The sequence below is a fragment of the Gordionus sp. m RMFG-2023 genome, chromosome 2, assembly GCF_954871325.1.
Source record: "Gordionus sp. m RMFG-2023 chromosome 2, tfGorSpeb1-WG-v2, whole genome shotgun sequence".
Lineage (NCBI taxonomy): Eukaryota > Metazoa > Nematomorpha > Gordioida > Chordodea > Parachordodidae > Gordionus > Gordionus sp. m RMFG-2023.
The window spans coordinates 2318501-2390589 of NC_088776.1; the positions used below are offsets into that span (position 1 = coordinate 2318501).

A 72089-nucleotide genomic window follows, 5' to 3' on the forward strand; every position below is an offset into this window, starting at 1 on the left:
TAAAAGTTAACAGTTTTATATAATATAATTTGAGGGGTAAATTTAAAGTATTTAGATAAAGATTAGGGCTATGCCGATATTAAATATCGGATCGGATCGGTATCGATATTTAGCGTTTTCCGAAAATATCGGATATGATCGGATCGGTGAAAAATATGTGGATCGGCACTGCCCTAATAAAGGTATAAATCAAATATAGGTATTTAAGATATAGATATAAGTTACTTTTTTCAAAAAAGTTCAATAAGATATACAAAACACAGATAAAGATACTTAAAACAAAATTGACATACTGTGAAATCTTAATGAGGATATAATGCTAAGCATTTTTTTTAATTTAATATATTTTCATGTAGAAATGTATTAAATATATTACAATTATGATTATTAGGGATGTACGGTCCGATATTTGACCCATTTTAAAACATCGGTTATCGGCCAATATTATAAAATTTCCCTATCCGATATGGCGTCTTTAATAAAAATACAATGTTATAAAAATTTTTTTTAAAAAGTTATTATTTATAATCATTTATTTTTATGAATTAATTCGACTTTCAATTTTTATGAATATTTTTTTTAATAATTAATTAATAAACATTCTGCCATATTGTTATTTTTTTACGCATTCTATTTATAAAAGTGTGCGATAATCTCTTCAGAATCTCTTTTTAGTGAAGCTGGTAATATTGACAGTTACCATCGCCGCAAGCTGACCTCCCGATAAATTTGAAATTTTAGTATTTCTGAAAAGAAATTTTCGATATATTAACGTTAAATATTATTTTAATCATTTATTTTCATAATATATTTGTTTATTTACTTATTATGTGTATAGATAAATGTTATATAAAAGTGATTTAACAATAAAAATATTTTATATACTTGTAGAATTGCAAATAAATTGAATATAAAATATAACTAATCGTTATAATATATTCACAAATGACATAAGTTATGGTAGAGTTTAAATTATAAGATGTTATACTAATAAAAAGTATATTAAAAATTTTAATACAGAATACAAAATTAGATATGATATTGGATCGGTAATAGGTCTATATCAATTTAATATCGAGAATATCGGATTGGATCGGCCTCCAAAAAGTGGTATCAGTACATCCCTAATGATTATATATTGAAAATAAAATTTGACGAAAAGTAATTTATCAGGACAATGCGATAATTCATATATATATATATATAAAACCTAAACTACAATTGAAATTTTTTATAAATAATCGATATTTTAAATGTAATTATTTTCTTAAATAATTTATCTTAAATAGCAGCTCAACTGGGACTGAAACTTTAGAAAAATTCTTTCACGAGCTTATATTTATGTAAGTTGCACAAAACAATTGTCTTTAATATTTTTGGTTCAATTTCAAAAACCTCATTTGAAGATATATTATTAAAACAAAAATAAATCCTTCTCAATAAAAGAGGATAGACTGATCAAATCTATTAACTTTGTCCTTAAAAATAGGTAGTGCTTTATCAAGCTACGTATTCCGCAAATATATTCTTTTATCTTCATTTATCAATATCAACCAATCCTATTTTAAAAATTAGGATATTTGAAATGGCAGTTAAAAAGGCCATTTTATATTTATATTTAGAGTTAAAGTTATGTATTCAAATAAATATATTTATTACACTATTTACCATGCTGGATAAAAATATGACAGAAAGCATTCTATATGAAAAAAAACATATGTTTTTAAAAAAATGGATGACTATAAAAAATACATAGCAAAAAGGTTTGGGTCATCCAAGTGTGGATTGGGTACTTAGTGTAGTTGAATAATTACTATATTCTTAAATGCTAAAAAATTGGCTAATAGCCGAAAACCATCCTTTAATCCTCAGGGGTTTTCTTAAATCTGAAATTAAAATTATATTTTATCTTTCTAAATTAAATAAAGATCTAAAAATATCAAATAAACTCTTTTGCATATTTATTTAAGTTGATTATACGAATACTCATTTTTTGAAAAGTATTTAAGATATAAATACTTTCTTAAGATACAAGAATCTGCAATACTATAAAACCCCATTTGGTAAAATGTAAATCAAATAGTTTTCAAGGAACATATTTGCATAAAATTATATAAGAGCATTCGAATAAAAATTAAACATTAATACCTTTAAGTCCCAATAAAGCTGGGACAAGGATAAATAATTCTGTCACCTCAATAAATACAGGCCAATGCTGAACTATATCTAAAACCATTCCAGCTCCAACTGTGCCAAAGCCAGCTATCAGATAAGGAATACATATTTGCAATGCAATACTCCAAGAAGTTTCGTTATCTTCAAATGGTTCAAAATTTGTTTGGCAATCATGGTTTGAGGCAATTTCTTTTGGATATTTATTAGAATTCCCATTATCAACATTCTTTGGATCAACATTTTTTTCTATGATTAAAGGAATCTTTTCTTGGTAAATGTCTACATTCTTTTTGGACTTTTGATTAGTTAAATCATCATTCATTAGAAATAAATCCAAGGATTCTACATTGTTAGAATTTGGTTGATTCTGATATGAAATAATATTTGCAATTTTAAGACGATTATATTTAGATAGCTCGTCCATATCCATGGTGTCAAAAGTAGAAGGCAATTTTGTAAAGGGTACCATGTTTTCTTGAATGTTATTTACAAATTCTAAATCATTGTTTGATTTCTTTTTCCTTAACCGAAGATAATTTTCATCATTTAATTTAAAGTTAAATAAATTGTCTTCCTTTTTATCGGAATTCATAAGTAAGAGAGATAATAAATTATTGCCATGTCAAAGCATTAATAAAAAATAAATAAATAACCTAAAATCAAACCATGTTAAAAAAGATGATTGATTCCTTTTAAGCTAATATGGCATCTGATAACAATGCGGTCACTATAAAATGTCAATTATTTTTTATTTAAAACAAAATAGAAATTGAAAATAAACCAGTTAATTATTTAAGGACCTTATCCCAATATATGCAAATTATTATTTGTTAATACTGTTGTTATTTTAGAAGGTGATTAATATATTTATTGCGGGTTTATACGTTTAATGGTTCTACAATAAAATATTGAATTAATTTATGCAATATTCATTCTTTGAGATTCAGCGCTAGACTATACCTAACTCGCAGTGGTTCTCCGAATCAATTTTTAAATTTTTATAACACTTTAGGAATTGGTTATTCAGAAGAGATCGAGCCAGAGTAACGTATCGCTCAAAAGATGCTAAATTTTTCTCTTGTTATTTATATAATTAAGCCAATAATAAGTATAATTTATTAAATACTGTAAAATGCTAAAATCGCGACAGCTGTTTAAAGTATATTTTCAAAAACTGATATCGGCTGTGACAAATCAGCTGTGATTTCGCTATAATTATTTCCGCATCGTTTGACCGAATTGCGTTTATAATTTTTCTAATTTACTGAAACATATGTGCAAATAGTTTGATTAAATAAAGAATATATAGATTGGATAGTACGCGAACCTTTTCTAAAATAAAATTTTGAACAGGAGTAGGAACTTTAAAGAAAATTCTCAGATTATATATTATCGGATCCGAAAAAGTAAAGGCTACTAGGCAGTGACATAGATTTGCATTCAACGACGCTTTCAAACGCCATTATTATGAATGCATCATCAGTATAGGTTTTATAATATATCATTGATACTAGGTTAATAATCCTATTGAAAACATTAGAAATTTAATTTTTTTTAAAAAAAATTGCTCTTCTGTAAAATTATAAACTCTAAATTATTAAAAGTGGAGATGGAATATTCTAGTTCACAGGCGTTTATATATATATTAAAAATTGTAATAACAACCATTACTCAATACTCAATTTCTTGAGTAATCTGACTTTCGTTTTTTATAGATTTGGCACTGACATATTCACACATATAAATGTAAGGTATTTTATAGAGTGCAAAATGCTTTCCAAAAATGAAAATAAAATATTTTTGCTCTATATTGTCATCTTGTGTGCAAAGTTTAAAATAAAATTTTTTAAAAAATAATAGGAGCTCCAATGCTACCAGTTTTTTAAGGGATTGATAATTTCTTCTATTCGCTGCTACATAATTTTCTCAAAAAATATTTGGAATAAATTAAATTTAAAAAAAAACGCATAGATAGATGTTTTTATATTAAACTATTTTAAGGCAATATAATTTATTTAAAAGGTAATATGTATAGATGACTTTATTTTTTTGAATCGTTTAGAACTATTTTTTAAGGCAATAAAATTGATTTAACAGTAATAGATGAAGCTAAAATAAATTCCATTAAAAAAAATTATTTATTTATTTTTATTCAAAATTCATATTATTAACTCATAAATCACTTGTAATACCTATAAATTTAAACGATCAAAAAAGAGTGTTTAATTGTATTAAAAATTTCGCGTATATCACCTTCTATGTATTTTATATATGAGTCGCTGTCAAGGAAATTATGCAGATGAGCTTGAGGTATGATTATTAGTAAAAAATACTAAACGAGAAAAAAAAATTTGAGCTCCTAGTCATTTTAATATTTTAATTTTTTTTTAAACTCTAGACAATAGTTAAAAATGTTTTAAGACCCAAAATACCCTATTATCTCAAATTAATATGATTGCTTAAGAAGCTAAAATTTTGTTTTAAAATCTAACTAAAACATGAGGTCCCTACAAAATTTTTATCAAAATTTAAGGGGTGGGGTGTCATGTCGCAAATTTACCTTACTTCTTTTGGACATGGAATGACCTAAACATAATTTTGTCCATTATGAATGAACATATAAATTTAGTGCAGATAAGAAAATTTTATTTATTATTTTTTGCATCGACCTTTGATGACTTGCCTGGAACTTGCGTATAATTTATTATTATTTTTTTTAATTCTCAGAATATTTAGGCCATCACGATAAGCTAAGGTTGGTTTGGTAATTTCTTTCTTTCTTTCTTTCTTTCTTTCTTTCTTTCTTTCTTTCTTTCTTTCTTTCTTCTATCGTTTGAAAGGAGGAAACCGGAAGGAACATTTATTCACCAGGTAAAGAGATGTGATTGTGGTACTTAAATATTCTTTACTAGGTAACAACTAACTAAAATATAGGAAAATTGAAAAATAGGCGCCATGTTTTTTTTTATTGGTCAACTCAAGAATGACGATACTCAAACTATCTAGCAAATCAATTACTCCCAACATAAATTGATTATAAGAAAATAATCAATCCTATTTTTACTTTTGCAAATATTAATAAATGGTTTAGGTTGGCATTGTCTAACACTATTTAATGGATAAATTCCTTGTGGATGACTGTTTTTAATAAAATTTAAAACCCGCATCTTTATTTTGAGTGACATCATCATTTCGCGGCAAAAACAATTTGAAAGTTATTCCACAGATCATTTTTCCAAATAAGATAATTTCATATTTAATTACTTTAAAAAAAAATCTAAAGAAAGACAACAAAAAAATTCTTTTCATATTTTAGATATTGCCATTAGCCATATGATATATTTATTTTTGACATGTTTCTTCAAGAAACTAAAATTTATGAATATATTTTTTAAATTTTAATTGCATTGTCCATTTGAATTCCTTTATAAATTTATTTAGGAATATATAAAAGTAACATTAAAAGTAACATTAAAAGAAATAGGAAAGAAAAATTAAAGATTAACAGCTGTTTTTTCATTTTTTTATCTGACATAATTTGGTATATTTAGGGGCTAAAGCTGATACCACTGAATATCTATGAAAAAAATTTAGTAGAAATTTATAACTTTCCTGAATAGAATAATATTTTTTCATTTTTCGGCCATTTTATATTTTTTTTAAAAAATATTATAATTTATACATCGTTTTCTAAAAAAATTTTTTTTTATTTAATTCTTCGAAATTGTATGACATCATATCATAGATACTAAAAAAAAATTATATTTATTATCACTATTCTTGTTTTTTAAAAAAAAATTGAGCTGATGTCAATCAAAGTCAATATTTCTAAGACGTTTAACCTAAAATGTCATTTATTTTATAAGCGAAGAAGTACAATGTTTTTTGAATAATAATGTAATGAAGCTGGAAAAATTAAGAAATTTGAAATTATATTCATAAATTTTTTTTAAAAAAACATAAGCAGACATAAAAAAAAATGGAATCTAACAGTTCATAAGATTTTTCAGGAAGGAATGGATCTAACAGTTATAAAAAGCACTGATACAGGCGCGTAACCAATGGGGGAGGGAGAAATCCCCACCCCAAATACCCAATCTAAATTTTTGAAAATATTTGAAATCTATTATATATCAATTTGCCAATATAAAAACTTATTTTTTTTAAAAAAAAATTAAATTTTTATTAATATTTCCTTTCCTTTGTAAGTCAGATTTTCCTGATTCCCTATTGTGAATTGGTAAATTTCTCCACGAAAATTAAAAAATCGCATTATAATTTATAAGGATTTTCCTGATTCCCTATTGTGAATTGGTAAATTTCTCCACGAAAATTAAAAAATCGTATTATAATTTATAAGGATTTTCCTGATTCCCTATTGTGAATTGGTTCTCCACGAAAATTAAAAAATCGCATTATAATTTATAAGTATTTTTGTAGTTTTGTTAAGCGGCGCGTTTTGAGGCGATTTTTATAAAAACGACTAACTCAATATTTCATTCAGAATAAACATTAGGCCAGCCCTGAAGATTTTGCTCATAGAAGGAACAAAGGTGAGACATATATCTCCAGGCTTCAGGCAATATTTTTCTGGCTAAAATGGCTAAAATATTGAGTTAGCCGTTAGAAAATCGACTCACCACAAACGAGCCGTTTAACAACACAAATTTTTTGCATAATATTGTATTTGATTAAAAAAAATAAATATTCTAGTCAATATTTTATATATACATTACAATTAGTATTTTCAATATAAAATTTTTTTTTTATTTTATCTAAACTTATATTGTAATTTACACCATAGGAAAATCCTAGATATGCCACTGCACTGATATAAGAAAAGATACTATTTTTTTTTATATAAAATTATTTCTTCAGGCTCAGTGTCCCAAGGTTGACTTTAATGTTGTTAAACGGACCGATTTGGGCCGAATTTTAAAAACCGGCAAATATTTTTCATCTTACATTTTTTTTTTAAATAACTCAATAAATAAAAAAAACCCGGTAATAAGTATGATTTGAGCAATAATAGTATTTATTTTTTATTAGAATCTCTAATTAATTAAACGGCTAAACTCAATAATTTAGCCTGAAAAAAAAAATTATTCTTTAGATCTGGCTAATACAAAAATATCCCAAAATCTTTGTGTCAATCTATAAGCAAAATCTATAATAAAGATAAGAAATTTTTTTTTTTTACTATTCATAAAAAAAATCACAATCAGAAACATTGCAAGAGATGCCATTTGCACGGCAAAACCCGGCCTAGATTTTTTTTTCCAAAAATTTTTTTTAATCCCGCTCGACCCGAATTTTTTAAGCCCGGCCCGGATATAACAATGCCGATTTCCGGCCCGGCCCAGATAATTTAAAAAATATATTTTATCTAAGCAGAGCGTCCTGGAATATTTTTAACGGGCCTGGTTTAGGCGAGCGGCCCTGCAGGTCTGATCACAATAATATAAAATAAACCAAATCCAACCCTAATATTAACAGGTAATTTATATAAATATATATATTATTAAATTTTTTTTATAAAATTATGACCATGTCCTCGTATACATAAAAGAATATTTAAAAAAAAGGAACGTTTCAAAAGAATATACATTAAAATTGAAGATTATATATTTTTTTTTAAATAATTTTTTTTATGAATAATATTTTATTTTTTTTTTAAAAAAAAATCATCTAATTCGTGAAATTTCGCGTAGCAAATTACGTCAATGAGTGTTTTTGAAATAACTAGAGGGGTTAAATTCATGGGAAAAATAAAATAATTGTCAATTCATATCCATATCACATTAACGGTGTTACTTGTGATTGATAATATTAAAAATTGTTATCATATAATTTTTTTTCTTCCCCAAATCAAAATAAAACTATTGAAATTTATATATATTATTTTTTTAATTAACGAGTCGAAATTATATTTAAAATATTTTTATTTTAAAAGATAAAATAAAGAATAAAATTAAAGAATTAAAATAAAAAATAATGTCAGCATTAATAGCAGTTTGTTTATTTTCAGGAATTCTTAAAGGAGAAATCAGATTCGTTCAAGAAGTAATACTATATTTAGTAGTAGCTGGTATATGCACTAGGGGCCATTCCATGTTAAATCGCACCTTAAAATACCTTCTTTTGATTTCATAAAAATTTGTATATGATGGGTTGTTCTTACTGGTGTTGCTAAACTGCTCAACTCAATATTTTAGCCAGAAAAATATTGTCCCAAGCCCAGAGATTTGGATAATATTATGTCTCTAAACCTTTTGTTCCTTCTATGAGCAAAATCTTCAGGCTTTAGAATACTGAGTTAGTCATGTTTAGAAATCGGCTCAAAACGAGCCAGCTGTTTAACAACACTAGTTGGTAACATATGTTTATATGTTAAGCACAAAAAAAGAAGCGCTCCTCATTTTCAGGAATAATAGGGATTCAACATTCCTCGTTTATCACATGAATTTTCGTGAATATGTAAACTAAATATCAGAGTTGTTAAAAGGATACTTTTTTAAAAATGGATTCAGGTACAGCTCCGATACATCGTTTAAACAGTTATATGTATGATTGATAAGATTAATTAAGATGAGGAGGAGGGGGGGGGGGGGTTAGAGAAATAAAATTTTAATTTAATGTCCTTTCAAATAACTTTTTAAAAAATAAATTTTAAGATTTATATGATTAACAAAATTACAATTTTTGTCACTGATTAACTAGAAAAGTAATTCAAAAAAAATCGTTAATTTTAAACACTGTTGACCCTCAAAATTTCAGGAAATGTAAAAATGCTAAAAAGAGCTAAAATTTTGTTTTAGCTTAACTGTAGGCAAATTTTTTTAATAAAATTGCTTAAACGCTTTTGAACTTAGGACACACAATTTCGGTGTTCTTTTTGTTTTAAATATTTGGGTTGGCATTGTTTATTTTTCGTTTTTTATTCTCGTTTTTTTTCATGTTTTTTTGTTTTTTTGGCTGTTTTAAGCCGGCTACTTACTTCTATTTTTTTTGTAAATTTATAAAAGATATTTCGTAACTTAATAAATAATAATCTTTTTTAATATCTAAAAAAACGTGCGTCTAGTTTAGACTATGTCCTAAATCTGGTTTAAGAATTCTCAAAAATAATAAAAAACTTTCAGAAGTTTTTAAATTTTAAAACCAAATCGTATATGTTTAGAACATGTTTTTTATTTTTATATTAAAAAAAACTTTTCTTTTTTTTTTCCGTTAAAGTTTCGAAAGTTTACTAATTATATTATTTTTGATATTTAGGACACAGCCTTATTTATACAGTTAAAATTCTTTGAAAAAAATTTTAAGGTACAGTTAAAACAAAATAGTATATAATAGTGCGGCGTATAGTGTTGTTAAACAAGCTCGTTTTGAGCCGATTTTTTAAAAAATGGCTAATTCAATATTTAATCCAGAAAAATATTACGCCAGCCCTGAAGATTATGCTCATAGAAAGGAAACAAAGGTTTAGACTTCAGACATGTTTCATCGAAATCTCAAGGTTAGGCGGCGCGCGAATTGAACGTTTCGAGGCAGCTTTTCCAAAACGCAAATAATGCGTTGGTTTGAATTGGACAGAATTTGTTTTTTTTAGTTTGTTTTTTTAAAAAATTTAGAGGTTTTTTACGTATTTAAAAAAAAAAAAAAAAAAATTAACGCTTCAAATTTAAGTATAATTTGCGTTTGCGTTTTTATTTGCGTTTTTTAAACGCCGCATTGAAAGACGTTCAATTTGTGCGCTATACACTATAAGGTTTTTTTGATGAAGCGGAGATTGTATCTTTCTTTCTTTCTTTCTTTCTTTCTTTCTTTCTTTCTTTCTTTCTTTCTTTCTTTCTTTCTTTGAAGAGAAGAGAGAGAGAGAGAAGAGAGAAGAGAGAAGAAGAAGAGAAGAGAAGAAGAAGAAGAAGAGAAGAGAAGAGAAGAGAGAGAAGAAGAGAGAGAGAAGAGAAGAGAAGAGAGAGAGAAGAGAAGAGAAAGAGAAGAAAGAAAGAAAGAAAGAAAGAAAGAAAGAAAGAAAGAAAGAGAAGAAAGAAAGAAAGAAAGAAAGAAAGAAAGAGAAGAAAGAAAGAAAGAAAGAAAGAAAGAAAATAAAAATAGTATACAAATGTATAAAGAGAAGAAAAAGCGTCAATATATTAATACGGCAAGGTTTAATTATTTAAAAAACTTTCCTTTTAATTATTTAAAACAAATACAGTCCTATTTATATATTTTTTGTGAACAGGATTGTGGTGTTGCGATTAATGGGACAATCCAGGGATTAGAACCAGGAAATCACGGGATCCATGTCCATCAAACCGGAAATCTAAGCTCTAGTTTAAATTTTTTTATTATTAATTTGTAGTCTATAATCAGCTGTTTTTTATTCCTTATTTTCTAGATTGTTTAGCAGCAGGGACACACTTCAATCCTCTCAATCGTTCTCACGGCAGTTCCAATTCCTTAATTAGGTATAAAAAAAAATTTTTTTAAAACAAAACATGTTTTTTTGATATTTGAATTATTTTTTTCTAACGGTTCGATTTTAACTAATCTTTAAAAGCGTCTTATTCAACAATCCAGAAAAATATTTAAGCAAGTCTGAAAACGTTGCTCATAGATAGCAACAAAGGTTTGGACAACCTATTAGCGAAGTCTCAAGGCTTGCTCTATATTTTACTGGCTTACATATATAAAATTAAAATTGGCTCAAATCTACCCCGTTTAACGACCACTAAATTTGAATTCAAGAATCAAATGTTAAGGCCCAAACAAAAATACTACCTTTATATAAATTACTTGAAAGTTGTCTGTTTAAAAAGGGGATATTAATTTTTTTTTATAGCTTAAAATAATTTAAAAATGTATACCTCTAAATGTTATTTTGGAGTGTTGAATTTTACAAGATAATATGTTTTTCTAAAAAATATTATTAGGGTTAGGGTTAGGGTTAGAGTTAGGGTTAGGGTATTCGTGTTAGTGTTCGATTTTTTTAAAAACTGGACAAACCCGATATTTTAGCTATAGATATTACTAAAAAGCCTGGAGATTTTGCTGGTAGATGGGAAGAAGAAAGGTTCGGACACCTGATAACGAAATCACGTGACTTGCTTAGCATTTTTTTTGGCCAATTGGGTTAGCCGTTTAACAACACTATACTATTGGATAAAATAATAGCCACGCACACCCATTTTTTTTTATAGAATGATGGATGGTCTTTCAATTTGAAATAATGATAATAATTTTGAATGTAGGTTCAGTCTTCTAAGCTCATTAGAGGCAATTCAAATTATACGGGTTTGCATTTTGAATAATATTTACTCCTCTAGGAAAATTTAAAAAAAGCGTCGTCACGATATCTCAAAAAAAAAATTGTGAAAATAAAAACCTGTAAATATTTGCATTTTTTGAAAAAGTATTTCGTTTGTTCACAAACAGCTGTGTATTAAATACTTCCTTTTATTTTTCAAGCGTAAAATAATGCATGTAGAGGTTAACTGCTTACCCATTCATTTGCTTTACCTGCCGTAAAATATCGGATCGGAAGAGTTTCGATATTTAGCATTTTCCAATAAATATCGGATTCCGATACAATATTTGTATCGTTTTGGGTTATATATATATATATATAGCTTAGTCTATAAAAAAAATACATCTCATTATTTACTCCAATTAATTAATTTTTTAAATTTAAGCTACGATATTTTTTCTAATTTATTTTGATTTTTGTCTTCTATTCCACAATTTATGTCGCATGGAAGAATTGGGTTATTCCTAATTATTATTTTTTTTTGTCAAAACAATCAATTTTTTTATAATTATAAAGTTCTATCTACATAAAAAAAAATACCGATAATATTTGCGAAATTGAAAACAATATAAACTTTATTTTTTGTTTTTAAATTGCTATCCTGTATAATTACCAAAAAAAAGTGGAGATGGAATAATCTAATTCTCAAACGACGATACAAAAAAAAATATGGGTTATTTTATTTAAAATTTATTTTTTATAACCGATTATATATACTTAAAAAGACATCTGGGCGATTTCGGGAATATCGAAGCAGACACGAAGGGAAAAGCAAAGTTCCAATTATGGAACAAAAATATAAATATATACCCATTGAACTCATTCTCTATTCTCAATCGCTCTATAGTGGTAATGTATTTCTTTCTTTCTTTCTTTCTTTCTTTCTTTCTTTCTTTCTTTCTTTCTTTCTTTCTTTCTTTCTTTCTTTCTTTCTTTCTTTCTTTCTTTCTTTCTTTCTTTCTTTCTTTCTTTCTTTCTTTCTTTCTTTCTTTCTTTCTTTCTTTCTTTCTTTCTTTCTTTCTTTCTTTCTTTCTTTCTTTCTTTCTTTCTTTCTTTCTTTCTTTCTTTCTTTCTTTCTTTCTTTCTTTCTTTCTTTCTTTCTTTCTTTTCTTTCTTTTCTTTCTTTCTTTTCTTTCTTTCATTTCTTTCTTTCTTTCATTTCTTTCATTTCTTTTCTTTCTTTCTTTTTCTCAACTTTATATTTTATTATCGTTTTTATTTTTTCTTACAAAAAAAGATACACGAAAAGAAGGATGACCTGGGGAAAGGTTTGGATGAAGAAAGCCTGAAAACGGGGAATTCTGGGAAAAGAATAGATTGTTGCATCATTACCCCCTCATGGAACTGACTTTAATAATATAACAAAAATTGTTTTCCCAAAAATATATAATATTTTTATTTATAAAATATTTTATTTTAAAAATAAAATAAAATAAAGAACCTTTAATATATAAACAAAAATATTCTTTTAATAAAGTTTGCATCAGACATAGGAAATAATTAGGTTCTATCTCGTTTAAAATTTTTAAATAATGATACGGCTCCCAGCTGTGATTTACACTTTTTAATGGCTGTATCGTCAGTCTGGATATTATTATGTGTCATTTGGTGTAGCGCGATTTTGTTTTATTGATCGCGAAAATTTTTTTGTTTTAAATATTTTTGAATTTTAGCCGAGTCGTAATTTTTCTGTGGATTAATGAGACATCATTTTTATCAGAGACCTGCAGCGGTACCATTTTCACGGTCCCGCCCGGCCCGGTTTTTTAAAAAAAAAATTTTACGGCCCGGCCCGGGTTTAAAAACTATCCGGCCCGGATTTTTTAAAAAAATTTTTTGCAGGCTCGGCTCGGAATTTTTTTAAATTATATTCGATCTGATATTTACAAAAAATTAACCTATTCGGTATTTTTTTATATTTTTCGGCGAGTAGCATCATTTAATAAGCAAGCATATTATATATATTACATATTTTATTTTTTTTATTCTAAATAGATATTTAGTATATTACAAAAAAATTTGTGTAATAATATTTTGAGAATATACTATATTAATTGTATTTATAAAAAAAAAATAAAACTGATATTTTAATAAATAAAAAATATAACATATATTATATAAATAATGTATTTATTACCTATTATCCTTTGCGTATTTATTCCATGGCAGGAAATTTATAATTATATTATGTAATAGATACTGTGAGTGTTAGCTAGTATTAACTTTCACCCAACATTATATTAATCTTAACTATATATAATCATTATAACCATATCTAATTGACTAATATAAAAATTCATGTTGAATATATTTTAAAAAAAAAATTTTACGGCCCGGCCCAGCTAAGATAAATTTTAACAATTTAAAACCCCGGTCGGGCTTAGGGCCGGGCCGGCAGGTCTCTGATTTATATGATACTTTAGATTAATTAATCAATTTATATTTATTTTTAAGAATTGATTATAAAAATAGATAAAAAAAAACGAAAAATCTTAATTACTTTTATATAAAATTGTATCTGTATCAAGATAAGTTTTTAGACAATGTATCTCTATCTGGATCTAGATAACTTTTTAGTCGAGTTGTTAAACGCTACTTTTAAAAGTAGCGCGCTATCGCTACCACTATCGTTTATAAACGAGTAGCGCGCTATTAGCTACTTTTTACGCTATTTTGATTTTTTTTAAAATATTTTTTACGTGACTTTATTTCCACATAAAATATTGGTATAAAAACAAGACTATGATTTGTTACATATAATATAATTTATTCAATATTGCACTTTTATAATAATAACATTTCAGTACTGTCATTTCCATGTCTAGAGCAACGAACAGAAAGTATAAGCTTTGCTATAATAAATAGTATGTTCAGCACTAGCACTTGAGGGCAACGCAATATTAAATTTAATAAACACACTTTTTATATGAAAAAGTTATCAAAGATATTTAAATGAGTATTTTTAGATTTAAAAATAATCTAGAGGTTCAATAATATTATTATTATTATTTCATAAAAATCGTCTATGGAAGGCTGCGGTTTCGATCTAGCTATAGTATTAGTATCGTGGTTAGGCATGACATTTTTTAACGTTACCATCAGCCTTCAAGTTGCCCTTTAGATTCAGTCAAATTAATGTATGGCCAATTTAACTTGAAACTAGGATGAACGATACCAGCTATTACATTATCATCATCATACAGATCTGGAAATCTAATTTATATAAAGCGATTGTATTAATTATAAAATAAAAAGAATACCTTTTTAATTTTCAAAATTTAAATTTATCTGAGATTTAAATTCATAAAAAAAATATTAAAATAGCATTAAATTTTGATAAATAAAGATTTTAAAAATATAATTATTATACACAAGGTAATTATTAATATATTAATTTTGAATTTTATATTAATACTATATATTAATATTATAGATTGTGTTGTAAATTAAGCCAATTTAAATTATGGCTAATCAAGCAATAAATCATTCATTTTATATAATTGTATAATAGAAAATAAAAATAGTTTTGTCCTTTTCTCAATGCCTTTTAGCCTAGACTCTACCAGTGGTTGGCAAATTTTCTTGCATTGAAACCGATATCAAATAGTAATTCTTTCTTCAAGATTAAAGTATTTTTTGAATTTTGGGAAAGGAAAATCTATATTTTTCTCATTTTCCAAAGAAATTTCGCTATCTTCAACAATCTCACACATTTTTAATAACTAGTTATAATGTATATTAAATATAAATGTAAATTATAAAATTAAATTAAATAAAAAAATTATAATTTTTGATTTAATAAAAAATATATTTTAATAATTTTTAGATGTATTTATTATGTAAATTGAAAGTAGCGAGCTACCGCTACTAAAAAAAGTAGCGAGCTACAACAACACTGGTATCTAGATCAATTTAAAAAGTATGTTTTAAAACAACTCCGTTATTTAAATAAAAAAAATTAAATTAAGAATTTTAATCCCTTTATGGTCTCAAAACCTATTAGTTCAGCCTAAGTTTCTAAGGATTAAACGACGGAAATACCCAGATTCCAGGATCCTAAGGAAATATTAAATAACTTAACATTCATAAAACTAGTAAAAACAAGTTTCGTTTGCCGGGATTAAATGAGCTTCATCCCTATAAAGTATTATTATCTAGTAAAAAAAATTAATTTTTTAAATAAAAAATATATACTTATCCGCAAGATGGCGTAAATTAACTTTAAACTTTGAAATATATTATTTTTATACCTAATTTTTTTTTATAAATATTTATATTCATTCTAAATCTTTCTTTTTCACCTTTGTAAACTCAGGGAAAGATGCCAAAAACGAGTTAATATTCTTAGTTTCGATGTAATAGTAATAAGACTGTAGGGTGGCCTAAATCTTTGGATGGAGTAATATTTTAACAATAAATATAATTGTTCTACAAACTACCTATATCCACCCCCCCCTCAACCTTCTCCTCGCCCTTCCATCTCCTTTTTTGCTAAGAACTTTATCCGCTTATTTAGTCTAATTATTATTTTTAAAAAAAATTTGCTAGTATTTTTTTACCCATCCATCCATTTTATTTTGTATTAAATTAATTAATTAGAGAATTGTTCTTAATTTTTATTAATTATTTATAAATTTTATTTTACTTAACATTAATATATATATATACACTATTTAGTAGAGATGTTGTAAATATTTTAAATTTTTATATAATTATTTAATTGTTACATTTGATAAGGAATTGGTTCATGAATTCCGACAAATAACATCTGTTTGTGTGACCTGATTCATTGTTATTTAATTTCTTGTTCCTTCTTTCTGAGATTATCATTAATATCCTATTTAAAGTTAATCGAGAAATTTGAATTTCACAATTTTCTACCAAATCCAATTCTATCTATTATACTTGCTGCAAAATTTGGGCCATGATTAGCTAGAAGCGGTTTTAAGTGTCAATCTCGGCATGCTATCAGTAAATGAGTTGAGGGTGACGATAATGTATAAATTAGCCACGTCGACATTATGTGTGCTGATTTAAAATATAATTTGGCATTGATTAAATAAGAAAAAAGGAAATGTAGTGTTAATTTGACAAAGGCAATTATTGTATGGGTTATATAAGTTATTTCTTATCACAGTTATAACTATTTTACCCTCTAAACAACATGGAACATCACTTGGTCCCTTTTTACCGCTGATTAGAATCTGCCACGTCTAAGTAATAATTTCTCCTGTAATCGATTTGTAGAGTTACCCGATTGCTATAATATATTTTGTAAACGATATGGTGTTAAACTGATTTTTTTTAAATTTGTTATAACTCTAATAATCGCACGATCGGCAATGATCTGAAAACGCGGAGTGGTTAACTTATTTTTGGGGCGTTTTTGATGTGGCTAAAATCATACGCTACAAATGTAGCGTTTTAAATGAAGTATTTTGAAGTATTTTTAACAATCGTTATAGTATGTGATCATTATTCATCAATATGAAGAATGTTTACCATCAGTCAATTTATTATTGAAAAGATTTATTTCCCCGAGGAAAAGTAAAGTATAGGACGTTTATGAAATGGCAGATATTATCGGACGTCAACCCTGGGTTATGGTCAAAATAAATACACTAGACTCTCAACCTAACAAAAAGGAGGAGCCTATGATTTAAAAAAAAAAATTCAACAAAGCAAAAATATAAATCCAATTTAAAAGAAAATAAGGATGGCTAAGCTGTTTTAGAGCTGGCCAAGATGGTTTAAAATCACTTAAATTTCAATCAATAAGAAACAAAAACTTATGTGACGATAATTACTGCAATAGCCGAAACGACATCTTAATTATTTATATACAGATATTGCATTACAAACTATACTCTTTTTTATTTGATTCAAAAAAATATCTATAAGAATAAAACGATGTAGAAGAACAATAGTGTTAAATTTTCTAGGTCCTAGAGAAGAGAAGAGAAGAGAAGATAAGATAAGAGAAGAGAAGAGAAGAGAAGAGAAGAGAAGAGAAGAGAAGAGAAGAGAAGAGAGAGAAGAAGAGAAGAGAAGAGAAGAGAAGAGAAGAGAAGAGAAGAGAATAGAAGAGAAGAGAAGAGAAGAGAAGAGAAGAGAAGAGAAGAGAAGAGAAGAGAAGAGAAGAGAAGAGAAGAGAAGAGAAGAGAAGAGAAGAGAAGAGAAGAGAAGAGAAGAGAAGAGAAGAGAAGAGAAGAGAAGAGAAGAGAAGAGAAGAGAAGAGAAGAGAGCAGTTCTTTCTTTCTTTCTTTCTTTCTTTCTTTCTTTCTTTCTTTCTTTCTTTCTTTCTTTCTTTCTTTCTTTCTTTCTTTCTTTCTTTCTTTCTTTCTTTCTTTCTTTCTTTCTTTCTTTCTTTCTTTCTTTCTTTCTTTCTTTCTTTCTTTCTTTCTTTCTTTCTATATTATATAAGGAGTAAACATATTCTTTAAGATTTATATTTAATTATCTAAATAATTAATATCGGTATCTTACAAATTCATTCACTAATAAACTAAGAACTTCCAAATAGCCAAGATTTATAAATATACTTAATTAATAATCTTTCTTGTATAAAAATAGGAGTCTAATATATTTGGCTTAATATTTTTTTTAAAAAACCTTAAATTAAGGCTTCTACTCCAAGCAAAGGAGATGGGAAACATATACAATATATTTAGCGTGATATAATTTATTTGATACATCCACAAATTTAATATTATTAATTTTATATTTTTTTAAAAAAATAATATACAATCCTCCTTTAGTTTAATGTTTTATTTATCACCGAGGAAAAAAAATTAATATTATTTGTTATAATTTTTTTTTTTTTTGAAAATTGGTTAAATTCTCCCGCTTTTTTGTTTTGAATGGATCTAGTGCAACCCTGGTTATCAATCTACTAAGGTACGTATATACTTTTTTCTTACCGTTCTAAAAGTATCGGTACTTTTCCGATACAATTTTTACTAGAAAAAAAAAACGTTATGAAGGAAGGAATGACTTCTATGACAAAAATTGACCCTCAGTTATAAGCTAGAGGCTTTTTATATATAAATAATATAACTTGAACTTATATTTATTATATGGTCTACTTTCGGATACGGGTATTTTATATATATATTTTAATATATAGAAGAGAAGAGAAGAGAAGAGAAGAGAAGAGAAGAGAAGAGAAGAGAAGAGAAGAGTTGAGAAGAAAAGATTTTTGATATTTTTTAAAAAAAAAAATCAATTAAAATCGAGCTTTATTTTTTTTACAAAATTAAGAATATAAAATTTTAAGATATAATATTATAAAGTTTGTTAACATAAATATGACCGAAGCCGGGCAAAAGCGGCTTGAAGGCAGGCGAATGGATGGCATGAGGTTTGTTTAATTTTTATATATATTAATTTAATATTAGATATGTATTCGTCTTTGTTTAAGGCGTTTCGCCCTTTTTTGTATTTTTGAAAGCAGCAGAGGTATGCTTGATTCGTTTCACGTCCATCAAATTGGGTAAAAGGTGATATATGAGGGCTTATTTCAAATGACAACTGCACTTACCTGTGTGCACATAAAAACTAGTTTCTGCTTCAACGCTTATAGGAATTAAAAAAGATAGTGAAAAGAGCGCAAATCTCTTTAAATTTTTATTTTAATATTTGGCATGGGTCTGGAAAAGTTCAATTTAACTTTTATTGAATTAATGAGTTTATGTGAAATTATGCTTAGATGCGTTTTGTTTTATATAAAACATCAGATATATTATTTATTTTATTTATAACTTTTTACATATTTTATATGTACTTTTATTTTGACAAAACAATTTCTTTTACAGATGTATTAATTTGAAAGAGCTGATTGTTTTTTAAAATTTATTTAATAAGAATTGTATTAATAAAAGAACATATATCAAACTATTCTCTTTTCTGATAATTAATTTATTTAAAAAATGATTATTCCTATTAGAATAGTAAAATTTAAAAAATTTATATTTATTTTTGATCTGTGGTTTGTTATCTTAAACATTTAGAGATACGTGCTTGCCACAATATCTCAGTAATGGTAAATAAAACTCATTGCATTATTTTAGTATAATGTTTAGCATCATGAATATGTGTTTACTGATAGAATCTCTTACCCTAAATAATTATATTTAAAGGGATAGCAGAAAGTAATCTATAAATTGTTCTATTTAGAAAATAATGTCTATGATTGTGTTCAATATATAGATTTAATCGATGATTAATAAAATTGTATTATAATTGTCTATAATAAAAGTTTAATTTTTACAGCAATACATATTTCATCTAAAATTTTATTAAATAATCCCCCAATAAATTTATCCTACTCTAGTCTACCCCCCTTCAAAAGACTACTCCCTCAAAAAAATTAGATGCTGTTCCCACCCCACCGCTCACTTAAGGGAAAATTTATATATAAACTTTCTTTTTGTTAAATAATAATATATACTAAATTGATTTATATAATTTATTTTTTTGTTAAAATAATATTCAAATGTTTTATTATATACAATTAATTTTACCAAATTTTATTTATATATATACTTATAAATTGTGATAAACTTTATTATTATTTTATTACTTATATTGATATCTTCAATTTTTGTACAATAAATTATTTTTCTCTATAATATAATATAGTTAAATTAAAATTATTTAATTATATAAAAATTGATATTGAAAATAACATTTTTTAAATTAGATATAGTTAAATAAATATTTAATTCTATATTTTAAATTAACAGACACTACATACCATATAATCACATGCGGTAATACAATTTTTCTATCGACTACAATTAGAGGCGGCTAATTCTTAAATTCGCATATATGATGACATCTGAACGTAAAAAGCCTGAAATTGAACTATTCATTAAGGTTAATTATATTTAATATATTTAAACATAAACTACCAATATTTTTATAGATATATTTGAATAAAATTTAAAAAATTTATATATATAATATGTAATTTACCCTTTTCTTATATTAGTAAATGCTTATATTATTGAACCTAATAAACTATTATTACAAAACCCTGTAGTTATAATATAAATATTCTAATTAGATTTTTTTTTAAATATACTAAAAATTTTTTTCCCAATTATAATTAAAATACTATTGTAATTTTTTTTTATTTGGCATTTTTATTCTGGCATTTCAATTGTTTTATTTATCATTTTTTACTCTATTAATTGCAATAATTTTTTTTTTATCTCATTAATACAGACAATGCTTCAATAAAAATATTCAAGAATTTTTTTAAAAATATTATTTTTTTGAAATTATGAATGTATAATAACCTGGAGGGATCAATTTATATATCTTATCATTTTTATTATCCCATTTAATTGACTTATTCATTATAAACTCATAGTATATTTTTTTTTAGCTTTTAATTCATTTGAATTTAAACAAAACTCACGATAGATTACTCATTTATCTTAGAATTAATCTTGCCCAAGATAACCCATTTTATATTGATATATATATATATCATTTATTTAGCAATTACATTACTTTAAATATAACTAATTGTTTATATATAATTTTTTTTTTTTAAATTTCAAATTTGTATATATTGCAAGCTACTTTATAAATTATTTATGTATCATTTTAATATAATTTATTTATTATTCTCTTTTAAAAATTTCCTTTGATTAAAATTTTGTAAATCACAAAATAATTTTGTATAAGGGCATGACTAAAATACGTGCCCCTATCAAAGAAGCTTAATTTAAATTATGTTATTACAGAATCGTATTTAGCTTTAATTTTTATTTAAAACAAATATGACATAGGAAAATTTTTAAAAAATTATTTTATTACAGACTCTCAAAGAAGCTTAATATATAAAAAATTAATGTAGAATCATAACTTATTAAAAGGAATTAAAAAATGTTAATACTAAGTTTATAAATTATTTATAACTTATTGAGATTTTGAAACACTTAATTTCATCTTGACTAAATTTTTTTTAAAATTTTATGTTGAAAACATTTTCTAACTCATCTTATGAAACTAAATACGATTCTGTCTAATATAATTTAAATTAAGCTTTTTTGATAGGGGGCGCTTATTTTAGTCATGCCCTTAAAAAAATTGCCTTATTAATAAAAAAAATTTGTATTTAACTTTAAACAAATCAAATATTTTCAAAAATTGGTATCTGAAAAATATAATCTTTAAAATATTACTATCAATTAATTTTATTTAGTTGTGATTGTTTAAATTTTTGTTATAGTTACTCTAGTAAATGTATTTTGTATCCAAAGTATTTCCATAGATTGCCACTTAGGTGACATTGATAATAAAGACAAGGCATAAGAGACATTAAACATTAATATTGGCTTTATTTCAAAGCTTAGCCAACATATTTTTAAATATATTGCTTGAATGTTTTGATGGTATTTGTGTAAGTTGAATATAATTTATATTTCTTCATACTGAATCATTTAAATGTCATTCTCAACTATGGTTCTTAAAAAGGCCAATTTGGGTTGATTTTAAAAAATGACCCAAGTAAGATTGTAGCCAAAATAATATTATGGAAGCCAGGAGATTTTGATCATAGATAGCAGAAGGGTTTTATGTTTTATTTATTGCGATATATAAAGTAATCAGATACATTGTTGTTAGATTCCAAAAAAATGCATCTAGCTATATCACAAAAATGTAACTGGATATATTAGTTACATATTTATTTCCCATACAAAATTATTATATATATTATATTTTAAAATATTTATGATGTAGAAAAAAATATTATAAATTATCATATCGTATCGCAATATTTTGTTTTTTCGCAACAATTTCTGTTCTAGTAAATTTATACGTCACATTTTGGCCAAAAAGTTAAATTAGGCTAATTGACTAAAAAAAATGAAAAAATTTTATAATAATTCTCAAAATATAGGGGGGGGGAGTATATAAAAAATATTTTAGTCACATAAATTAAAAATAAAAATTTGCTACAAAAAAAATGATTCATTATTTTAAAAAAAATTAAGAAAATGTAATAAGGTAACCTGAGGTATAAAATAAACTTAATAAGGAATTTTAAAATGTATCTTTATTAACATGCCTGTCATTTCATAGGCATAGACAGGGATTTTCGTAGGGGGTGGGGTTAAAGAAATAAAATTTTGGAGGGTCGTTTTTTTGCCCCTAATTTTTTTTGGATAATTTGGGGTATTATAATCAACTTAATGACGTATTCTAAAAATTCAGCATTATCTATTAATAGCTTATTTCGTAGACGCCTATTCTGGAGATTTGGGGGGAAGGGAAGAAAACTTTTGGGGGGTCGGTTTTTTCGCCAGCTGATTTTTTTTGGACTGTTTTAGAACAGCCATTTTTGAAGGCTCTTTGCTTGATTACGTTTTTTGTTTAAAAAAGCATTTTTTATTGCCATTATTGTAAGAAAAATTATTTACTTCTTTAGTACCTTTTTTTTAACAAAAATATAATGATACGGTTTATGAAATATTATATTCATTTATTTTAGGGGGGGGGGGTGTAGGGGGATGGATGAAGGTGTTAGGAGTGTTTGGTATAATTTTTTTATTTGATTAAAATTATATTTACTAACCCCCCACCCCCTTCCGGTTCGCAACGTAATCCCCTCGTAAAATGTAAATAGTATATAATTTTGAACTTGTTGTTTACTATTTTAAATTTATCGCCATTTTTAAAAATTGAAACCTATTTTTGCGATATTGGTGATATAAACATTCAGGGTTAGGTTCAGAATACCTAATCTCGCAATTCGGCTCAAGCCAATGGCGGGCGGAGAAAAAGATCTGGCTAAGCCTTGGCAACGCGTTGATATCCCCTCCCCGCTTTCCCCATTTATTTAGGGTAAAACCTCGGGGACTAATATGGGACCCATATCCAAAAAGATATTTTTTCCCCCTTCTTTCAACAGCCCGATGCTGAGTATGGTAACAAGCCGACGCGAAAACTACAAAATGCCAATGGCGATATTATCACCCAGGCAAATAAGCGGGAATCAAAATTTGCCGAATATTCTCTTCACGCCATTTACATTCCCACCCCCAGCCTCACGTTTTCTACCTTTATTCGAATAAATATATCTTCCTCGCAACTTCCACTACCCCTTAACGATCTTAAACCCCCCCCCCCTCCACTATCTTGCTCCATGTTACTGCTCGCAAGGTTTTAAAATCGTATATATAGCCACTTAGAATCCTGGCTACCAAAAAAAAGATGACTGCTCTCCCGTCTTTTCTTCGTAAAAAAATTATTTCCGCTTCCGATTAATCGCGACTTAATTTTTTTAAAAAAAAACATTATTTTATAACTAACGCACGCATTTCTAATTTCTCACCTCACCCCAAAAAAAACAAGGTTACGTTCTCGTCGCGGAAATCGGTACACGCCTTAACAAAAAGGTTACCTTACCACTTAAAAATCTATTCATTCAATTTTCGAATCGAATAATTATATTATTTCGTATTGATACTATCCGAAAATTAAATTCTTTAAATATAAAATATAAAAATGGAAAAACTCGAATCGAATAGATACTATATTGCCGATATTCAATCGATATCGGCCCAATACCTCTTCCGATATTGTTCATTATACATATTTTAATTTATTTATTATCCAAAACATAAGTCATTTAAAAATAATGATATACTTATTAGTGATCTGCATCGGGCCAAATTTTTCAAACCAGGCCATGAATGCCGGCCCGAACCCGGATTTAAAAAAATTTACCGACCCGGCCCGGCCCGAATTTATTTAAATATAGAAATTAATTTTATTATTACTGACTGACATGTTATATGTCGTTTAAGTTTCAATAAATAAAATCAAATATTTTTATTTTACATAAAAAATTCAATATATAAAATTATATAAAATTGATAACAGTTATATAGTAAAAAATCGTTTAGCAATTTAGAATCCCATCTACTCTATTCATGATAAATATGAACTTGCTACAAATTCTTAAAGTAATTTATGAATTTCTTTTACAAAATAAATTATTTTTTATTATTATATTTTTATAACATTTTTCAAATAATTTTAAGTTTTTAATTTATATTATCATTTACTTATCCTATAAAATATATTCAATTACAAAGTAATAATTTCGGCTAATTTGGTAATATTTGTACCAACTAATAAAACATTAAAATTATTAAGTTAGGTTTAATATAAAATCTATTGTAATAATTATTTATAATTTTGTAAAATCAAAATATTTGGCTATACGAGTTAATATATTAAATAAATGATAAAATTTATCATCAATTAAAGAAATCAATTTAATTCATAAATAATAAATTTTCTATTTGATTAATTGTATATCACTTCAATTTATATAGGATAGTTTCTTAATTTATTCATAAATTTTATTCTCTTAAATATTAATAAATCAAAAACCCGCTGGCCCGGCCCTAAACCCGGCTCGAGTACTCGGGCCGGATATTAAAAATAATTTGCAATATATTCTTCCGGGTCGGGCCGGAAAGATCCGGGCCCGGCCAGGACGTGCAAATGGTACCTCTGCAGGTCTCACATAAAAAAAATTTTAAGACACCATTTTTATCTGATCTAATGCCGATGACCGATATCTCAAAAAATAATATAGACGCATTTTTCTAGAACTTACCATTCCTCCCCGTTGCCATTAACCCCGGGTCTGTTTTTTTTTTAAAAATTTCTTAACCGTTTAACCTACTATATAAGTAAATTGTAAATCAATCTCTTTATGCCCCCTTCTATCCCAGCCGCCATCTTTCCCCATATTCTTTCTATCTTATTAACTTATATTAACTCTTTTCTCTTATCTCTCCAAGAAATTTTTTTTTTTCATCTCCTTTTCAAATAATTTTAATCTTTTATCGTTTCAGATGAAAATATTTATCCTTTTCTAAAAGTTTAATAAGTTTTTATTTTATAAAAAATATATCATAATTTTTATTGAAAAAAAAAATTAAAATAAAGTATTCTATTTCAAAGTTCATTTATATTTTTTTTTGTTACTTTTTCAAAGGCAAAATCCTATTGAAAAATTTTTCCATTTTCCTATTTTCTTTCTTTCTTTCTTTCATTTATTTATTTTTTTCTTCCTTTCAATTATTATGAATATATATTTTAAAAGAAAGATTTTACAAAAAAAAAATATCAAATAAATTCCGTATCTTATAGGATTATGATTATCTATCTTATAATCTATTATATACAAAATTTGAAAAATAATTTTTTTTATTTTTATTATTAACAAATACATAAAATATTATATTTATAACATGATCTTCATATGTCTGCTATGTGTGTATCATATTTTTAATTTTCATTTTTTTTCTTTGCCATATAACTTATTGCTATCTATATAATTTTTTTTGTATAATTGAGTCATTATGCTTGGCGGAGTGGGTGATGGGGGGAGGGTTTTTCTTTCTTTCTTTCTTTCTTTCTTTCTTTCTTTCTTTCTTTCTTTCTATCTTTCTTTCTTTCCTTCTTTCTTTCAGGGGAACGTACATTATTCTATAATTTCTACACTTTCAGAGGATGTAAACATTAATTCCCTATAATCGGCGAGAAAATTTGCGGCTAGTTTTATCGAGCTAGGACGGGGTGGATAGTTAATAACCGCCTTTAAATCCTGATGTTGGGTAGTAAGCTCGAATAAGAATTAAATGTAAATTGCCGTTCATTCAATGATATATCTTTTTTTTTACAATATCTTTTACCGGATGAGGATTATACTATTCTATCTAGTCTTTTTCCAATTTCCGCAGCTAGGAGATATGGAAGTAACATAATTGGTGCGGTAAAGTAACGGCGTTACTTTTTATATGATTTTTTTTTAGACTGCAAAGAATTTCGGGTTTGAATATCTAAAAAAATAACGGGTTTTTCACCCGGTTTCTGTTCGGGTTCGATCTCTGGGTTTTAAGAAAAAGATTTTCGAATTTTATTTAGACTTAATAAAGCGCTTTTATAAATGAACCGCTCCAATGTGTATGTGTTACTACTAGGGCTAGCTAGTTAGATTAAGGTCTTCTAATGCGTTTATCGTGCACACGATTTTTTAAAAACTGATAAGAGCCCGAAGGGTGGGGTACTAAGGTCTGGGGCAATATTTTCTGGCTAAAATACCGAGTATACCCGTTTTATTAAAATCCGCCCGAATCGAACCGAGACGGTTTAACGACACTAATTCGAAGCGTCTATTTAATTTTTTAAAGGAGTTTTCTAAAATGCAAAAAAAAATAAATATAGCGCGATTCTAACTATCCCCAAGGAAACTAGGATTCTATATTTTTTTTATATTTCATGCCGGCTTTTTGCTTTTTTTTAAAAACAAATATAAAATATATCATTTTCCTATTTTTATTGCTTTTATCTCCAAATAATGGACATTAAATTTAATATTAATCTTTGACCCGATAGTAATAAAATTAAAATGAATTTAAATATAAATTACGATTTAATTTATCCTTTTATAAAATGTTTAAAGACACGTTTTTTCCCCCTTTGTTTTGATGAAAATTGATTTTCCCTCTAAAAAATTTAATATTTTTTTTATTACCTGTAAATATTGATCTTTTTATAAACTTTTCTTACTAATGTTTTACCCCCCCCCCCCCCCATTTCCTTATGTATTTTATTAGTGTTGTTAAAAAAGGGCTAACTCGATATCTTATTAGGAAAAAAAATAGTATGTGCAAGTCTTTAAGATTTTGCTATGGGTTGGTACAAAGGCATGATCATCTACTAATGATTTTTTTCTGGCTAAAATATTGAGATAGCCGAGAACCGTTTAACAAACACTCTATTTTATCTTAAAAAATATGATTGTAAATTATGTAAATTATGTAAATTATGTAAATTTATAAATATTGATAATTTATTTTTAACAGTTACTTCAAAAAATATTATATTTTTTTTAGAAAAAGTATTTGAGATAAGTTACAAAATATTTTTCCCTGAATTCGGATTTTTTTTCTTCTTAGAATCAATTTTCTCCGTGATCTTATTCTATTTTATATTTAAAAAAATATAATTGTATTTTATGTAAAAATTATAAATATTAAGAATTTTTAACAGTTACTTCAAAAAATATTATATTTATTTTAAAATTCTGAATTAAGATATAATTATATTTTATGTAAAATTATAAATATTAAGAATTTTAATTTTAACCGTTAGATTATTTTTTTATTTTCTTCAAAAAAAAAGTATTTCAGATACAGATACAAGATATTTTTTTTGAATTAAAATTTTTTTTAACTTAGAATTAATGTTTTCTGGACAAGATTTATTTTTTTTAATAATAAAACTTATTTTAATTTAAAATTTATTTTGATAATATTGATATTGGTAATAATTTTAAAAAAATGATAAAACACTAAAATATTAAAAGACAACTATATAAAAATATGTAAAAATATATAAAATTACTAATTAAAACATGGCTCTAAAAAGAGATTAATTTAATAATGTACCTAAAAAACAAGTAGATATATTTTTTCATCGAAAATTTTGAAAAGATCGTGTTTTTTGATGTTTTTGGACACTGAATAATTATTGATACAGACCTAAAATTGATAATGTCTCTTGAAGAGAATTTAGTTATCTTTTATCGAAGAAATTTTGAAAGTTTGCGGAAAAATTTTTTTTTTGATGTTTTGAACATAGAATAATTGATAATAGACCTTAAAATTGATAATATAAAGAGACAATTATTTATCTTTCATTAAAAGTTTTGAAGGTTTGCTAAAAAAAAATTTTTTTTGATGTTTTGAAACATAGAATAAATTGATATAAATATAAAATGCATTGTCTTGAAAGACATAATTTTCTTTATTATATTATTAAGTTGGGAAATTATAGATTAATCAAAGTTTTGGATCAAAATCAATTTTTTTTTTGTGCCTAAAATTTTGAGCGGGAGAATCCTAGTTATTTTGTAAGAAGATCTAAATCATTTTTTTTTAACATCGAAAAAGGTTTTATGCATAAAAATTACCTATAATTTATTTTTTAACATGAAAAGTTTTTTAAATTTAAGTAAAATTTTATCAAAATAAAAAGGAACTTGTTCGAAGCATTCTTAAAAAAAAATAATCTTCATTTAAGGAATCTTCGGTGATTAAAATCTTTGGAAGATCATTTTTATAAATCTACGCTAAATATTTGGAATTCTTTAACCCTTTTCGGGCTATTTGCTAATAAACCAAACGGAGACCTATGAGACCTATTTATGTGCGACCCACCGAATTCGGGGTAATACTGACCCGGGGCGGGTTCGGGCTCCTCTTAGAAAATCGGTTTCGACTTCCGCTAAATAGAGTTTAAAAATTCCCCAACCCGAATTAAAACGGCGGAAATGATTACTTTCATTTTTATATATTTAAAAAAGTTGATAACTAAAACTAATGGCATTTGAAAAGCTAATGGGAAATTTTTAAAAAATCGATATTTAATATAAAAGTTTAATGTGTAACCTTCTAATTCGATTAAACTAAAAAATGACTCTTTCACGCGTTAATATCGGATTAGGAAGGATAAAGAATAGCTGAAAGGAATTATATCGGTAAACATGTTAGGTAGTTACTTACTAACCTATTTTTTAGAAAAATAATAATATATGATGTAAGTTTTACCTTAAATACCCCTAGACGTCCCCGATTTAGCAGATTTCCACCGCTATTCTTTAATATGGGGCGGTAATAGAAAATCGCCGAAGCCAAATTAAGGTACAAGCTCGCACGTGTAACGCGACGTAATAAACTCGAAGTTATCAACGTGAATTAGGGCGGAGAGGGGGGTGCGTTCTACTTTTGTCCGCTAAACCCAGCTGACCCGCTGAATGTTTGGAATGTTATTTTTTTTTTCTTAAGAAGTATTTGTTCGATAACGTTAAAAAATGGATTGAATTAAATATCGGACCAACCTTGTCCACAACTGACCCACCCGTCAATCACGTTTTCGAATAGATATATTCCTCTACATTCTGTGCCATCGCATAATTAAAAAAAGAAGAAGAACGATTACGAATTATTTGGCACAGATCTTAAGCCAAAATGAAAGGAATAGAAGTATTTCGGGGATTTGACCGAAAAAAGAATAATTTTTTAAAAATCAGATTTTAATAAAACCAATGACATATAATATAGATTGATGTTTCATTTTGATAGAGTCGTTGAATGCAAATCAGCTGTACACGCCATTTTGGTAACCCATATAGTAATCATAACTTGCTTCCTTAATCATCTTCATGATCAGGTGACTTTAATAAAGTTCGTCCAGCATAGGAAATAAATTGGCCTCTCGTTTAAAATCTTTTTAATAACTATTTACGGGGTAATCAAAATGGCGTCCCCAGCTGTTTTTCATCGCATCGTCAATCTAGGTATGTATTATTATTATTATTATATGTCATTGTTGAATAGAAACAAAAAAACTTTTTAAATTTTCTTCTCATATTTTTTTCTATCTAACACACAGCAAATCAAAAAACAAAACAAGGGTTTATCTATTATATGGGTTATCCGCGTTTAATATATAAAAATGAGTGAATTTACAAAATCTTTTCCTTTTTTTTTTTTTACTTCTTTCCAAATATCCCATACCATATGTTTTTAATTTTATGTTTTTAATTTTATAAAATTAAATTACAAAACAAAACAAAATACACCTGTAAAATGTAAAGAAAATTTTACATTTTTAAAAATATAATATAATGAGAATTGTAATTGTAAAATGTAGTAAAATATATAAAAGTTATATTTTATATTATTTTTAATTACACGTTAAATTAATAACATAAGGAAGAAAAGATTGAAAATAATAATGAAAGGAGTTTATTCTCCGTTCTCCGTCTTTTTTGAATTTATTTTTTAATTTTATTTTTTTTGCTTGTTAGGTGTTTTTTTTGAGGTTTTGACTTCCATTCTTTGATTTCGATTTATTAAACGTAGCAGTTAAGTGCGAAGAATCGATAAAAAATAAAAAGTGGCTCTCGTTTAACCTTGAGAGGGGACATTTAAATTTCGGGATTATTAAAATTTGTATTTTCCTTCTTCTGTTCGAGGAATATTGATCTTCCTTCTCCTCCCTTCGGGAAAGCGAATGTGGAAGGAACGAAGGAAAGTCCGGGGGAAATTTTTTTAATCCTTTTTAAAATTCCCATTTGAAGCGGGAATATTTTTTAGTTTCGCCTTCCCTCGGGAACTTAAAAAAAAATACGGGGAAAAATGGAAAAGTCGCACCCTCGTAAATTATCACGTGATTTACTTTCCTAACGCTCGAGATTTGAAATAAGCCAAAAAAAAATCACTATTAATAAAATGCGAAATAGAATGGTTATTTAAAAGCGAAATATGATTTTTTTAATATATAAAATCTGGTTACCTAGTGGATTTATAAAAAAAAAACTTTTTAAAATTATGAATTACCTTATACGCATATCCTCGAGGAAAAAATTATAAGAATCGTAAATTCAAATCATTTATTGGCCGCTCTCTCTCTATCGATTAACGAATGAGAAAGGCGTCCCGCTACGGCCTTTTATGTTTTCGTGACGGAAGAGTCCTCAAGGGCGGAGCGTTTTTATATGACTGATTTCATCGAAGACATTGTCCGAAACGTAAACTTAAAATCTGACGCTTTCTAGCCCCAATTTTATGATTGGACACCTTCTAACGCACGCGATGTAACCCGACGCGTTGTGAATCTAAGTGCTGATTTAATCCATTCCTTCGTCAACGAATTTAGTAGCTTCATCAATCATTGCGCCATTGGAGATACTTTTTTTTTGCTTATCAGGTCACCTGTACGTGGCACCGTTGTGCCTAGTGTAGGTAAATAATTTCCGGTCATTCTTGCTAGAGAAAAGAAAAGAAGAAAGAGGCGTGCGTTGGTTTTTGCACCCATTATAAAGAAATCCTTATTTAATTTGGATAATCCGATAAATAAGTTTGAAGCTCTTTTCACCCAAAGCTTTTGCCAATCTTTTTAGCATTTCCTTTTAGCCAACTCCTCTTCCTATACAGTAAAAAATTATCATTTTTCTGGAAAAATTTTATCTAATCCTAATTTATTGCATTTATTTTGATTCGCTATTTTTTGGTAAAATATCTTTTATATTTTCTTTTCGTTTTTTTTTAAAAATCTGTGTTATATTACGACCTATGACATATAATAATACCACAACTGACGCCGCATTCATTAAAAAGTGTAACATCGATGAAAAACAGCTGGGAACGCCATTTTGGTTACCCGTGATCATTATTAAAAAATATTTTCAACGAGAGGCCAATTTATTTCCTATGCCTGACGCAAACTTTAATAAAGAGTCGCCTGATCATCGAGATAATGAGTAAGCAAGTTATTTAAATAGTAGTTTTTAACGTGAGAATAATTACTATATGGGTTACCAAAATGGCGGCTCCAGCTGATTTGCATTCAACGACACTTTTAAGTGCATTAATATGAAATACACCCGTCAGTCTATGTATTATTATATGTCATTGATTACGACTTAAAAAGTAAATAGAAATTGTAATTATATGGGTTACCAAAATGGCGGCTCCAGCTGATTTGTATTCAACGACTCTTTCATATGTCATTGATTACTATTTAAAAATGTAATAGAAATTGAACCAGTGATATCTTGAATTAAGAAAATAACTTTATTCACAATTCCGGCTTTATTATATAGCCCAAACTTTGTGAATGTTAATTTTATATGCCAAATTGATTTAAAAAAAACCCTATTCAAATGATAATGTTCATTTATTTACCATCTAATTCTACAATATCGATATCGAACTAACCTATACTATCCGACTTAAATACCTAATGTATCTGTATATCATCAATATTATATCTCCTTCCTTCTCCTCATTCGTTACTTTTTAGGCATCTAACATAGACGGGGTCCGCAACGGTGCCTGCATATTCTGCCACAAATGGTTCATGGTCCTTTACCAGAAGAGCAAAAGCAACGAGCTCGCCCTCACCGTGACCACGGTCAACATGAAACAGTACCCTAAGGAAATCAAAGAGCTCACCCACAGCCAGCCGCCCATCCTTCTCAACGAGGATCTGGCCATGCCGGAAGAGAGGATCCTAGATCACCTGAGGGAGGAATTCCCGGATCCGGAGATGTTCGCCAGCCGCGACAATGTCAAAAAGAAGATCGAAAACGTCTACTCGGTAAAAAAAATTTTTTTTTTTTGAAAATTCTATTTTTGAGATTAGTGAGGATCCTCACCCCATCCTTAGTTAAGCCCCCGCTATTCACTGGAATGGCGGGTTTTAGCGGAAGAGTACGCTGATACAACCTTTTTTTGGCATATACCCAATTGTTACCAAAAAAAATGGGAAAACGAATAGCATAATTTGCTATTAATAGTACCAATTTAGAGTAGGAATAGTATATTTTTGGTAATTATTCGATTAAGAATTGAGTACAAATAATTCATTAAAAAAAGGGTTCGTTTTTTTTGGATTAGGCCTGCCAGCCTGCTAATAAAAATTTGATACGTCAAATATTTATCATTTTATTTATACGAGGGTAATAATTATCTTCTTTTTTTAGGAATGGGGGGGGGGGGGGTAGGTAGGTTTCGACCACCGGTATCGATTAAAATTGAAAGTGAGCTTATGTATCTGTCCGTTGTATCTATAACGTACGCCAAAATGATATTCGGAAATCTGCGGCCCATGTACACGCCTAAAAATATAAAACCCGGTCCGGGCCAAAATTTTTTTAAATAAAATCCGGGTCTGGCCGCGCAAATGGCACCGCTCGCTACAGGTCTCCGATGATATTATCAGCTGTTTTTTTTTTAAAAAAAAAAGTGTATTTTATTTTATATCTCAAATTATCGAGCCATCCTGAATATTATAATACAAAATATTTCTATTTCGCTTAAATATTATATTTAAAATTAAAAGCTATTTTCTCAAAAAGAAAAATGAAAAAGATCACATTTTCCCCTTGGGTTCAAAATTTTTGAAACTTTTTTTATTAAGTTTTATAAAAATAAAAAATTATCTTTTAAATAAAATGGCTAAAAGTAATCTATGTCTCTGTTATACCCATATCCAGATACAATCTTATAAAAGTATCTGTAGTTAGATACACGCTTTGTTTATTGTGGATCCATTTTTTTGTTGTCTATATATTTAGGTGATCAATTTAGATTGTTGTCGCGGATGAAGAATTAAAAAAAAGTGTCATCTTTAATTTGGAGGACTTCTCTTTTTTTTTTTATAAATCACAAAAAAAATAAAATAAACCAGAGACCTGCCGGCCCGGGTACCCGGCCCGGGCCGTATTTTAATTTTTTTAACAAATATCCGGACCGGGTCGGATCGTTTATTTTAAAAACTAAATATTTGAAATCAGCTGTGAAAATCAAAAATAAATAAAATATATTTTAATAAAATTCGGGCCGGAAAAAAACCCGGAGGCCGGAAATTTTTTTTTTAAAAATACGGGTCGGGCCTTACAAATGGTACCTCTGCAAGTCTCCGATAAAAACTATAAATATAATCCGATGTCTACTTTAACGCGAAAGTCAAGAACATACCTGCTATCTTGTTTTTCGATCCCGATACGAAATCGATTACGTTATTGTCTTATCCCAAGAGCGTTAATTAGATCCCTAATCAGCTGTTTTTTTTAATATACATAAGTTCCTTTCACTAAAAGGCCGTTACGAACTTATATTAGCGGATTTTTTTGAAAAAAAAATGATTCAACGATTAAAGAAGGAAAGAAAGAAAAAAAAATATTTATTTTTCTTGATTAAAAAATGACCAAAAATTTAGCCGGGGCAAGATCGTATTTACGAAACACTCTTTTTAAAAAAACAAAATATCTATATTAGATAAAGTAATAATAATGATTATTACTCATCTAATTGCTTTCCAAAAATATCAAAATAATACGATTATAAAATTTATAATTTTTTAATGGGATTTTGAACAAAAAAAATATTTTATAACCTTGAAATCAGTTTTTTATATTATTATTTTAACTTCCTGAAACAATAAAATAGTATCCGACTTGTTATCCATTTATTTTCATTTTTGTCAAAAATGAAATTTGATTTTTAAATATAAAAAGATTTATTTTTGAGTTCTTTTATATTCCCACCATTTATAATTTAATTTAACTAATTTCTAATATTATGATAATCGTAAAAATATATTTTTCTTTTTGTCGTGTTGTAATTATTATTAATTTTTTTTTAATTAAAAATGATTATTTTTGTATGTATAATATCTCCGTTTTTAGAAGTTTTAACTGAGACGCGACGTTATAGCGCAGATAAAATTGAGCGTTTTTAACGCAGCGTTTTAAAACGCGAATAATGCGTTTCGAAGTGCATTCCCTCAAATTGGACCAGCATTTTTTTTTTTTGGTTTTTAAATTTAGACGTTTCATATAACGGTGTTTTTTTATTTGCGTTTTGAATCGCCGTTGAAACGTTCAATTTATGCTCACTATTCATCGGATTACGGGATCGATGGATAACCGGGTCGGGCTTAAGTTAAATTTGGGGCCTGGCGGGCCTGAAAAATTTGTCATTTGCGGAACCTGAGACCATCTAGGGAGTTTTTTACGGCTTAGCCCGATCCAACTGTCGAAGGAAAGCGTTTTCCCCCTCTCCGCTCAATCCCCGAACATATATTTAATTCCGTATTTCCCAAACCTATCCTAAAAAAAATTTTCTCGATCTTATATAGCGTGTTTGTTATAATGTCACTCGTATTTTCGTATACATGTCAATCATAGAAATTCAACCATTTCCTAGCTGCTACCAACGAAGAGAGCGAACAACGGGCCGAAAAATCTCTCCTTTACGAACTTCAAACAATCAACAATCACTTGGCTCATCAAGTAACTGTAAAAAATTGAAAATAAGCGTATCGATTTTTTTAACGATACTAATTGATAGCTGTAAGGGGGAGGAGTGAGGGTGTAACAACGCATGCTTAAGATATACCGGATATTCGATTCGGGTTTGGAGCGGCGTCGGATGCGAAAGATCGAGAGGTCTGTCCGCTTCCGCGAAAGCGATCGCCTCTTAAGAATACAAAATATATATTATTTTTCATTTTAGCGATTCAAAACAAATATTGAAAATTTTTTCTTTCTTTCTTGCTAACACTAGGTAAATATGTAAGCACCCCTCCCTAAACAAAAATATTTTTACTCTCATAAGCTTTATTTCAATCAAAAGAATGATTGATAGCTGTCAGAGAAATTAGACATGTTAATTTTTTGTAAATAATCATTCCCCGAAAGATGACCAATTACCTATGTGGCGACCAACTATCTATATACGATTGTGAACTGATGCCCAAGCTGCAGCATATACGGGTAGCCGGCCGAGCCTACAAAAAGTTCGAAATTCCTCACGCCCTGAGTTACTTGTGGACCTATATAGCTAACATGTACCAACTCGACGCTTTCAAGGAGACGTGTCCAGCTGATCAGGTATTATTATTATTATAATGAGATATATCAATATCACTTCAAACCCAGAAAAACCGAGAAATGATTCAATTTGGCAAACCCCACTTTTTTTAAAATTTAAGTTTCGCATCTTTTATTCTCCATTTATTACGCTCGATCATCTCCCCCGCCATTTTTGTGCCACTACCGCCATTTGTTTTTTCATTATTGGCTAGGCACCCTCTTTGCATGATGGGTTTTGTATTTGACCAGTCACAATTCGGTCATTTGACTGATATTTGACCAGTCAAATTCAAATAAATGATTTTGTGTCAAAATATGTTGACAATAGCAAATTACGTGCCGAGTGAATGACTATGTTCAATTAGTAAATATTTTAAAAAAATGAAATGAAAACGGAAGGATATATAAAATATAAGTCATCTAGCAAAAATCTTCAATGAGCCCCTTATGAACGAATTGGTACAAGAATTCCATACTTGGAAAATTTTCTATGCTTAAACAATATATTAGCTCCATTATTCTTAATCAGCTGTTATACCACTCTTTCTTAAATGTTTGGGCTGAGCAATTATTTTTTTCCGCTATTATTCTCGACATTCCTCTGTTCGGCTGTTTTCTAAGTTCTCGATGACACCTTTTTTTTCTTAGTGTCGTTGAATCACCTACCCTTTATTCAACTTCGAAAACGGATCGTAAATGGTAAACCAAATTTAATTATTAAGTCGTTATCAAAATTTCATAATTTATCGTATTTATAAATAGTATTTTTCATTTATTTATTTTTGTACTACTTTTAAATAACCTTTCAACTTCTACCATTAGTTATATCGATTTTATCAAATAATAAATACGAAATACATAAATTTTTTTTGCATACTTATTTATTTAAATTCATATTAGTTCATTCCTATACCTTGAATCTTAACCATTTTAAAGTTTTTTAACGATTTACAAGCCAGAGGGCACCAAATGAGAATTTTGTGTTAATATCGGGCACGGATGTCGGGTAAGATTTAACGGACAATCAATCCGATCCGGCGTGGATCACGCAATTTCTCTCGGAAAACTCAAATCCTTTAACGCTCCGATAGCTTAAATATTCCCCTTTATTTTTTCCTTCTTATTCGAATAAATTCATTACATTACATTATATATATATTCGTTTTTGGCGTCTTACCCGCTTAGGATATTATAGCCAATTACCGGGGCAAGGCCAAGTCTGACTTCATAGGCAGCCCTCGGGCGCAAGAAGCCCTCGAACAACCCACGTACACCCTCGACACCCCGAACATCCCTGGAATATTTCCCGGAATTCTCCCCACCAAAACCAACGGCATCGACAACGGCAATCATCACCATCAGACTTCCATCGATATCAGCAATTACGGCACCAACAGCAGTTTGCACAGCTCTAACAGCAACGGAGAGGACGAATATCCCCCTTATTGATTACCGATTACGAGAACGCCCATCTGCTGACGACCGGAAAACATCTGACCGAAATTAACACAAATAAATTTTGGGGATAATTGGAATAATATTTTTTTGCATATTTTATTTTCTTCCTTATTTTATTTGTTTACGATTTGGTTTTTTTGTGCTTTTCTATAAAAAAAAATACGATTTACTTTAAAAAAAAATTTTTTTTTGGGGGGGGGGCGAGGGTGACACTATAAACACGTGACTTTTTTCATTGGTTTTCACTCGTTTGTGCTAAATATTCTAAGCCTTTCCATTTCCCTCAACAACTAGGAATATTGATATATATTTTTTTAATTCGTTTTTTTTCTCTCTCTCTCATTATTAATCTTATTTATCCTCTCAAAAAAAAATTTATAAGAAATTTAAATAATAAAAAATTTTCATATTTTCTGTTAAAATTTTTTGATTCTATTTTTTCCCACTCTGATTCCTATCATTTTATCTGGCGGTAATGATAGGATAGCTCACCCAACTCTAGTGTTGTTCAAAATGCCCTTATTTGGGTGCGGATTTTAGCCGTAATAAATATTTATGTTAAGCATTCGTGAATTTGGCGATAGATGTATCGGAGAATTTCTGCCAGCTACGCGCAAAATCGCTACTCTAGGCTTTACATAAATGTTATTTTGGTTATAATCTTAATCGACCCCTCTACGGGCTTTTTAACGACACTGCGACCCAACCCCAAAAAAGTTTAATTTTAAAACTTCCCACTCCAAAAAAAGAAATCAAAAAATAATTATTTTTTTTATATTATTACTTTGTCTTATATTATAATTTGCCTTGGTATCTCTTTTTTCCTGTTTCGACAGAAACTCAATGTCAGTGTTAAAATTGTAGTATGTCTCATGTTTATAATTTGTATTTATAAAATTTTATTATAAAAAGTGGAAACTTTATTTGTACCCTATTACGTTTTTCTTTGTAATTTTATTTTTTATTTTTTTTTCAAAATATAAATTAAAAAAATTTAATATATATTTTAAGAAAAATATATTATAATTTCATTTTTTTTAAATTATTTTTGAAATTTTTTATAGATTTATAAAAAATTATTACATATTATATATATATATATCAATGATTTACGAAATTTCGCGTTATTATTATATTATATTTTAAGAGGAAGAAGATAGAAAGAAGTTAAAGGGTAAATAAAATTTCGATTGCTAAGTATCGGCACACTTTGCGTAACTGATTATAATGATTCGAGAAGAACAAGAATATTAAAAATAAGAAATTTGGATTATTTGACATGATCGATTAATTTGTGTTTTTTTCTAGAGGTAGTAAAAGATCTATCCCCACCGCCTTGGGTTGGGTCGCGTAAAATCTTGAAAAAAATTTATTAGGCGTGGGCCGGAATAAAAGTTTGGCATGCTTAATATAGAACATGAATATATTTTATATTGTTTAATAATTTTTAAATTAAATGACTGTTACTCTTGGGATAGTGTATATTAAATGGGCTTAAATTGAGCCCATTTTTAAAAACGGCTTATATCATTATTTTATCCAGGAAAAATATTACGAAATCCTTAAGATTTTGGTCATTGAATGGCACAAAATTTTGGTCATCTGTTAGCGATAGAGGAGGCTTAGGCAATATTTTCTGGCTAAAATATCCAGTTTAGCAGGTTTTTAAAAAAATGTTATAAAAAGATCTTTTAACAACACTACTCCGAGATTTCTTTTTCCCCTAAGCATTAATTTCGTGTTTATTGCCGTAATAAGATTGGTTTATTTTTTTCGGTGGTGTATACTTTAGGATATTATAAAAAAATGGAGGATTTAGCAACTTTGATAAGAAAAATTGGAACCGTACCGGGCTTGGAAAATCTCACCATTTGCAAGACCTTTTAAAGGGCACCTTTAGCAACTAGCGGATATTATACGGATTGACTCAATATTTCATCATGAAAAATATTGCCCAACTCTGGAGATTTTGTTCATAGAAGAACAAAGGGTCTAGACATATGTCATCAAAATCATGAGACTTAGGCAATATTTTTCTTCCTAAATCTTTTTAAAAGTGTGGCTCAAAACCCAGCCATTTAACAACAATAATTCACCACTGATGTATAAATAAAGGAATTGAAAGATCCGAGCGTATGATAGTCATCGTAAAACAAAAAAAACTTAATAATTTAAATGTTTCAAACATTTATTTGCTTTTGATTATATATAAGAAATTTATAAAGGTTTTAAAAAAATATTAAAAATATAATTAAATTAGCATTTTAAAAAATATATATGTTAACAATGTTAGCTAGGAATTTTCCTTACAGGGGGTCCATACATATAAAAGCCTGGGGGGCTTTAACGGACCTTCGGCCCTTTTGCCCGGTCTATGGCCGGGTTAATCTTACAAATCATAACCATATCTTCTATAATATATAATAATTATATTTTTTTAATGCATCAATAATATGTTATTATAGTTTAGTAGATTATTCTCAATGACTTTATAATTCAATAGTAATATAATATCCTTCGACAAACATCAAAACCAGAAAAATATAAATATCAATTTTATTTGATATAAAGTCACTTTTAATTCTCTTGAACGTATAATCTTTAAAAAAAATTTTGCTCTGGGAGGGGTCCAAATCCGAAAACCACCCGCCACTGTATGTTAGCGTCAATATGTTATTTTTACAACTTTAAGTTGCTTTTTTAAATTTAAAAATCGGATTTTCCAGGAAATATATTCTATCATGTTTTAAATACCTATCTTATGAATTGTATACAATTTTCCCGTTAACTTTTGAGCCATTTATAATTTATATGGAATAATCTAAATTATATTAAAATTAAAAGTTCGTGGAATGGAATTGTTATATTGCGATGGCCAGAAATTCTTTACATATATTTAAAAAATTAAAGAAGAACTAATTTACAAGTCATTTTTCAATTTTAGATTTAGCATCTTTTCCAAAGGAATCTAAAGTTGGTAAAACTCATGAGATTCAATATGTATATCGACAGATGTAGTGTTGTTTTTTTAACGGCTAACTTAATATTTTAGCAACCTTTGTTCCTTCTACAAACAAAATCTTCAAGCTTGCGTAGTAATGTTATTCAAAACTAGTCGTTTAATGTTACAATTCCTTATTAAATTTTAATGAAATTGTCGAAGGCTCGTTGGAAAGACCAATGGAACCTAGTATTATTAAAAAAAAATTAAATAATTCTGTTAATAAACCTTACGACTCCTATTTACTAAACCAAATTTTATATCTCGAATTTTTCACACCAACACTGATTTTCTTCAAATTATAAAACCAGATAACTAACTTTTATTTTAAAATTTTTTCGTTTACATACATTTTTTTAATATGCAAAAAAAATTACAAGTACATGTATTCATAAAAAATGATGAAAATTACAAAAATATTTAAGTTCGTAAAAAAATAAATTCCTAGACCGCATATCCAAATTAATACTTAACAATCATCGATACTAAATCACCAACTAACTAATTATATAAAAATATAATTGATATTCAAATGATTTACGCGAATATAATAAACAACACTAGACTGATGCATTATTTTGGCTTTTTCTTCCTCTCATTAATTTCTATCGAATCGTGATTGCCATGAAAGGAGATAATGATAGCCATAGTACTTATGTCTTTATCCCTCGGGATATATCCATCAGAGCTGGGTGCTGTTAAAACCAAAAATAATATATTTTCAAAAACTTTACAAATATAAAAATATACTTTTATCGTTTTTTTTATAAAAAATAGAAAATAAATATCTTTGTTAAAAACATGTTTTTTATTTTTGTTTAGCGTTATAAAATTTTGAAGTCTTTTACTAAGCTTGATACCCCCAAAAAACATTTATTCTTCGTGAAAATGTTAAAATATAATAGTATTTTTTTTAATATTGAAATTTTATAAGATAATACGAAATAAAATCAATTCAAATAGTCTCTAAAGACGATTTCATTATAAGAACTGGACTTCGAAAGGTTCTTTCTGAAAAAAAGCCCTAATCCACTCTTATGAAATATTCAGGAACCCGAACAGCTTTTACAAAGAAAAATATTCAAACCCCGATTTAACTGTGATTGGAATTGGACGGATATATCACGCGGCTTAATATTGCCGGGGTCGGAGAATTAGGATTCATTTTAAAGATTTGAATCTTCAAATTTTTTAAAAAAAATGAATCGTTCTTGACTTAGACAAATGGCGTGTAAACATTTATCAGATTAGTCAATCATTATGAATGTCATTTTATAGAGAAAACTGTCATCACAAAAATCGTTTGTCAAACTATTAGATATTCTGGTAACGCTCATCGCATAATTTTGTAAATTAGGATAGTTATATATATATTTAAAATCTAAAAATAAATTACTCATTCATTTACAAAAACAAAAGAAACTGAGTAAAAATTTGAATTTTTTTAAAAAAAATATATATATAACGCCATCTTGCGAGATAAAATATAATAACATTTTTAAAAAATTTTTGGCTCACTTTCTATTTATTTTTTTTTTGTAAATTTAAAAAAATACATATATGTTGGAAATAATTGTACCAATAATTTGTTACAGTTTTGGAAAAACCCGGGAATTATGAATCGTTTTTTAAGGAATCATTTAGGGAATATAATTTTTTTTCCATATTCTATATAAATCATGATACTTTGATTGAATTATCTTAGCTATATTTCTGGAATAATGCTCGTATTAATTTTAATGGCACTGCAACGGGTTGTCTCGCTAGTGCGATCTATAAATAATTTTTTTTTTAAATAATATTTTAATATTCATCTGTTAATTTACAAATTAAATTACAAATAACATATAAATTAATTATCGTGTTTATTTACTATTTGTAATATTATTAGTGTTGTTAAATTAACTAACTTTGACCCATCTCTATCGTGGCTGAGTCAAAAAAATAGAATGAGGTTTCTAAGTTGAGTCTCGACTTGAAGATTGATTAGAATATTTTTTGAATAAAATCATGGCTACGCTTGCTTTATAGTTGAATAAAGTTAGTAATTTAACCACACTATATATTATAAATACGATTTTTTTTAAAAAAAATTAAGATAATACCGAGAGAATTCAGGTAGTGTTGTTAGTAACTCATTATTTTAGCCAGAAAAAATATTGTGCTAAGCCTCTAGAGATTCCACTAATAGTTGTCCAAACCTTAGTTTCCTTCTTACAAACAAAAATCTTCAGACTTCCGTAATATTATTCTAGACGAAATATAGAGTTAGTCGTTTTTTAAAAAAATCGGCTCAAAAGCCGTTTTACGACACTAGAATTCATAGGTGTGATAATAAATTCAAATTTATTATAGGATTGGGGGGGGGGGGGGGTGGTGGTCGCAAGCTTTTTTGGAAAGAACTAATCATCGTATCAAATTATAAGTAATCTTAAATATAGATGAAAACACTTCACGGATAAAAAGTGAAGCCAACCTTCTTTTTTATGCAAAAATAGTGTTGACATATTTTCTGTCACCTATGAGCCAAATCTTTAGGTGGCTGTTATCTTCCATTTTAAATCGGACTTCTTTAAAAATCACTAATATCTTCTTAATAAATTGATTTTAAATATTTAATTATATCAAATGTTAACTGTGATATATATCCATTTCATATAATTTATAATGGGGATTCTTTTTTAATTTTAAGATCTTCTAAAACAAAATAAAAATTTTTTTGGCCGGCAAAAATAAAAATTGGCTAAACTTTTAGAAGTAGATGTTTTTTTTAGCCAAAAACTCTCACGCTGGCTTTCGGGGTTTAATAAGATAAGAAGCTCCAAATTTGGAATAAAATAGATATATTAATTAAAACACAACCTTATTGTTAACGGGTTTTCTTTGGGCAAACGCCTGAAGAATGAGCCGACCAATTTTCGCGATTACCAAGGTACATTTTTTAAATTGTTAGAAAAGAGAAAGAAAAAAATTAGCGAATGAAGTAGAAAGAATCCGGACAGAAAGTTCGTTCATTGTGAATAAGTATGGGTCATAGCTAATGTTGTTAAATTACCACTTTGACCATCTCCACTGTGGTTTGGTCAAGCTTTTAGCCTAAAAAATTGAATAAGGCCACTAAGTTGAGCTCCTCAACATGAAGATTGATTCAAATATTTTGGATAGAAAAAAACATGGCTACGCTGTTTCATTAGGGTAGTTTAACAACACTAGTCATAGCGATACTAATTTACGACGCTATCTGTTATTTATAATCCTTTAGGGAAAAATAATTTATAATTTAAAATTAAAAGAAAAATTTCAATTGTTTACTGGATATAAATGTCGTATGGGGATTCTGAATCTCTTCATTTTCAATCCTTTACCGAGGGCGATTTAGGAAATTTTTATATCCGGTTTAACCGGAAATGTATTTTAGCATGTGCAGAGTATTTAACCCTATAAATTTAAGCCAATTTTTCCATGAACTTTTGAACTACTTCTAATTTATATTAATTTCTATATGGATTTTTCATATAAATTAAAAATAACTAAGATATCTATGGCTGAAATTGGCTGGAATTTATAGGGTAAATACACTACACATGCTAGAATACATATCCGGTTAAACCAGATTTTAAAATTTTCTAAATCACCCTCAGTAAGTATTTAAAATCAAGAGAATCTGAATCCCCATACGATTTATATATTTTTCTTCTATGTTCAATACAAAAATAGAAAAATGAAAATATTATATATTTTGATCATTTTATAATGGAATATAAATAAATGTACATTAAATAAAAGATTTTCGCAAGTTATTGTAAATTTATTATAATATAAGGTATATACAAACGAAATAAAATGAGTTTAAAAAAAATTACCATAAAATTGACCTTAAGTTTTACCTAAAAAGTAGTTGTGTATTTTCTAGCGTTGTTAGATTATCTAACTTTGACCATCTCTATTGGGGCTTAAGCTTTTAGCCTAAGCTAATTGAATTAAGCCTCTAAGGTTGAGTCTCAACTTGAAGATTGTTTCTAATATATTTGGATAAATACATAGCTACGTTGTTTTATAGTTGTCTAAAGTTATATAAACACTAGTATATTCTTTAAAAACTCATTTCAAAAAGCCTTTTCAATTTTTTAAGAAAAAAAATAAAAATTAATATTTTAAAGAGATAGGTAATTATTAAATAGCTAAAAATTTTGAGAATATTGTTAAAAGAGAACACATCTTCCTTTTAGCCCCAGAGTTTGAAAATATTTTAAAAAAGTAAAAATTTAGGACTAATAGTCCATTCCTGATCCCATAGAAAAATTCTAATTTATCTTTTATTTAGAAAACGAAGTCAAAACACTTATTCTTCATGAAAACGTTAAAAAATAAAAGCATTGATTTTTTTATTTTGAAATTTTGTAAGATAATACGATATAAGAAACAACCCAACTCATTAGTAAAGAGCAGAGTTGTTAAAGGATCTAGATACAAAATCTAGATCCTGTATCTAGATATTAAAATGAGGTATCTATATCTGTATCTAGATAGATTTTTGATTAAAATATCTGTATCTATATATTATTTTAGACGATGTACCTGTATCTAGATCCATTTAAAATGTATCTTTTAACAACTCTGGTAAAGAGTGATTTCAAACATAAGAACTGGGAACTAGTGTTGGTAAATTTTGGCTTAGTTAAACTTTTAGCCTAAGCTAATTGAATTTCTAAGGTTGAGTCTCATCTTGAATATAGATTCGAATATATTTGGATAAATACATAGCTACGCTGTTTTATAGTTGTCTAAAGTTTAGGCAATTTAACAGCACTAACTGGGAACTTCAATAAGTTTAACTTATGAAAAAAAAAATTTAATATAAAAACTCTAATCCATTCCACTCTTATGAAGTATTCAGGAAACCGAACGACTTTTACAACAAAATTAAATATTCAAACGCCGCGTTAACCGTGTGATTTGGAATTGAACCGATAGTTTATCGCGCGGGTAAATTTGCCGGGGGAATTCCGGAATTCATTTTAAAGTTTCGAGTCTTCAAATTTGAATGAAAAAAGAATGGATCGTTACAACTAACTACGACATAAAAAGATATCCTGAGGCGTAGACGAGTGGCGCGTAAACATTCATAAATTGTCAATCCATTATAAATGTCATTTTAAAGAGAAAACTGTCATGGTCATCACAAAGATCGTTTGCCAACATCAATATTTTCTATAGAGTAACGCTCATCGCATAATTTTGTATAACATAAATTAAGAATATATATATTTAAAATCAAAAAAAAAACTTTGAAGTAGAAATAATTTGAACACTTTTAAAATATATAACGCCATCTTGCGAGATAAATTTTAATAACATTTTACTCATATTTAATATTTTTTTGGGCTCAGTTTTTATAACATATGTTGTAAATATAATATTTTAATAAAACAGTTGGAAAAACCGGAAATAATAATTATTTATATATAAGAATTCATTTATTTAAGGAATAATAATTTTTTTCCATAATATATATAAATTATTATTTTCTATTTATTATTTTAATCGAAATAGGTAAGGAAGAACTAATTAAAACAGTTTTATCTTTTAATAAAAACTCTGCAGGGGGAATTGACGGTTTTCGCCCCTCTTATTTCCAATTTTTAATTAACCCTAAAAATCCTTATCAAGATTCATTTGTAAATTCAATGATAATACTTAGTGAAAATATATTGAACAATGATTTACCTAGTCAAATTCACCAAATTATTTTTGGCGCAAGATTAATTGCTTTTTCTAAGTCTGATGGTGAAGTTCGGCCAATTGCAATAGAGTCTTTTTTTAGGAGACTATTAGCTAAGATAATCGTTGAGCGCATCAAACCTGATGCTTCAAAAATCTTCCAAACATATCAACTAGGATTGGTACTAAAGGGGGATGCGAAATAGCCGCTCACTCTCTTCGCATATATATCGAAGATCCTCCTCCAGACGCTGTAGTCTGTAAGCTTGATTTTATAAATGCTTTTAATTCTTTATCCAGAAAAGTATTTTTGAACATTTTTTATGAAAAATTCCCAGTTTATGCAAGATTTATTGAACAGTCTTATGGCTGTAGAACCCCTCTCAAATTCGGGGAATATACAATTCCTTCTGACGAAGGTATTCAACAAGGAGACCCTTTGGGCCCTTTGATCTTTAGTTTAGGTATATATAACCTAGTTCATTGTCTAAAATCCTCTATTAATTTAGATTTAAACATATGGTATCTAGATGATGGTACCATTTGCGGACCTTCTAAAAATATTCTTGCAGCGATAGAATATATAGAGAAGAATTCTCTAAACATAGGCCTTACTCTAAATAAAGCTAAATCGGAAATATGATTTTTAAATTCAAATACTCTCAAAGTCCAAGGTTTTAAAATCATTATAAAAAGTGAAATTAATCTTCTAGGTTCACCTTTAAGCAGTTTTTCCAACTGTGAGGTGTTCGTGGAATATTTTTTCAAAGGCTTATTAGGACTTGAAAATATTTTAAAAGAAATTCCTTCACACCAGAGCTTTTTTTCTTTTAAAAAAATATTTATTTTTACCAAATATTTACATATTTTTAGATCTTCTTCCTTTTTTTTAAATAATGAAATTATTAATCGTGCTCATGAATTTTTTTGAAGTTTATTAGAAAATATTTTAAATATTAAATTGGAAGATTTTAATTGGGGTTTCTCACAATTCCTCGAAATGGGTGGTTTAGATTTATATCCTTTAAATCTTATCTCTTTCCTCATTTTTGGCATCGCGTTTGATGAATAACGCCATGATATCTTCTTTTATCTCTCCTAAAGATAACCTTTTAAACTCAGCCTTGACAGCCTGGGTATCTTTAGCTCCACCTGAAGCTTTCTTACCCACAATCTTAACACACCAATCTATTTTCGAACCTTTAATTAAAAATTTTTTTAAAATAATCTCATCAAACCCCCTTTGGAGTATATTCAACTATTACAGAATGCTGACTGTACTAGTGGTTATGAATGGTTGGAAGCATTAGCAAGTCGTAACCTAGGTAACCTCTTATCAGATGAAAAATTAAGAGTTGCCATAGGCCATCGACTTGGATGTAACATTGTTCAACAACATACATGCATCAAATGTAAAATATTAGTTGACTCCAAAGGGAGACATGGTCTAAATTGTAAATATAGTCAAGGCAGGCATGCAAGGGCAACAATTAATTTAGCTATTAGCCGTTCTCTTACCAATGCCCGAATACCAAACATCCTGGAGCCTACAAATTTATCATTAGATGATGGCTTAAGACCAGATGGCTTAACTTCCGTGCCTTGGTCTTTAGGCTTAATTTGGGACTTCACATGCGTATCTTCTTTCCCAAAAAATTTAAATTCTAATCCGGTTGATATAGCCGAGAAAAAAAAAACAATGAAATATTCCAAATTCACAAATTATATTTTTACACCGATCGTAATCTCTTCCCTTGGTCGTATGCCAAGCGGAACTTTAAAGTTCTTAAAAAATATAGGCGATAAGACAAGAGCCCTTACATCAGAACCAAAAGAATTCTATTTTTTAAAACAAAATCTTCAAATCACTATTTTAAAATATAATTATTCATGTTTTTTTGGGAACTTGTAGTCCCACCTCCGTTTTTATATAATATTGTTTTATTTTATTTTATATTTGATATGTTAATTTTAATATTATAAAAATAAATATATATAAATTAGAAAAAGAAAAAAAAAATTTTTTTTATTTTTTATTTTTTTTAATGTTAAATATTCTAATAACGTAACCTTTAAAAAAAAAAGTTAATACCTACTTATATTTTTATATATGTAAAAACTTTTAAATTAATTATTTTTTAAATTTTGTAAAATTTGTTTCTTAAAATTGACCTAAAAAAAACCTTAATTGTATAAGAATGCTTCTTTTGTATATTTGTAAATTAAACCGATTTTAACGGCTTACTCAATATTTTAACCAGAAAAATAGTGACTAAGTCTAGAGATTTCTATTATATATGTCTAGAACCTTAGTTCCTTCTATGAGCAAAATCTTCAGGCTTGCTTAATATTTTCCTGGATGAAATATTGAGGTTAGCCGTTTTTAAAAATCGGCTCAAAACGAGCCATTTATAACAATACTAATATATATATATATAGAATGAAAATTGTGAAAAGGATATTATTAATATTATTTTGGACAAATAAAGGGGTTATTTTATTTTATTAATTCTCGTAACCTACCACCCTGTTTTATCAATATATTATATTGTTTTTATAATTATTTATATATATATACAAAAAGAAGGATTTTTATACAATTAAGATTTATTTTAAGGTCAATTTTTAGAAAACAATTTAACAAGATTTAAAAGGAGTTAATTTAAAGCTTTTACATATATATAAAAATAAAAGTAAGAATTAACTTAGAAAATAATATAATACAAAAAATTATGGATATTTTACATAAATAAAGCTAAATTTTCACAAAATAATTTTTTTTTAAAACTTAATTGTTGACATAAGCGGAGATCCGCAAAAGTTGATCCGGCCTCAGGCCGAGTTGGGCCTATTTTTTTAAAAAGAGATCGGGTTCGGTCGAGGTGAGTCGGTAATATTTTTTTATTAAATATTATATCAAAATTTATCAATTTTTTAATGTTATACTTTTAATGTAAAATATAAATATTCGATTTTATTTATAGAAACTAGACGCCCATGTAACATGTATCTTTTATTTTGAGCAGAGACCTGCAGGCCCGTAAGCCCGGCCGGGTAGCAGGGCCGGGCCTGAAATTTTTTTTTTAAAAAACCCGGGCTGAGCCGGCCCGTAAAAAATGGTACCTTTGCACATCTCTGATTTTGAGTAATTATAATAAAAATTAATTTCTATAATTTATATATATTCTGGCCGGGTAAAAAAAATGATAGGTTTGGACAGGGTGGGCAAAACTTATTTAAAAATATGTCGGGTTCGGATAGGGCCGGGTTCTAAAAATTAGGCCCGATGCCAATCACGGGTTGACATTGCATTAGCTCGATTCAAATATGATCGAAAGAATCCCATCGTACGGTGTTTATAATTGAGCTTTTCCAATTTTGTGTGAATCGCGTATATCTCTATTTTATTTTATTTTATTTTATTTTATTTTATTTTATTTTATTTTATTTTATTTTATTTTATTTTATTTTATTTTATTTTATTTTATTTTATTTTATTTTATTTTATTTTATTTTATTTTATTTTATTTTATTTTATTTTATTTTATTTTATTTTATTTTATTTTATTTTATTTTATTTTATTTTATTTTATTTTATTTTATTTTATTTTATTTTATTTTATTTTATTTTATTTTATTTTATTTTATTTTATTTTATTTTATTTTATTTTATTTTATTTTATTTTATTTTATTTTATTTTATTTTATTTTATTTTATTTTATTTTATTTTATTTTATTTTATTTTATTTTATTTTATTTTATTTTATTTTATTTTATTTTATTTTATTTTATTTTATTTTAAAGAAAATATTTATTATAAAATATATCGTCGATCTAGTATTTGGAGTGCCCCCCCCCTCCCCCACTTGCGCGAATGTTTATTTAATGAGATAATAAATTTGCCCAATATTTGTATAGAGATCAACAAAAGTAGGGCCCGGTCCGTACCCAGGCGGGTCTAATATTTTTTAAGAAAATTCGGGCCGGGGCCGGATTGGGCCTTAAAATATATTTTTTTAAGATATATATCTTCAATTTATCAATTTTATGGTTGAATTTTTTATGTAAAATAAAAAATATGTAGAAAAGTAGACTCCATATAATAACGTATACGGTTTATTTTGAGTTATTATAAGAATTAATTTCTATATTCAAATAAATTCGGGCCGGGTCGGGAATTTTTTAAAAATTTCGGGTTCAACCCGGGCCCGGCCGGGCAAAACTTTATAAAAAAAATTTCGGGCCGGATCGGGTTTGAAAAATTAGGCCCGATGCAGATCACTAATGCAGAGTTGTTAAAAGATACTTTTTAAATGGATCGAGATACAGATACAACGTCTAAAATAATATCTAGATACAGATTATTTAATCAAAAATCTATCTAGATAACAGATACAGATACCACATTTTTATATCTAGATCCTTTAACAACTCTGCTAATTTGTATCATTAAGATGGGTTAGAAATTTAATTTCATTTTAAAGGGATGATTGCAGCCTATTATAAAATATATTTAATTTTATATATAAAAATATAAAAATAATAACTGTTTCCCAGATGGTAATTTTCCGGATTTTCTAAAATAAAATAATAAATTATTTAAAAATATTTTTATAAAAAAATTTTAAATATATAACGCCACCTTGCGAAGAAAATTGAAATTATATTTAGTATTACTTTTTGGCTTGATTTCAAATTATTTATTTAATTTTTATTATTTTTTTTTCAAATTTAAAATATTTAGACTGTAAAAAAAAGTAAGATATTGTAGTAATTGTAAAAAGCATGATTGAAAATAAAATAATTGAAAAAAATGTAATAATTCATTCAAAAATACCTTAATTTTTTATTAATATTAGTTGGAGCTTTTGTTTTGATATTGTATTTATATTATTTAATTTGATCTTTTTGAGATTGAATGATATTAACTGTTTAAAATAAAATAATTTTTAAAATTTTAAAAGTTAAAATAGAAATGCTTAGAAATATCAATAATTCTTTCCAAAATACCTTATTTTTTTATTAATAATAGTTGGAGCTTTTGTTTTGATATTGTATTTATATTATTTAATTTGATCTTTTTGAGATTGAATGATATTAACTGTTTAAAATAAAATAATTGAATAAAATGTAATAATTCATTCAAAAATACCTTATTTTTTTTATTAAGAATAGTTGGAGCTTTTGTTTTGATATTGTATAATTATTATTTAATTTGATCCTTTTGAGATTGAATGATAAATAATTAATCTAAAATATAATATAATTGTATAAATTTAATAAACATAATTCAAGCAATATGGTAAACGGAAAAATTTTAAACGGTAAAAATATATAATTAATATTTTTAAATTTAATTATTCAAATTGGTGCATGCGATAAAGCATATGCCTTTGAAACGGGAGAGGCTCGAGTTCGATTCTCGTTATAGAGCAAAAAATTAACATTACACTAAATAGTCTCCTTAAATTTAAAATACATTAGGGAGATACGAAAACGATCGTTTTATGATTATGGAGATTATATATATTAGATATAACGTAAAATCAATTAATGCTGTTAAATTACCTTACTTTGACCATCTCTATTGTGGCTGAGTCACCTTGAATTCATAGTGGCGCGATCGCCATTTAACAGCTGATTGATTTTTAAAACCTGTTTATGAGATCAATTTTTATTTATTAATATCAATTTTATCTTTAATTCAAATTTTTATAATGATCTAAGAAATAATGATTTTAATAAAGAATAAATGATCTCATAAACAGATTTTAAAAATCAATCAGCTGTTAAATCGCAATCGCGCCACTATGAATTCAAGGTCAAGCTTTTAGCCTAAAAAAATGAATTAAGCTTCTAAGTTGAGTCTCAACTTGAAGATTGATAGGAAGATTTTATGATTCAATACATGGCTACACTGTTTTATAGTTGACTAAAGTTAGAATTGTTTCCAAAATTACGTTATCCAATTTACCACATATATTATATCGTTACTAAAAAATAAAATCGCCTTAAAACCTTCTACAATAAAAAAAAAATATGTTTAATATAAACAACAAATACACGTTACAAACATGTAACGGAAGATAATATGAGAACTGTTTAGAAAGTAGTAAGAAACTTTTCCCGGTTTTTATTATCATAGATTATTTCCTTTTCCTACTTAATTCAAAAGTATTTCTCAAAACAATTCGTTTTTTTAAATATTTAAATGATATGATATTAAGCTAAATTTATTATTATTTTCAATTTTTCTAATTTACTTCATAAATAAAATTAGACGAATTTATAATATATTCATGATTTCTAATTAATTCGATAAAATAAAAGTTCATATAAATAAAATGTCCGCCCCCAGAAGAATATAACCTTACACAAAGAAATGGTTTCTGAAAGAAAAAAAAAGAAAGAAAGATGTCTGCCAGGAAAATAATAATGGCCACCATAGAACCTCTATAAAAGAAATTTAATTTGCCATTATTAAAACATAAAATTAAAATAACATGGAAGCTTGGTAATTAAATACTTTATTAAAGAAAAATAGCTTTTCCTTCAATTCCAGGCAATTCAGTGGGAGAAGGTTCAGCGTATTTACATCTTGAATTTAATAAGTCCTTCAAAATGTTTAAGTTTAAAGAAATCCAGGCAAATTCGAGTCTAAACTTCCAATGCTTGAACTGAGCATGACTAGTGATACAATAATGTTCTTATAATATTATTAAATTCTTTTACACATTCTTGCAACTAAAAGCATTCTTGATTTACCAACTTTTATTAACGATTTGGTCAAATTTACATTTCAATAATTAAAATTTCCATTCATACAAAATAGAAATAGGAATCATCATAATCAAGCTCCTTCTTTCACACATTTAAAAGTAGATTTATAAGATATTATTAAAAGTCCAGGTCAAAACTCTAATGCTATAAGAAGAGAAGAGAAGAGAAGAGAAGAGAAGAGAAGAGAAGAGAAGAGAAGAGAAGAGAAGAGAAGAGAAGAGAAGAGAAGAGAAGAGAAGAGAAGAGAAGAGAAGAGAAGAGAAGATCAAACAAAATAAATAAAAAAATATTTTTAAAAAAATAATTTGTTAAAATAAATTAAATATAATTTTTGCAATTGGTATGTTCCAAATTACAATATTTTATGATGGAAAAAAAAATTAGCAAAAATAGTATATTTTGATATTTGAATTTAAAAAAAAAACATGTAAAACCTTAACAAACTTACTTATTTACCTTCAAACTTTTACATCCAAGTCCAGATAATGATGGTTTGTAGTATCAGTTACTGACTTAATCTTTTATCTTTATTCCTCTAATTTTTTAATGTTTTGGGAATCCCCTGTCCCCCAATCCTTAAAATTTTTAAATCAATCGGGTAGAAAAATTTCAACAGGGATAAAAGCATATGAAAGGTAAAAAGAAAGAAAGAAAGAAAGAAAGAAAGAAAGAAAGAAAGAAAGAAAGAAAGAAAGAAAGAAAGAAAGAAAGAAAGAAAGAAAGAAAGAAAGAAAGAAAGAAAGAAAGAAAGAAAGAAGGTGAAGCTTATATAATGCTATAGTATAAGGTAAGGAAATTGATTTTTTTAAAAATATTATTAATGATTGACATTTTGATTATTATCATTTTTTTTATCAATTTTTTTTGCGATAAAAATTGAATTTTACGAATTTTTAAATATTAAAGATATTTTTTGAGTTCTTCTTCTTATTAATTAATTATATTTAGTCATAAATTTTTACTTTTAAGGATAATTTAAATTTAAATTTAAATTAAAAAATTAAAATAAAATAATATAATAATAAAACTAAGCCAAACATATATGTATAAATAATTTGAAAAATTTTTTAAATAAATATAATTTTATCTTTGCAAGATGGCGTTAGTTTATAAAATTTTTTAATAATGATATCATAATATGTAAAACAAAGTGAACACCACATGTTCAGATGCGTAATATTTTTTTAGAAACTTATTTTTGTTTTAGAGCCAGGCCAGTGGCGTATCCAGGATTTTTTTATTGGGGGGGAGGGATTTTTTAGGGGCTTCGCCCCCAAACCTTTTTAACCCGGCCTTCGGCTGGGTCTTATGTTTTAGCTATCCTATTAAATTATTCATAATTTAATAATAATTATATTTATATTTTTAACTATTATTTACTAATTCGTGCTTATGGATATTACAAGCCTATTTTTAATTATTTTAAATTAGGTATATTATATTTAATACAGTTTTTTTTAAATGTAAAGTTGAAATAAAGTTTAATGTCTTTTTTTTTAAAAAAATATCCTTTAAAAACTAGCCTTAGCTTAAATTCTCATACAATATAAGTAGATTATAATTTTTTTTTTATTGAAAATACTAATAGTAGTGTAGTGTGTATAAAATATTGACTAGAAAATAATTTAAAAAAACAAGTTTTTTTATTAACTTTTTATCAAATATAATATTATACAAAATATTTAATTAAATACTATAATTATAATGTGATTTTTAATTTTGGTGGGAATGTTGCCAATTCGTTAAGAATTTCGTGTGTCGTTGGAACCAAATCTCTTTGGGATATTTAACAAAGCTAACACATTTAGCCGAGATTCGGAAGTAGTCATTCGTAAATATGTTTTCAACCTTCTCAAGTTGGAAAAAGTCCTTTCATTCGTACATGTTGTAATAGGCAAACATGCAAGAATATAAAACAACTTCAAAATATTAGGAAAGTGAGCCAAGGTTTCTTTATACCGATTGAGCTCATCAATAGCATGCTCAGGTAAAATAGCTAAACGTAGTAAATACTTATACCACAATTCGAATTCACTGATTAAATTTATTTCAATATCAATATCATTAGGAAGAATAAAATTTTGATAAATATTTATCAATAGTGGCATTAGAAAACGAAGAAGGATTTTTAAGTAATAAAACTTGAAGATTGCTAAAGACTTGTTTTTTATCTAACCGTACTTTTATTTGCGATAAAAAAGTATCTAAGAATGGGTGGATATTTTATAATACTCTTCAGTTGAGCCAATATTTATTTTACATCTCAATAATTGCCTAAGTGCTAGACGAGGTTTAATTAATGTGTTTATCATAAAATTTAGCCTTCGATTCAACTTATGATAATTATTATGAAAATATTTATCTGAACCTTAACCAAATCTAAATTTGATTTTTGTAAATTTCTACAAAAGTAGTGAGCTATAGGAAAATAATTTATTGATGCAACTAGCAGCAATGATAAACTCTGATTGATCAATTGAATTCTGTAATGATATCGCTTCTCACGACACCTTACTTTTTTTTACATTGCTCAGCCTTATTTAACTTTTGTATTTCTACTTCTACTGTTCTACTCTACATGGAAGTATAAATGAAAAATATTATAAAAAATACTTATTAATTCTAACTAACTACTAATATTGAATTTAATAAAATAATTATATCTAATAATAAAATAAATTACTGTTTGATTTCAATCTCCTTTGACTAAAAATTTTTCCATTTTATATTTATATTTTTGAATAATATGTTGGAAAATTGATATTCAAATATTTGTAAAATGGGGGAGGGAAGGTGAAGGGCTAAATTTTTATTAGCTTAAAATAATATTTAAGAAAACAGTCAAATTTGCGATAGCGGAGGGGGAATTTCCCCCTGTTGTGATTAATTAACGGTTATTATTATTAACCGCTTTGATGTTGAACATAAACTATGGTTTTTTATTATGTTTACTCGTTTTTTTTGTTTTATTCATTATTTTTCGAAATTTATTAATAAGTTTAATGTTTTGTATAATTTGGACGAATATGCAAAATTTTAATAAAAAAGATTATACTTTTCAATTTTTGGGGAAAAAATTCATTTTTTTAACTTTAATTTTAATTTTTAATTTTTTTTTATAATTTTTTTTTAAATTGTAATCTGGTTCAATGATTGTTTAATTTAGTTAATGTATTAATCACAATGGAGATGGATAAAAGAAGCCATAAATTATGTTATTTTTGTTTCAATCTGCATTACCCTCTATTATGTAATCCAACCAATGATTCTCTAGAACTTTCAATTCTATAGTATAAATTTTGAATTAGAACAACCATATTTTTTGGAACGTTTTATTATGTGTATTCAAGCGAATTTGTAAAATGGCGCTGTAAGGCTAAGCCTAGGATTCGATTCATTTTTGTTAAATAGAATAGTCATGGTCAGTGTCATTAGGTCGGTTTAATACAAAATAACCGGCTATTTAGCTCTCGGCTAAAAAAAACAAATAAAACAACAAAAAAACGAGAATAAAATGCAAGAAAAGGTAACAAATGCCACCCAATACTTAAAACAAACTAAAATATGGATCGATTTTTTTTTAAAAAAAATGGCCCGTTCAGAATTATAACCAAAATAATTATTATTGTATAAGTTCTCGAGATTGTGCTCATAAATGCAAGAAAGATTTGGAACATCTATTTGATAAATGACGAGGCTTTCTTTCTTTCTTTCTTTCTTTCTTTCTTTGATCATCTTGGCCAATAAATCAATTATTTTTAGGGAAAAACCTTGAGATTTTACTCGTGGATGATAGTAGAAAGGTTTGGGCATCTACTAACAATCTAACCATTTTTGGATGGCTCCCTCCACACTGAAACAATGCGCATCGCTTGGGATACAAATCTCAGAGACCTGCCACTAAGCCTGGGTACAAGGGGCGATTCGTCGTATATTTCAAATCGCTATTTATTAGCTATAAAAAATTAAAAATAAATATAATATATTTTTTTAAAAAATTCAAGCCGGGCCGTAAAATATCAAACCCGAGCCGGGCAAAAAAATCCGGACCAGGCCGAGCAAATCCCTCTCCAGGTCTCAAATAAATCTAATTGGCTCTTCATGTCGACATATGTCAATAATTTGTAAAGACATACGTAATTATATATTTTAAATATATTTTTTTGGGTTGGTATTGTATGATGAAATCTATATCCACAAGGAACATATCCCTGCTTCCTGATATTTGCGAAAAATTAATCTATAATTATTTAATATTGTATTGTCTATTCTAATTGTATATTATGTTATCGTTGCGATTTTTTTTTCCTGTAAATGTTGTGTTATTTTTTCAACTTTAGATCATTTTTTTTTGGGAACGTTTTTTTTGAAAATATAAGATTCCGTTTATCGGAAATGTGTGCCATCATGTTTGGAATACTTACCCTAAGAAATTTAGGATAAATTTAGGATAACTTTGTTACGAACTTTTTTGAACTTATCATAATTCGTATTCGTTTTTCCTATTGATCTTTCATAAAAATTATAAATGTACTCAAAGATTAACAGCAAAATTGGCTAATATTCATAAGAATAGGGTATTCACAAACATTTTAAAAAACGCGTTTCGAAAGAAAAATGATTTTAAAGTTGTAAAAAAAATAACACATTCCCGGAAAAAAAAACACGTTTCCTCTAACGTATTTAAGTATGCTAGTGTTGTTAGATTACCTATCTTTGACCATCTCACTTGCAGATTAATCGAGCTTTTAGCCTAAAAAAAATAGTTGATTTTCAACTTGAAGGTCGATCCCAATAGTTTGACTAATGTTAGATAGTTTAACGACACCACTTTTAATTTTTTAGAAATTATATAAAAATGATAAATTTAAATTAAAAAAAAAAATTCATTATTATTTTTTTCGATAATTTTTGAGAATCCATTTTAATAAAGTCGTAATAATTTGTGCTGAATTATTCGGTCCAGTGTAAAATATTTATTTAAATTTTTATTTTTTAGATTTAAATTTCTTCAACATATGGCACCGCTAATAATCTCTACCAATCTCTATCGGGGAATTTCGTCTCTTAAAGCCATAAAATAAATATAATATTACTCAAACACGATCGCGACGATATTAAAATAATTTTTTTGTTTATATATTAACATATATAATGAGAGAAGTAAAGTAATGAGATAATCTCCGGAAGATGGAGCTTTTTAAAATATATTGTTTTTTTACCCGTTTAATTTTACATCAGAATAATGAATATTTTTTTTATTTATTTTTTTTATTTAAACAAATCATTTATTTTTAAATTAAAAATATATATAGAAATAAATTTAATATTAAAATTAACATATCAAATATAAAATAAAATTAACATATCAAATATAAAATAAAATAAAACAATATTATATAAAAACGGAGGTGGGACTACAAGTTCCCAAAAAACATGAGTAATAATATTTTAAAATAGTGATTTGAAGGTTTTGTTTTAATTATATTTTATAAAATATAAAATGATATATAACTTTATAAATCTCTTGTAAAAAATTTTTCTTCAATTATTAATTTTGGAAAATTGATAAATTACAAAAAAGATAGAAATATTTTAAAAAAATAACCTTACACGCCATTTTATATATCGCTGCACAACAATCATTAATATTATAACATTATAGTGACTTGCTCAACAGTAACTTACCACCAAGATTTCTTTGATTCAATCAACGATGAAATTACTTATCTCAATCAAATATAGTTTTAAATAGATATTGCTGCACAACAATCATAATACAAGAACTTTATTGTGGCTTCAACTTACCACCAAGATTTCTTTGATTCAATCAATGATATTCCTGCACAACAATCATTAATACAAGAACATTGTGGCTTGCTCAACACTAACATACCACCAAGATGTCTTTGATTCAATCAATGATGAAAATACTTATCTCAATCATATATAGTTTTAATTTAATTTATCTACTTGATTTTAAAAATATTTTTAAACATTCCAAAATTCCACAATCATCTAAACCTCAAATTTTAATATATATTTTTCAAAAATATAGATTTTAAGTTAGTTTGTATTATATTTTTTAAAATATAAATTTTTATTTAAACATTACTCAATTATTCTTAATACAACAAAATTTAAATTTTCAATTTAATTTTATAACTTTTATTTATTTATTTATTTATTTTTTTTTTTTTTAAAAAATAATATTTTTGAAAAGTTATTCATTCATACATACCCCCTACCCTCTTCTCCTTTTTTTATTTTTATTCTTCTAAAATGGGTATGTCAAGCATTTGTAATGCATGCTATAGAAATATAACCTTGACCCAAGCTATTTGTTTTTATAAACATGGGCCCAGGTCAAAACCATGTATAAACTCTGGTAAACCCCCTTCAAATGAAATTTTGTACAACAAAATTGAATCAACCCCCATTGTAATTCAAAATTTTTATCCTGATTTTTATGATAATTTTTTAAAGTGGGAAAAACCACCAACCTTAATCCACCTACCCCTTAAATCAAGGTCTTTAATTTCTAATTTTTTAACAACACTTATTATGGAAGTTAATTCAAATTTAAATTCCCTTAAAGCTTGGGAGAATCTTTTAACCTTTCCTTTTAAAGTCTTAATTAAACCTACAGATAAAAATAAAAAAACTATTTTGCATGAAAGTATAAAATATAAAATAGACCATTTTTATGATTTAGAAATGGAAAATTACGTTCCTGATGTAAGGGCTACATCTGATTTTGCCCATAAATGTAAAATTATATCAAAAAAAATAGACCAAGGGGACGTATGTGGAGCTCTTAAATTAGCTTTATCTAATGATAAATTGGCTCCATTTGATGAACATACTTTTACTTTATTAAAAGAATTGCACCCTCAGGCTTTTCCTGAAGATCTTCCCATCCCTATAAAATCTAATTTAATCGAAATAGGTAAGGAAGAATTAATTAAAACAGTTTTATCTTTTAATAAAAACTCTGCAGGGGGAATTGACGGTTTTCGCCCCTCTTATTTCCAATTTTTAATTAACCCTAAAAATCCTTATCAAGATTCATTTGTAAATTCAATGATAATACTTAGTGAAAATATATTGAACAATGATTTACCTAGTCAAATTCACCAAATTATTTTTGGCGCAAGATTAATTGCTTTTTCTAAGCCTGATGGTGGAGTTCGGCCAATTGCAATAGGGTCTTTTTTTAGGAGACTTTTAGCTAAGATAATATTTGAGCGCATCAAACCTGATGCTTCAAAAATGTTCCAAACATATCAACTAGGATTTGGTACTAAAGGGGGATGCGAAATAGCCGCTCACTCTATTCGCATATATATCGAAGATCCTCCTCCAGACGCCGTCGTCTGTAAGCTTGATTTTAAAAATGCTTTTAATTCTTTATCCAGAAAAACATTTTTGAACATTTTTTATGAAAAATTCCCAGTTTATGCAAGATTTATTGAACAGTCTTATGGCTGTAGAACCCCTCTCAAATTCGGGGAATATACAATTCCTTCTGACGAAGGTATTCAACAAGGAGACCCTTTGGGCCCTGTGATCTTTAGTTTAGGTATACATAACCTAGTTCATTGTCTAAAATCCTCTTTTAATTTAGATTTAAACAGATGGTATCTAGATGATGGTACCATTTGCGGACCTTCTAAAAATATTCTTGCAGCGATAGATTATATAGAGAAGAATTCTCTAAACATAGGCCTTACTCTAAATAAAGCTAAATCGGAAATATGCTTTTTAAATTCAAATACTCTCAAAGTCCAAGGGTTTAAAATCATCAAAAAAAGTGAAATTAATCTTCTAGGTTCACCTTTAAGCAGTTTTTCCAACTGTGAGGTGTTCGTGGAAAATTTTTTCGAAAGCTTATCAGGTCTTGAAACTCTTTTAAACGAAATTCCTTCACACCAGAGCTTTATTCTTTTAAAAAAATATTTATTTTTACCAAAGATTGTACATATTTTTAGATCTTCTTCCTTTTTTTTAAATAATGAAATTATTAATCGTGTTCATGAATTTTTTAGAAGCTTATTAGAAAATATTTTAAATATTAAATTGGAAGATTTTAATTGGGGTTTCTCACAATTACCCTCGAAAATGGGTGGTTTAGATTTATATCCTTTAAACCTTCTATCTCTTTCCTCATTTTTGGCATCGCGTTTGATGAATAACGCCATGATATCTTCTTTTATCTCTCCTAAAGATAACCTTTTAAACTCATCCTTGACAGCCTGGGTATCTTTAGCTCCACCTGAAGCTGTCTTACCCACGATCTTAACACACCAATCTATTTTCGAACCTTTAATTAAAAATTTTTTTAAAATAATCTCATCAAACCCCCCTTTGGAGTATATTCAACTATTACAGAATGCTGACTGTACTAGTGGTTATGAATGGTTGGAAGCATTACCAAGTCGTAACCTAGGTAACCTCTTATCAGATGAACAATTAAGAGTTGCCATAGGCCATCGACTTGGATGTAACATTGTTCAACCACATACATGCATCAAATGTAAAACATTAGTTGACTCCAAAGGGAGACATGGTCTAAATTGTATATATAGTCAAGGCAGGCATGCAAGGCATGCAGCAATTAATTTAGCTATTAGCCGTTCTCTTACCAGGGCCCGAATACCAAACATCCTGGAGCCTACAAATTTATCGTTAGATGATGGCTTAAGACCTGATGGCTTAACTTCCGTGCCTTGGTCTTTAGGGAAATCCTTAATTTGGGACTTCACATGCGTATCTTCTTTCCCAAAAAATTTAAATTCTAATCCGGTTGATATAGCCGAGAAAAAAAACAATGAAATATTCCAAATTCACAAATTATATTTTTACACCGATTGTTATCTCTTCCCTTGGACATATGCCAAGTGGAACTTTAAAGTTTTTAAAAAATATAGGGGATAAGATAAGAGCCCTTACATCAGAACCTAAAGAATTTTATTTCTTAAAACAAAACCTACAAATCATAATTTTAAAATATAATTACGCATGTTTTTTGGGAACTTCTAGTCCCACCACGGTTTTTATATAATATTTTTATTTTATTTTATTTTTGATGTGAGAAAACCTCATATAATTCATATAAAACATAAAATTTATGGTTTGACTAAACTGCGAATGCTAAGGTAAACTGCGAATGCTTAGGTATTTTTTTTTATATTTTATCTTTTATTTGTAGTGAGATCCATTTTCCTATGATATAATAAAAATAACTTATAAAAAAATTTAAATTTTTAGATATATTCAATGATAAAGAAATATACCTTAATAGTTTAATTATCTTTTTATCTCATAGTAAATCGTTTAAATCTTTTAATATAATTATTATTATATATATAAATAATTAAATTTTAAATTTCAATAATATTAAACCCGCAAGATGGCGTATTATTATTCTATAAAAAAATTTAAAATTATTTTTTGTTTTACTATATTCTAATATTGTATTATTACTTAAAAAGTAAGCTAAATTCCATATATTATCTATCATTCGAAAAATTGCAAGAACAAATATAGGTTTTTATAAATTACATATGATCACATTTTAATGGTTAAAATACGATAAATTATTTTTTAAAATAATTTTTGCATACTTTATATTGATATTTTTTATAAATAGCCAATTTGTTTTTATTGCCATTATTACAATAAATGAATAAGATATCACAGAAAAATTTTATCGAACATATAATGTTTGTAGATTATTACACCTAGCATAAAAATGTATAAAGATTTACCATTTTTAGGGGAAAAGTATAATTTAGATAAGGGATTCCTGATGTTTTTAATGACGTTATATTTTATTTATAAAATGATATATTGATTTTGAGTAAAGAATGTAGAGGGGGGGGGGGGGGTTAGGTGTATTTGTTCGAATTTTCAGTTGATTTATATAGACTTTGATTTGCTATTCTGAGATATTATAACTTGGGGTTTTAAGGGCTAATATCTAATGAGAATTGTTGCTGGGTTAAGCGTCCATGTATTTCTTTTTCTATAAATCTTGTTTTGTGAAGTTAATTATTATAGTAATATAATTTGTTAAATGGCAATGAAAATGGTCTTTAAGTGTTGCTGAGTTCAATAACAAATAACATTGAACTGGAGGTTATAAATTATATTATGAGAAAGTTGAAATACATTATAAATCCTTAATTATTATCTTTCCATTAAGGAAATTTTTTTATAAATATAATACTGTAATATCTTCATCAGCTTCAATTGAAAGGTTATTTAGTCTTGGTTAAATGCTATGTATGCCAAAATGGCAAAGGTCTAATACTAAATTATTTGAAAATTTTGATTATCTTATAAAATAATAAATCTATTTTAAATACTCTTTTACAAATTAATATTTCAACTCATATTAAAAATACTAGTCTCCCTTTCCTATCTATAAGAATGGGCTATTACTGATATTAAAATGCCTGATATATTAACTCATCATTAAATATTTTATTAATTATTGTAAATATTCATTCTTACTAAATGAATATGTTATGTTCTCCACAAATAAATAGTAAAAACTATATTTTATAAACTATTCTAATTTTATTTTGATATTTTGTAAAAAATACTAGTATCTGTATCTAAGATTAATTTTTTCACATCTGTATCTAGATTCTTAAGGACCTACCCACGTGATTACCTATTTCTGATTGAATATATTAAGATATATGACGACTATAAAAAAATCTATTGTTATTGAGGTAAAAAAAGGTAAATGAATGAATGGCATCATGTGAAATACTTATATAAATATGATTCTAATTATATAAATATAAATTAATCATTTACTATAATATTTAGATAAATAATATTTAAATTATTTTATTTATTAGTAACTTGGTATTATTGAATATCATTTGACACAAAATAATATTTTATATAGTAATATTAACAATATCCTTTACCGGCATGATTTTGTTTTAAATATTATACATAGCCCTCCACCATGCGTATTATGATAATTCAGCTTATTAAAATGAATCTTTAATGTTTTAGGAGTAAATTCTAATATATAACATTTTTAAATGATTATAATTTTTTATAATAGTATTTTACAATAATACACGCCAACTTGCGGATTTAATATTATTGGAATTTAAAATTTAATTATTAATATCTTTAATATAATTATATTAAAAGATTTAAAGGATTTATTATGAGATAAAAGATAATTCAACTATTAATGTATATTTCTTTATTATTGAATATATCTAAAAATATTTTTTATAAGTTATTTATATCATAGGAAAATGGATCTCACTACAAATAAAAGATAATATATATCTAAGCATTCGCAGATTACCTTGCTTGCTATACAGAATTCCATCTTGTACGATTAGGTGTTAATAAATACCTCCCTAATTTTTTTTTAAACATGTCAGAACTTTTAGGACTTTCTTGACATCCTTTTATCATCATTTGAAGCTCCTTTAACATCTACTGTTGCTATCAAATTTAAATTATGACAGGAGCATCTCTGATGATTGGGTAACATTGTGGAGTTAGTTGAAGATCCTATAAAATATTGATTAAATTAACATGTATTATAAAATAATTTAAACCTTCTTCTAAGATCTCATTAATATCATTGGCATCAACACCTATTTCCTCCTCTTCCAATACATGTTGACTATCATTCTGTATCTCAGCTTCAGCATTATCCTCAACAAATATTCTATATTCATATTAAATAGGACAAATTAAATTATTTATCCAGTTTTAATAGAAATGTCTAGTAATATTTATCAAAAATGGAGTGCTAAATTTTGAACCTCAAGAATTATAATGTAGCTAAGCAAAAATATTTTATCAAATGAATACATTGAATGAATTCCCTGTACTGTATATAAATTGATGGCAATTAATCAATAAGAAATAAATATAGTAAAAATCTAATCATCCATGAAATAATCTATAACCATATCTTATTAAATGTTAGATTAGCTCAATGACACTGTACAATAAAAATTAATGAAATAATCCACCTCTGTTTTATATTTTATTAGTTAATTTCAGTAATTTTATTTATAATTTGATATAAATTATGATAATCATAATATTACTAAAATATGTGTGTATTTAGTTAATAAAAATTCTATAAATAATGTGAAATATTAAAATACTAAATATTTTATAGATTAAATAATAACCATTCCATTCTGAACAATTTACTGCCCAAAAATTATAACTTAAAATAAATATTATAAATAAATTTGTGATAAAACCTAAATGCCTTCAGGTAGTTAGACCCATTATCAGTAACCATCTTGCGAACTTTATTATGAATCCTAAAAGACTTGTGGATGTCAATTGCAAGTACGTCATATGTCTGGCATCCTATAATCCTTTGGCTACAGATCTTCTTTTTAAAGTCCTAGGGTCTAACCAATGGCCTGTGATTCCTAAATAAGCTCTAAAAATATTTAATCAGATCAATTTATAAATATAAATAAATTTTTACCTTCTGTTATGTGTCCAACTATCTGCCGTGGTACATACATAAGATATATCTGATAACTCTACTATTAGAGCATCTTTCATCACTTTGAAGTTGTCGGGTATTTTATTCATAAGTGTCTGGCCACATAAAACTGTTGTGCCAGGGGATAAAGTTTTAATCATCAAAGTAAATGATGGATTATCAACCAAGGACAATGGCTGAACTGTGTTAATAATAAAATCATCAATTACTTTATCAGCCAATTTTTGTGAAATATTGGCATGTTTATCATCAGTTAATTTGGTTTGGATAGTATTTGTCTTTTTGAATGAAGATTCTCCTATACCAAAATTTTTTATATGTTTCTCTATTTCCTTATAGCAATTGGCGTGAACACTCTAATAAAATAAATAATATTATAATGTAAAAATAACAATTTGTTTCTTCAAGTTATAGCTTATTGATTGATATGATGATATATTTTTTTTACATTTTAAGCACAGGAATTTGAATCCAGATTTTAATATTTATTTTTAAAATTTTTTCAAATCTAGGGAATGGGAAATCGTTATTAGAGCTATTAAGTACATTTTCTTCCATTGAATCTTCCATGTCTGAATCACTTTGGATATCCTTGGGTGATGCCATTTTAGATTATTAACACAGATTGAAAATATAAATTAAAAATTGAAAATATATATAAATTTCAAAATTAAATAATTAATTATAATATTATATTTAAATTTTCTCATTATATTTTTTTAAAGTAGCGCGCTAAAAAATTAAATAATTTTAAAAAAAGTAGCGGCTATTAGCTATAGCTACCAAAAAAGATAGCGCGCTAAGTAGCAACTCTGGTAAAATTAAAAGATTTCAAATTTATTTCTTGGTTTTTCTTTACCTGCCTTCCGTGAAATTATGTAATTTATAAATTATTATTTTTTATTATAATATAATTTTAAATTAATGTACCCAATACTTTATTTAAAATTTAAATAGATTTTATTCGATAGAATTTACGATGAAGAAGAAAAATAGTTCATTGTTATATGGGTGTCGTTTTTTATATTAAAGTGTGGAGTCATTCTCTTCATATTAAATGGCTAATATTTTTTTTTGATTATTTTTTGCGCAATCAATTCTTTTAATCTTTCTTTCTTTCTTTCTTTCTTTCTTTCTTTCTTTCTTCCTTTCTTTCTCAAAAACGATTTATTTTATATAAAAAATAGTTATTTTTAGATTAATAATTTTATTTTAATAAATACTATCAGTGACCTGCCGGACCGGTCCCTAATACCGGACCGCTAATGCCGTGCCGGTCCGTATTTAAATTTTTTTAAATTTACCCGGGCCGGGCCGTATATTTAAAAAAAAATATTTGAACTCGCCATTATTTAGATGTAAAAATCAAAAAATAAACAAAATATATTTTAAAAAAATCCGGGCCAGTCATGCCTGGCCGAAAAATTTAAAAAAAAATACGGGCCGGGGCCGTACAAATGGAAAGAATATAACAAGGGAAAAAAAATAAGAAGAAAGAAAAACATATTTTATTTGCTTTGTTAAATAAAAAAAAAAAAGGAATTCAAAGTTAAAATAACATATTTACCCCGTTATCCGTCTTGAGTAATAACCTTTCGAACACAGGTTAAACTTGATAGATTGAAATCATATTTTCGTGGGTTTTTACATCGGTTCTGATGTAATATATATTATATTTCAAGTTTGAAAACTACTCAACAAGATTTTTTTAAAAAAAATATATATATTCTAATTTAATGCAACCTCCTTTGTATAATGATAACGAATCAATTTTTAAAAAGATAAAAAGATATTATTTTTAATTATATAATTAATAGATAGCTAGATAAGAGCCAATGACTAGAGCCCAAAGATACTAATACAGGTAATTTATCAGAGATTTCAGAAATATCTGCATCTATCAGGTTGAGTATTTATTTTTTTTCAAATATATTTAAGATGACTTCCCTTACCAATTATCGTCAGAAATACATCTATTTGCAATACACATTATAGTACAAACCTCAAGTAGATATTTTTAGCAAATTTAATATAATGATATATATTATTACTAAATCACATTCTCGATCGAGACTGGTAAAATAATGATAAAAACAAACAAATTCGTTAGTGGGGAGTAAGAAAATTAGTTCCACATGGAAAATACACTACTAAATGAATGGATAATGTCCCTTTAAAAAAAATAGAAAGTCCATATTTCAGAGATAATCTTTTCCTTTATATTCAAAAATTGAGAAGATGCGGTTTCGACAAACGGGTGCTCACTATGACAAATGATTCATATATCCAAAAATCTAAGTAATAAACCTCATTTAAACAGGTAGTAAATAGCCAAAATCGGCCTGACATCTGACATTTGGAAGGAGGTTTTATTCCATATCTTATTGTCTTTCATCAACTTTACAATTTACATTTTGATATAAAAGATTTGGAAATCCGTAAATCTCTTTTCTTGATCTCCTCATGGAATTACTTCACCAATATACGGGACGAGGAAACACTCAAATAACCTATTATCTCCTTTGTTGAAATCCTTTCGGGATGCCGGTTACAATAATGTCGATAAACAATTTGATTGGCCAAAAAAAAAATTCTTTATTAATCAGCTGTCTTTATTACGAAAAAAAAAAGGGTTCTTGCTTGCTTATATGATGACGATAGATGAGACTTTTAAACAGAATATCAATGGCATATATAATACCTAGACTGAAATTGATAACTTGCTTCCTTATTATCTCGATGATCAGGCAAATTCTTTAATAAAGTTTGCATTCAGATATAGGAATTAATTAGGCCTCTCGTTTAAAATTTTAATAATGATCAGTGTAACGAAGATGGCGTCTCCAGCTGATTTGCATTGATGAAATATAAAATTTAATATAAAAAAATTTAAATAAGTCTCCTAAACTTATGCAAGAGTATATGAAAATATATGGTGGCAGTATTCCACTAGATGTAGCACTTTTAAGGTTAAATATTTCCATGTATTTATGAAAACATTTTTTAAGGTATTTTAATACCCAAATAAATCTCACGATATAATTTTTTTTTTTAAAAAAAAGATAATAATATTGATTAAGTATTTAAAAAAATAGATATTATAAAATGAATGTAAACCAAAATAATTATATATAATTAAACAATATTTTATAATAATAATGTAATAAGGGACATAAAGTATTAAAAAAAGTCCCGCAAGATGGAGCCTTTTTAAAATTTTTAAATTTTGTATATATAAATAATAATAATTATCGGTTTAATTTTGCATCTTAGGAATATCATAGATTTATATAAAACTATATCACAATTTTAAAATAATACACGGAGAACGTTAAAGCTAAAACATATATACGTAATTTAAAAATATATATTAAAAATATCATGTAAACTATTTGTAAATAAAAATCTATATAAAAAAAACTGTATAATAAAAAAAAATAATTAGTATAGTAAATTGTATGTTAGGTGGGAGGAGTTCAAGAAAGGGAGCCGTGGATGGCAATGCAGTTAGATCTGCATATATCAATAGATATGCGCTGTCTGAGATAGAAGCCTTTCTGTGGGTCACCAGTGATGGCGCGGATTTTTTTACCAAGAGATTTGAAGAAGGTTAGGGCATGATTGCCAAAAAAAACTGGTTGTGTCGGATAAATTATATAAATTTTCAAAATATGTGCAAAATTTTTTTTTAATTTATAATCTTTGGAAGAATAGATTATAAATTGATAAATTAATGTAACAAAATATAAAAAAAATTAACCACAAATAATTTCACTATAGGTTAACAAAAAAATTTATTGGTCTAAAAACTATTATAATATTTTAAATTAATTTATAATTTATCATTATTTACTATTAAATTTAAAGCTTTTCTTACCTCTCAAAAATTATGAAATAAAATGTTTTCATAATTCTAGGAAACCATGTTAATATTTACAAATTAATTAAGGGATCCTAATTCCTGATCTAGCATTTGCTGTTTAAAAAAATTTTTCCTTTTAAACTGTTTGGGTCTATATACTTTTAATTCTTAATTTGAAAACCTAGCTAATTTTTAAAAAATTTGATGATCATTCTGATTTCAAAGCCGCATCCTAATTTTTATATCAATTATAAAGAGATCAAGTAATAAAAAATAATTGAGAAAAAAAAGAAGGAAGTTAGAGATACTTAAAGTTATAAATATATGTTAAGAAATAATTATTTTTTAATATTTTCTTTCATTTTTGTAAAAATTTTTTAAAAAATAGTTAAAAAAAATGAAAGAAATTATTCCAAATTTTTACGAAGTTTTTGACATATTCATGTTAAGTGTAACAAAAATAATTCCAAATTTTTAAATTATTTTTTGACATATCTGCTATATTTTATAAGGTTATATTCAACGTTATTTGAATATTATATTTGTCATACAATATTAAATTTTTTAATGTACAGATACAAAGTTTTAATAGGATGTGGCTTTGAATCGAAATGATTATTTATTTATTTTTTTGTAAATTATTTAGGTTATTCCAATTAACAATTAAAGCTCTTTGTAAGTAAATGAACCTAATGAAGTTAAATTAGAATATTTTTTTTTAAGCCAAACAAATACCATTGCACATTAATCAAATGAATCTTAAATAATTGTGTTTTTTACAATATTTTTGAATTCTTCCATTAATAAAAATATTTACAAAAATCTAAATGGCACATATATCTGTCAATATAAACACCTTTTATCAATTCAAAATGCTATACTGTATTAAAATAACAATTAATTGTAAGTATACGTTTGTTAAAGGTAATGTATTTTTTTCCTGCAGTGTTTTTTTGTTGAATATTACTGGAAAATGCATTCCAGCCATCACGGAATTTCCATCTTATGAATTTCAGACAATTTTGCTCATTAGCCTCCGTGGAAAAAAAACGAATATAAATTACAGTAATTTCAAAAAGTTATGGCAAAAATTAACCGAAATTCGTGAAGTAGGGAATTCCAAACATCGTGCAATTCATTTCCGGTTAAAATCCGATATTTAAATTTTTTTTTTAAAAATCGCGCTCATATAAACGGTTACAAAGTTTTTAAAAAAGTCACTTTGACCCTATAAAAATAAATTGCCGCTAACATATATATTTTCTTTCTTTCTTTCTTTCTTTCTTTCTTTCTTTCTTTCTTTCTTTCTTTCTTTCTTTCTTTCTTTCTTTCTTTCTTTCTTTCTTTCTTTCTTTCTTTCTTTCTTTCTTTCTTTCTTTCTTTCTTTCTTTCTAGGATTAATATAAAAGATCATGATTTTTACCATGTATAATCATGAATAAAAAATATGATTTTAATTAATATCAGTGACCTGCAAGAGGTACTATTAGTAATGCCCTACCGAATTTTTTTTTAAAAATTTTTTCCGGATGTTTTTAAAAAAAATTTTTTCGGCCCAGATTTTAAAAAAAATATATTTTATTTACTTTATGATTTTTATACAGCTAATAATGGCGATATCAAATATTTGGTTTTAAAAGATAAGGCCCGGCCCGGATTTTTTTTTAAAAAAAAATTTCCGGCTCGGCCCGACCCGGGTAAATTTAAAAAACCGGGTACCAAAAAATTAAAATATGGACCGGCTCGAGTACCCGGACCGGGCTTAGGGCGAGGCCTGAAGATCTCCGATTAATATTAATTTTTTCTTAACATACATATTATCATTTGTTTAATAATTTTTAATTTTACAAATAAACTTCTTTCTTCTTTTTTTCTCTATTATTTTTATTTACTTGATTCCCTTTATAATCTATATAAAATTAGGATGAGGCTTTGAAATCAGAATGATTGTTATCTATGTTTTTCAAATTAAGAGTTAGTATAGACCTATAGAGTTTAAAAGGGAGTATTTTTTTTAAAAACAGCAAATGGTAGATACGTAGTTACGAATTTTTTTTTAATTAGAAAATAAGGCATATAAACTACATAGGAAATAAGGTTGAGAGTTTGGAAGCGGATGGGCAAACGTAAAAGAGGAAGGCCAAAACTTCAATGTGGGGCCATAAAGTTAGAGCCAATAGAAGTATAAATTAGATGAAAGAGATAGTATGAATAACATAAAGTGTAGACAGATACTGAAAGAGCTTACCACCAGAAAAGGTGAAAGCTAAAGAGAAAAATAAAAATTAAAAACTCATGGTTTCCTATTAATTTAAAATATTATAGTTTTAAGGACAATAAATTTTTTGATAATTTTTTATATTTTTCGTGAATTATTTGGGGGTTAATTTTTAATATTTTCTTTCATGTTTCTAATTTTTAATAAAAACATTTGCGCTAATTTTTAAAATTTATATCATTTTATATTATAAAATTTATATAATTCATTTTATTCTGATATATAAAATAAATGCAAATTAAAATTTTTTAATAAAGCTCCATCTTGCGAAAATTCTCTTATTTCTTTATTACCCTTCCTATATATTAATATAAAATATTGTTTAATTATATAATTGATTTTTTTTTGAATTCATTTCAATATATGAAATTTTTAAACAATATTTAATCATTTCTTATATTAATATCTTTTGAATATATATTTATATCTAGCTATATATTCCCCTTCTTAAATAAAAGAAAAATTTCGTAAATACAATTTAACACTGAAAGCGTCATCT

General features: G+C 26.7%; 2 protein-coding genes across 4 annotated transcripts in view; one reads left to right on the forward strand and one right to left on the reverse strand.

The window, feature by feature from the left end:
• The window catches only part of LOC135923307 (solute carrier family 41 member 1-like), a 17250-nt gene extending 14461 nt beyond the window's left edge, over nucleotides 1–2789 (reverse strand). For all 3 annotated transcript variants that reach the window (XM_065457982.1, XM_065457983.1, XM_065457981.1), the window contains exon 1: nucleotides 2149–2789. In XM_065457982.1, the coding sequence (XP_065314054.1) occupies nucleotides 2149–2767 (619 nt within the window). In that variant the 5' untranslated portion in view covers nucleotides 2768–2789. The remainder of the gene's footprint in view (nucleotides 1–2148) is intronic.
• Nucleotides 2790–20199: 17410 nt separating this feature from the next.
• LOC135923657 (chloride intracellular channel Clic-like) lies at nucleotides 20200–38187 on the forward strand. The gene is made up of 5 exons (XM_065458524.1): nucleotides 20200–20359; nucleotides 32390–32686; nucleotides 35280–35384; nucleotides 35793–35984; nucleotides 37152–38187. Exons 1-5 carry the CDS (start codon nucleotides 20312–20314, stop codon nucleotides 37413–37415), a joined length of 906 nt encoding a protein of 301 aa, XP_065314596.1. The 5' UTR covers nucleotides 20200–20311; the 3' UTR covers nucleotides 37416–38187.
• The last annotated feature ends 33902 nt before the right edge of the window (nucleotides 38188–72089 follow it).

Excerpts from the sequence above, each read along its gene's own strand:
- LOC135923657 (XM_065458524.1), top strand. The coding sequence starts at position 20,312 with ATGATGACATCTGAACGTAAAAAGCCTGAAATTGAACTATTCATTAAG. Across the intron at positions 32,687-35,279 it reads AGATCGAAAACGTCTACTCG|AAATTCAACCATTTCCTAGC; the intron begins GTAAAAAAAATT and ends TGTCAATCATAG. Across the intron at positions 35,385-35,792 it reads ACAATCACTTGGCTCATCAA|ATGACCAATTACCTATGTGG; the intron begins GTAACTGTAAAA and ends ATTCCCCGAAAG.